This window comes from Canis lupus, chromosome X (genome assembly GCF_003254725.2).
Source record: "Canis lupus dingo isolate Sandy chromosome X, ASM325472v2, whole genome shotgun sequence".
In the NCBI taxonomy this organism is placed as follows: Eukaryota; Metazoa; Chordata; class Mammalia; order Carnivora; family Canidae; genus Canis; species Canis lupus.
The window spans coordinates 111,655,761-111,727,849 of NC_064281.1; the positions used below are offsets into that span (position 1 = coordinate 111,655,761).

The window sequence follows — 72,089 nt, forward strand, 5'->3', positions numbered from 1 at the left end:
AATATGTTGGAGCATTACAAAACCCTCTATTAACATCTCATTTCTTAGCTTTTTGTTTAGCCTCTTGCTTGCCCCAACTATTATATACCACTTTAGGCAGCTGTAATGTGTAGTACTTGCTCAAAGTATTTTTTAAATACACCCTTGGGGGAAAGGCTGTTATTTGTGGGTGATTTTTTTTGTCAGGTCAAAGAAAGACATCCTTGGAATTTAGCCTTCCATTACAGGTCAAATAAGGACATTCTTTGAGAATCTTTGGAGGATCTTGTGTTAGTCTACTTGGGATACCATAACAAAATACTGTAGACTAGGTGCCTTATACAATAGAAATTTATTTTCTCATGGTTCTGGAGGCTAGAAGTCTATGATAAAGGTGTTGGCAAATTTGGTTTCTGGCAAGAACTCTCTAGTTTGTAGGTGGCTGCTTTCTTGCTGGGCTTTTACATGATCTTTGCTCTGTGCACATGTAGTATGAAAGTGAACTCTCTGCTGTCTCTTAAAATGACACTGATCCTGTTGGATCAGGGCCTCATCCTTATAATCTTATTTAACCTTAATTACCTCCTTAAAGCCTTTGTCTCTAAGTATAGCCAAACTAGGAATTTGGGCTTAAACATATGAATTTAAAAAACCTTCAGTTGTTAACAGATCTCTAACTCTGCTCTATCCTCTCCAGTGCTTGTGAGGATGCTGGTTTTCACTGTGATTGTGGACTGTTGTTTTTTATGAATATTATGGAGTTGAAACAGAGTTGGTAGGAGCAGAGAAAGTTATAATGCAAAAAAGCTAACTATTAGTTCCACGATTTAGGTGTTTTTTCCTCAATAAATAAATAAATCTTCAATTTCTACAAAGCATCAGTTAATTTCTATAGTTCTAAAAACATTGATTTTGATAATTTTTCAGCATTGTTGTTGCTTTTAATGAAAAGACCACTTTCAGAGATCACAATTCCACTGTTTTCACTGATAACCCCTTATTTTAAGTTTTTGAAACAGCACCAATATGTCAGTCTGGTACCATTTTCTGTATCAATTTTCTATTGACACAATTATGCTGCATAATGAGGCACCCAGAACACAGTGATCTATAAACTAACCATTTATTGTTGTACATATCACTTGTAGAGTTTGGATTATCTTGGATGAACTTATATGCTCAATTTTTCTCTTTTCCACTTGGGTTCATTTATGTCTTGTCTGTCTGTCTTGCCAGACCAGGCATCTTGCTATGGAAATTATGATGGGGTGCGAAATTATGATGGGGGGGGAAGAGAAGAAATATGTAAATTCTTTATTAATTTTCTTCTTGTATAAAGTTTGCTACTACTTCTTTGCCAAAACCAATCATATGTACAACATCAGTATAGGAGGTACCACAAAGGAAGTTGATATAGGGAGGTACAAAAGATTGTGACCATTATTTGAGTCCGTCTATTATTTATTATTTTACTCTCCACTTTGAAGAATTTCCCCAGTTTTCTAGAATCTGATGTTGTTGCTATAAAGTCAACTGACATACTAAGTTTTGTTCTTTTGTGTATTATGATCTCTTTTTCTGGTTGCTTTTAAGATCTTCTCTTTCACTTGTGTGTTCTCCAGTTTCACTAAATTATGTCTAGATATGAAAAAAAAATTATGTCTAGATATGGATTTATTTTTATGCTATTTGAGATTTGGTATGTTGAATGTGGGGATTCATATTATTCATTCTTTATAGATAACACTGAACCATTACTTTTTCAAAAAGCATTTTGATTATTTCCCCCACTCTTTTCTCCTTTGGGAAAAGACGACTGGAGGAATGTTAGAAGTGTTTATCTTGTTCTCCATATCTCTTAACCACTCTTTTCTATTTTCCATCTCTCTATCATCATGAAGCATTCTGAATAATTTCTTCAAGTATCCCAAACTGATCTCATAAGCTACATCCAAAATAAAGGTGGATATTTGCTTTGACGTGGATGGAACTGGAAGGTATTATGCTGAGTTAAATAAATCAGTCGGAGAAGGACAAACATTATATGGTCTCATTCATTTGGGGAATATAAAAAATAGTGAAAGGGAATAAAGGGGAAAGGAGAAAAAATGAGTGGGAAATATCAGAGAGGGAGACAGAACATGAGAGACTCCTAACTCTGGGAAACGAACTAGGGGGGGTAGAAGGGGAGTTGGGCAGGGGTGGGGGTGACTGGGTGATGGGCACTGAGGGGGGCACTTGATGGGATGAGCACTGGGTGTTATTCTATATGTTGGCAAATTGAACACCAATAAAAAATAAATTTATAAAAAAAATAAGTTTAAGGTTAGGCTTTAGGGTTTAGGATTGGGGGTTAGGGGCTAAGGTTAGGAGTTCGGGTAGAGTTACGGTTTAGGGCTAGGGGGTAGGGTTAGGGGTATTGGTCACAGGGGTTAGGGTTGGAGTTTGAGTTAGAGGTTAGGGGTAGAGTCCAGTTAGGTTTAGAGCTCAGAGGTTAGGTTAAGGATTAGGGTTAGGGTTTAGGTTTAGGTTTAGGTTTAGTTTTAAGTGTTTTCTTTAGGGTTAAGGTTAGGGTTAGGGTTAGAGGTTAGAGTTAATGTTTAGGGTTAGGGGTTAAGGGTAGTGTTTAAGGTTAGTGTTAGGATTAGAGTTGGGGTTGGGTTAAGAGTTAGGTGTTAGGGTTTAGGGTTAATGTTACATTTGAGTTAGGGGTTAGGGTTAGAGGTTTGGGTTAGGGGGAGGGTTTGGGTTTAGGGATGGGAGTTGAGGGTTAATGGTTAGGGTTAGGGTTAGGGGTTTTTGGTTAGGGTTATGCTTAGGGGTTAGAGTTAGGGGCTACGGCTAGGGTTTGGGTTAGGTTTCAGATTTGAGGTAGGGTTACAATAGAGGTAGGGTTAGGGTTAAAGGGTTAGGGTTATGTCAGTGTGTAGGATTAGGGGTTAGGGGTTAGGATTAGTGTTGGGGTTAGGGTTATGGTTGGAGTCATGGTTAGGTTTGTGGATTAGGGGCTAGTGATTCGTGTTTGGTTTTCAGTTAGTGATAGGACCAGTGTTAGGCTAGGTGAAAGTTAGGATTAAGATTAGGGTTATGGTTAGTGTCTGTACACAGGTAGAGATTGGATCCAGGCATGTGCCTGGCACTAGGACACTGAGTATTTTCAATGGGTTAGTTTTAAGTGTTTTGTTTAGGTTTGGCGTTAGGGTTTGTGCTTGGCATCCATCCATTCAGAGGCCTCCCCCGAGAATCAAACTCCAGGCTTCTGCTGGAGTGAGAATAGTCATGGCAGGGATCTCCTGAGTTGAGATAAGGAGGGAATATGTGGCTCTAAATACTCTTTATTTGGATTTTCAATTTCCTTACTCATTTTATCTCTTGTGTGCACTGGTGTCATCAATACTAACAATTGTTATTTAAAAAAAACAAAATAAAAAAATAAAGGTGGAAGTTCTTGTATGTTTATTTATTTATTTATTTATTTAGTTTGGTACCATATAGATCCGAGTATTTTCAATTCTATTGTTTACAGCTGCCAAACCTCTATAAAATCCCATCAATTAGATACTGCCAAATATGTGGTCATTTTAGACAAAACTTTTGAGTAAATAATACTGCACATGGGTGATTTATTCTGTTTATATGTACTTCTGGTGTGTGAACATAACCACAAACATATTTTCTTTTAATTATTTTCAGTGTAAATTTTAACCTGGATCTTTTTACACAGCATTTACTATATGGATTATTCTTCCCATTATGGGACAGCTTTTAAATGTTTTCTTTGGCTTTATTTGCATTTACTCCATGTATATGAATCAGCCACTATATAAACACATTGCTCCTGGAATAGTAAAAATTAAGCATTAAATTTTTAATATTTAAGTCATTGTGCATTAATCTGTAGCCTCTTTTTTTTTTTAATAACTGAGAGCCTTTCACCACAAGTTGCAGTCCTGAGAATACAGGGCTGATTTTACTGGGCAAGAGTTATGTTAACAAGGTAAATCGCTATCCCTTTAAGTTTTGCTTTCCTACGATTTGATATGCTACACTGTTCCAGGAGCAACAGGAGAATTATCTTCTGTGCATATCTTTATTAAGCCAAGTTGGCAGCTTGAATTTAATTAATTAAACTAGTAACTTTTTTCTTTACCTGAGAGGAAGAGATTTCAGATTTTAGTACGGTGATTCAGCATGATAGATAAGCTGTGAGAACAGCATGACCAAATTGAGTCAGAAAAAAAAAATAAGTAGGAGGGAAATTAGTCTGATTAAAATAAATAAATAAATAAATAAATAAATAAATAAATAAATAAATACCATAATAGTGGGTTAATCTGTGATATATTCATCTAATATGTTATCAAAGTGAAGGAATGTGTGCAAATGGTCTAATTTAGGAACAATTCATTAAATGTGCTTAGGACTTTGCTTCAAGTGAACTTGATTGAAATTTATAGAAAACTTGATAGATCACATATAATTTTTATAATAATCAGCTATATAAGGTCCTATGTATGCTAATCTAAGATCTAGCTCTTCTCTTAATGAGCTTAAATTGTAAGCATGTGGGGAAACACCGAACCAGCAGAGGGATTCAAACTGTTCATATTCATAGATTGATCCTTAGGATCATTGTTGTTATTTTGCACTGGACGTGGCCAATTTTCAGTCTCATACTATTAGATCTCTCTGTATCCGTTGGATTTCTTGCTCACTTTCTTTTGAAGCTCTCTTTTCCCTATGTTTCTATTACACTATCTCCTAATTCTTGCCCACCTTCTTTCATTTCTTCAGCTTCTTTGAACTCCTTCACACACACACCCTTAAATACTATGTTCTTCAATGTTCCATCATTGTCTCTCTTCTCACTTGATCTTCTCTGTAACTGTGATATCATGATTTCTGATTTCTCATATCATTCATACAATAGCAACACCCAATTTGTATCTCCAGCAATTTCTCTTTTCTGTGATCTTGATTCAGGTACCAGTTACCCTTTAGACAAGTAGTCCTGTATGCTATATAAATATTTGTCAACATATTCTAAACCAAACTCATTATATCTTCTCTTTTCTACTCTTCTGTCTTCATTCCCTTTATGCCAAACCTTATTATCTTCCTGTATTTTCTATCTTGATTAATGGCAGCGTCTTATCACCTAGGTCAGAAACACAGAAGTGATCTTCAATCCTGTTATTTTCTTCCATTCAGAATTAGTTGGTCACTCTATTAGGCTCCCATCCATTGCTCCTGTAATAAATTAGCAAACTTAGTGGTTTAAAAAACACAAATTTATTTTTTTAAGATTTTATTTGAGAGAGAGAGGGAACATGAGAACATGGGGGAGAGGGGCAGAGGGAGAGGGAGAAACAGACTCCCCTTTGAGAGAGACCTGGAACCATGACCTGAGCCAAAAGTAGATGCTTAACTGATTGAGCCACCCAGGTGCTCCAACAACACAAATTTATTATTATTATTTGTTATCTTACTGTTCTGGAGGTTAGAAGTCTCTTACTAGGTCAAAATCAAGATTTGGGCAGTACTGTATTTCTTTCTTGAAGATTTAAGGAAGAATCAACTTTCTTGCCTTTTTCAGCTTCGATATGCTACTCCTGTTCCTTGGCTTGTGGTCTCCTTTGGTCTTCAAATCAAGCGATGGCTGGCATAGTCTTTCTCATACTGCATAACTCTGACACTCTTCCACAGTCACGTATCCCTCTAACTCTGACTCTGACTTTCTTTTCTACTTTTTAGGGTCCCTGTTATTATATTGGACCCACCAAGATTATCCAAGATAATCTCCATATTTTAAGTTCAGCTGATTTGAAGCCTTCATTCCATTAGCAACCTTAATTCCCTTGTGCTATTTAAGATAACACAGTCACAGGTTCTGGGACTTAGGACATATACACATCTTTTGGTACCATTGTTCTGTTCTACCACAGTCACCAAGAGGATTTGGTCCCACTATCTCCTGAATCTGTTTTGTATTCTGCTTTTCCTGTTACTACATTAGTTCAGATTTTTTTAATTATCACCTCTATTAATGTAATGTATTCCAAACTAACTTGATTCTATACCTCCAGTAGCTCTCTCCTCTACTTCATCCTCTACATAGTTGTAAATTAATATGCAAGAACACAAATCTGATCATGCTGTCCCTATTTTAAGACCTTTAGCCTAGCATGCAAGACCATTTATTCAACATTTACTATTCCCCTTCCCCATCCTCACCATGTACTACACTAAAATATATCATTTACCTTTCCTTAAATGTGCCACGCTCTGGAATACCTCTTTGTTTCTGGATATACTTCTTGAAATGCTTATCCCCTAATTTCCCTCCAATTCTTTTATTTATCTGCTAATATCTTCTCCTCCTTTATCATCTATCTCAAATATCTCTTCTTTCACGTGTTCTTGCCGGTAAATCAATATGTCGTTTGTGACCTATCATTTTGTATAATCATTTACTCTTATTCTATTGAGTTGTAAGGATTTATTTAAACTGACCTATAAGCTTATCAAAGAAAGGGACCAAGTCTTGCTCATGTTTTCTCTCTCTGAACAATTACTGTGGGAACTTTTATTGAGCATGTATTATATACTGGATTATGCACTAGGTCCTTTTGGGTTTTTTAAAAAGATTTTATTTATTCATGAGACAGAGAGAGAGAGAGAGGGATGCAGAGACACAGGCAGAGGGAGAAGCAGGCTCCAACTCGATGCCTGACATGGGACTCTATCCCAGGTCTCCAGGATCATGCCCTGGGCCGAAGGCAGGCGCCAAACCACTGAGCCATCCAGGGATCCCCTGCACTAGGTCCTTTTGAATACACTTTCTCTTTTGATCCCTCATATCCATTGGAGGTAGATATTAAAGCACAAGTAAATCTGGGATTTGAGAAATTAAGTGGCTTGTTGAATCTCACACGACTAGGAAATGTTGGAGCTGAAATTTAAACCATGTCTGTGACTCCTAGGCCTATGTTATTTCAACCTGAGTTAGGAAAAATTTTTATGATCTTAGTGGGGGTTGAAATGACTTCATGGAAAGCCTGAGGAGTAATTATGCCCTCAATATAATTCTCAGTTTTAGCAATGTAAATGACTGTGCCTCAGTTGGTGCTGTGGGCTTTTGCGTATAATTTTGGAATACTGCAGAATGATCAAAGCCACTCCATAAAAAGTATTTAATAGCCACTTTTTATCTCTCAGGCCATACTCTAATAACCGATACCCCATCTATTTCAGGTTTGGGGGATTTATTCATTTTCAAATATGTATTGAGAATATTTTTATCAGAGAATATGCAAAGTATCAGGAATACCACAATGAGTAGGATAAAGTTGGTGTGTGTTGTCTTAGTGCTTATGGGAGATATGGATAAGTATATGCTATGATGAGGGAAATGTAGAATACTGTGCTAGTGCAGTAAGAGGATCACCTAACAGATGTTGGTAGTGATGAGTAGCATTGTTGGGGAAGACTTTGTTGAGAATTGGATGTTTTAGCAGGGATGTGTAGTATTTGAATAATAATCAAAAATAAAGATAGGTTGCAAACAATGAGGCTGGGGACAAAATAATAGTCAAGGTAGGGGCAGTAGTATGTGCAAAGGCCCTAGGACCAATAGAGTACTTGACACATTTAAGGGACTCAGATATAAGGATGATCCTGAGAGGAAGACTTACTTAGAAAGATAATTGATGATATACCCAATTTCAGAATTACTCCTGAGATCTGTTTATTTAGACCAATTGATATGATGCACACAAAGTGAAAAATTAAATAAATCTTGTGGTTATATAGTCTACTCAGTAGCATTTCTATTTGGTAAGGCCCAGAGTACTGTGTTTGGTTAACAATCCTTAATAATTATTCCAAAATTAATCTCATATATTGGGTATTCTTATTCTATTACATTCTACATAGAGTATGAGGAAGCAAGACCTCAGAGAGAGTGATTTTAATGATAGAATTGAAAGATTGTATTATAATTAATTTTATTTGTCAATATACTTATTGCCTCCATCCTTCCTCTTTTATGTGCTATGTTCAGATTCCCTTTCAGCTTACTTTTGCTTTTTTTATTTCTCTTCACCTCTTTTTCTTCTGTTTCCCCCAATCCTGATAATTTCCCATTGAGTACTTAGCAGGCAGTCAACTGGGCATGAGAGTGAAGAAGAGAGAAAGAAATTTTCCCTTTTTTCTCTCAATCTAGTTATTGGTAACAGTGCTCTTTGGTTTCTCTGTTTTCCCAAATAATGAAGCATAAAAATTCACAGGCCTAGCTAGAACAAGTTATATCTTCATTTGAGTCATAAATATGAAGAATCAAAGCCCCTTTAGTTAACTGGAGTTTTCTTAAGGTTTTCTTGTTTTATGGAGAAGATATCTCAGACTTAAGACTCTGAGTATTTATTGCCAAAGTATGTTGTGAATGAAAAGGGCAGAAAATTCACTAGTGTCATCTGAGTTTCAGACTGTCATGAGGCATGACAAGTTCATGTTACTTTCTGACCTTCAACAATAAAAATACAGACCCTTGATTTTGAGTAAAGATATCCTCCATTGTGTGTTGTCTTCATATGTCTTAAACATCTATTAACACAATGACTAACAATTTTAGAATTTTGCTGATTCCTTATTCTCACATGTAAGTTTATGGAGCAAATTAAATATGATTCTCTTGACCATTTTCAGAATTAAAATCTTTCTAAAATTGAGATTATTGTGTTTTGTACTTGTTAAGTTTTTTATTCTAATTCCAATATACTTAACATACAGTACTATATTAGTTTCAGATGTACAATATAGTGATTCAACTATTCTATATATTGCTCAGTGCTCATCATTGTAAATGTACTCTTCATCCCCATCATCTATTTCACCCATTCCCCTACCCTCCTCCCCTCTGGTAACCATCAGTTTGTTCTCTGTAGTTAAGAGTCTAGTTTTTTGACTTGTCTTCTTTCTTCTTTTGTTCATTTGTTTTGTTTCTTAAATTCCACATATGAGTGAAATCATATGATATTTGTCTTTCTGTAACTTAATTCGCTTAGCATTACACTCTCTAGTTCCATCCATGTTGTTGCAAATGACAAGATTTTATTCTTTTTAATGGCTGAATAATATTCCATTCCATATATATACCATATCATCTTTATCCATTCATCTATAGGTAGACACTTGGGCTCCTTCCACAATTTGGCTATTGTAAATAATGCAGCAATTAACATAAGAGTGCATATTCTTTTTGCATTGGTGTTTTCATATTCTTTGGGTAAATACCCAGTAATACAATTACTGGATGATAGAGTAGTTCTATTTTTAAAGTTTTGAGGAACTTTCATACTGTTTTCTACAGTGGCTGTACCGGTTTACATTACCACATGAAACTTCCTTTTTCTCTACATCCTCACCAACACTTGTTTTTTTGAGTTTTTGTGTTAGCCATTCTGATATGTATGGGGTGATATCTCATTGCAGTTTTGATTTGCATTTCTCTGATGATGAATGATGTTGAGTGAGCATCTTTTCAGGTGTCTATTAGCCATCAGGAGGTCTTCTTTGGAGAAATGTCTATTCATGTCTTCTGCTCATTCTTTAGTTGGATTATTTGCTTTTTGGCTGTTGAGTTGTAAAAGTTCTTTATATTTTTTGGACTAACCCTTTATCAGATGTGTCATTTTCAAATACATCCTCTCATTCAGTAGGTTGTCTTTTAGTTTTGTTAATTGTTTCCTTTCATAAGCTTTTTATTTTGATGTAGTTTCAATAGTTTATTTTTGCTTTGGTTTCTCTTGCTCAGGAGACATATGTATAAAGATGTTGCTATGGCCAATGCCAGAGAAATTACCACCTGTGCTCCCTTCTATGATTTTTTATGGTTTCAGGTCTCACATTTAGATCTTTAATCCATTTTGAATTTATCTTTGTAAAAAAAATGAATTTATCTTTTTGTATGGTGTAAGAAAGTGGTCCAGCTTCTTTTTCATGTAGCTATTTTTACCAGCACCATTTGTTGAAGAGACTGTCTTTTTCCTATTGGATAGTCTTTCCTGATTTGTTAAAGATTAATTGACTGTGTAATTGCGAGTTGTTTCTGGGCTTTCTGTCCTTTTTCATTGATCTATGTGTCTATTTTTGTGCCCATACCATATTGTTTTGATTACTACAGCTTTGTAATATAACTTAAAATCTGGAATTTTGATACCTCCAGCCTTTTCTTTTTCAAGATTGTTTAGGGTATTCAGAGTCTTTTGTGTTTCCATACAAATTTTAGGATTATTTGCTCTAGTTCTGTGAAGAATTCTGTTGTTGTTTTGATAGGGATTACATCAAATCTGTAGATTGCTTTGGGTAGTACAGACATTTTAACAATATTTGTTCTTTCAATCCATGAGCATAGAATATCTTTCAATTTGTTCCATGTGTTATCTTCGATTTCTTTCATTAGTGTTTTGTAGTTTTCAGAGTATAGGTCTTTCACCTACTTGCTTAAGTTCATTCCTAGATATTTGGTTATTTCTGGTACAATTGTAAATGGGGTTGCTTTCTTAATTTATCTTTCTGTTGCTTCATTATGAGTGTATAGAAATGCAGCAGATTTCTGTACACTGATTTAATATCCTGAAACCTTACTAAATTCATTTATCAGTTCTAGTAGTTTTTTGATGGAATCTTGAGGGTTTTCTGCATATAGTATCATGACATCTGCAAATAGTGGTGTCTTTACCTGATTTTGGCAACAGGGTAATGCTGGCCTTGTAGAATGAATTTGGAAGTTTTCCATTTTCTAGAATAGCTTGAGAATAGGTATTAACTCTTCTTTAAATGTTTGGTAGAATTCATTTGTGAGGCTACCTGGTCGTGGACTTTTGTTTGTTGAGAGTTTTTGTTTGTTTATCACTGATTCAATTTCATTGCTGGTAATCAGTCTATTCAGATTTTTTATTTCTTCCTGATTCAATTTTGTGAAGTTATATGTTTCTAGGAATTTATCCATATCTCCTAGGGTGTCCAATTTGTTGGTATATGAGATTATGATATATTTTTAAAAACAAGTGTGCATTCCCAACCTAGAGACACTGAATGCCCAGGTCAGGAGAGATGGTAAGGGTAATGTCATCACAAGAAGCACCTGGTCCTGGAAGTGCTCTCCTTCACCACCAGGTGTTAGGCCCTTTTCCCACAGCCAGAGATGCCATGCAACTGAGGGCCACCAGCCAAGATGATCATGCTATGACAGGACCCAGGTAACCTCTCTACCCACCACATGCAGAAGAAAAGCTTTCACAAGTGTCCAACCAAGGAATCACTCTTCACCTTGTGGTATAGAGACTCTCTTTCCCCCACCTAGAGGCACTAGGCAACCTGTCCTGGGGAACTTTTTTCTTCCCCCTGAAGCAGCATCAGCAGAGACCATTGAATTTAGCAGCCAACAACATGAAATACACCAAATAAACCAAAATGGTACTACTTGACCTATGAAAATTAGACTGTTCTTGGAACCACAGTTAACAAAAGTAGCCTGGGACCTTTGTTACAAATCAAAGCAAGATTTCCTACTAAAATAAAAACAGTAAGACCCAGCATCCTCTAACATATTAGTAAAAATGTCCAGGATACAATAAAAAGACACCCATCATATCAACTGTCATGAAGATCACAACATGAATGGGAAAAAGCAATTGTCTGATGCCAACACCACATGAATCAAATGTTGAAACTATCTGTCTGTTAAGGATATTAAAGAAACCATCATGAAAATGATTAACAACCAACTAGAAAATCATTTGAAATGAATAATCATTTTCAGAAAAGAGATATATTATTAAAAATTAGTGAGAGGTGCCTGGGTGGCTTCGTCGGTTAAGCATCCGACTCTTGGTTTCAGCTCATGATCTCGTGGGTCATGAGATTGAGCCCCACATCGGGTTCTGTGCTCAGTGAGCAATCTGCTTAAAAATTCTCTCCCTCTGCCCTTCTCCCCTACTTACACTCACTTTATCTCTCAAATAAATAAATATTTTTTAGAAATCAGTAAAATTATGGAACTGAAAATATAACGATAGAAACAAAAAACTTGTCTAGAACGTCTCAGTAGTAAAACGGGAAACACAGAGGATAAAATCAGTGAACTTGACAACTCAATAGACTTTATACAATCCAAGTAACAAGAAAATAGGCTACAAATGAACAGGATCTTTGGGACTAAAATTTAAAAATCCAACATTCAGATAACCTTTGTTCCTGAAAGATAAATTGGGAGAGATAAATTGGGACTGAAAAAGTACTCAATGTAATAATGGCTGAGAAGTTACCAAAACGGTCAGACATAAACTCATGAATTCAAGAAGATGAGCAAACAGGAGGGCATGTGATGCAATGAGCATTGGGTGTCATATGCAACTGATGAATCACCGAACCCTACCTCTGAAACTAGTAATACACTGTATGTTAATTAATTGAATTTAAATAAAATTACAATTTAAAAAAGTTGAGAAAACTACAAACAGGATAAACCAAAAGAAATCTATGCCAAGGCACATCATAATTAAATTTCAGAAAACTAAAGACAGAAAAATATATTGAAAGAAGCTAGAGAGAATTAACACACTGCCTATAGAGAAACAACAATGTATTTCTCATTTGAAATTATGGAAGCCAAAAGAAGTACAGCATTTTCCAAGTACTGTGTAAAAAGAACTTTCAACCACAAATTGTACTGGAGAAACTATTCTTTAGAAACAAAAAGGAAAAGTGGACATTATCAGATAAAAGAAAACTAGAATAACTTGTTGCTAAGAGAACTAACCTTAAAGAATGGCTAAGGAAAGTTATTTTAACAGAAAAATGATACAGTAAAGAATCACAGCAACAGGGAGGAAGAACAACAGAAAAAGCAGACATATGGGTAAATAAAATACACTATCCTTCTCCTCATGAGTTTTATAAATCATATGTGATGATTGAAACAGAAATTATAACACCATTTGGTACTCATGATGATGATAATTAAAAGTATGAAGGGTAAAGGGATCTAAATGGAAGCACGGTTTCCATATCTCTCTTCAAGTAGTAAAACATTGACACCAAGTACTCTGTGATAAGTCACAAACTAATATTGTACTACCCAGAGCAACCACTAAGTAAACTATACAAAGTCATAAATCCCCAGGTATTATGAATAATTCACATTGGACTCCTAGAAAATGTTAAAGTAGCCCAAAAGTGAAGATAAAACAAATAGAAAACAAGACAAAGGGAATAAGTGGAAATCAAATAATAAAATGACAGATTTAGGCCCAGTGATATTCATAATTATCTTAAAGGTAAATGTTTTTTTTTAAGGTAAATGTTTTAAATACACTATTTAAAAGATAGAGATTGGCAGAGTAGATTTAAAAAATACAACCCAGCTGTATGCTGTTCACAAGGAACTCAACTCACGTTTAACCACATGCATAGGTTAAAAATAAAAGAATGGAAAAGATACAGCATATAATCAGGAATTAAATAAAGCAGGAATGGCTGTATCAACACATAGAGTAGATTTCAGAGCAAATAAAATTGCTAGAATCCTAATGAGCCAGGTGCGAGGTGAGTTCTCATCCTGACAGGTGTGAGGTGGTTTTGATTTGCATTTCTATGATGTTGAGCACCTTCTCATGTACCCATGACCCATTTGTATGTCTTCCTTGTAAAAATATCTATTCCGATCCTTTGGCATTTTTAAAAAATGGATGATGATTATTACTTTGCTATTGGGTTGTATGAGTTTCTGATTTTTTTTTTGGTTATCAACCCCTATCAGATACATAATTTTTAAATATTTTTTCCCATCCTATAGTTTGCCCTTTCATTTTACCAGTTGTATCTTTTGTTGTATAGAGACCTTTTAGTTTGGTGTAGTCATATGTGTTTATTTTTCTTTTTGATAGTTGTGTTTTCGATGTCATATCTAGAAAATTATTTGCCAAAAAAATGTAAAAATAAAAAAAATATTTGCCAAGGCCAATGTCACAGAGTTTATTCCTGTGTGTTCTTTTTTTTAGGAGTTTTATTGTTTCAGGTCTCAGATTTAAGTCTTTATTTTAAGCTGATTTTTGTAAATTGAATGAGTCCAATTTATTCTTATGCATATGGATATCCAGTTTTCCCAGAATCATTTATTGAGAGACTACTGTTTTCCTATTGTATATTCTCGGTGCTCTTATCAAAGGCAATTGGTTGACTATACATACATGGGTTTATTTATGGGTTTTCTATTCTGGGTCATTGGTCTATGTGCCTGTTTTTATGCCAGTACCATATCGTTTTGATTTCTATAGTTTTGTAATAGAGTTTGAAATCATTTTGATGCTTCCTGCAGGCACAGGGCTGCTTCATAATTCAAAATGGAGACCAAGCTCTGTAGGCTTACCTCTATGGGCTTGGACTAGTTTGTATCCTGCCAAATTTCTGGGTAGACAAGACTTCTGCTGGACTGCAGCTAAGCTGAGCTGGAGCCAAATCACAAGGCTGCTTCAGGATTTATAGTCACACTGAGGGCACAGAGGAACATCTATCCTGCCAGGACCCTGGGTTGACAGAAGTATTTCAAGACCATGGCTGAGAGAGGCTAGAGCTGAGTAATAGGGCCATATCTGGATCTACTTTTGGGCTGAGATCAGCAAGCCTGTAACTCAAGGCATGGGCAGGCATGACTCCTTTGGCGTCCCCTGGCAGATGATACTGGGGCAGGATCAAGGCCAAATGAGGTTCTAGCCAAGTCCACAAGAGGATAAGTCTGTTTTCATGAGCATAGTGAGTGAGCCTACCACCTGGTAATGGGCCAACTTCTCAAAATGGCCCTCCTTTGTCTTGAGCTCCACTGGGTGTCACAATCTATCGGAATCCCAGAACTCCCAAAAATACTTTTGTCCATTGATAGCTGCCAATTATCATTGCTGAGGGAGGCTATGAGTAGGGGATCTTCTATTCTGCTGTCTTGCTGATGTCACCTCTCTCAATGTTTTATAGTTTTCAGTGTAGAGGTTTTATACATTTTTATTACATTTATTCCTTATTATTTTCTGCTTTTGAATGCTACTGGAAATGGTATTTTATTTATTTATTTATTTATTTATTTATTCATTCATTCATTCATTCATTCATTCATTTTTGGAAATGGCATTTTAAAAGTTTCTTTTCAAATTTTGGTTGCTAGTAGATTAACAACTACAGTTCTTATACTGACTCTGTGTTCTGTAAATTTGCTAATTCACTTGTTAATTTTACCAGTTGCTTTGTAGATAACTTAGAATCTTTTTTTATGTAAACTACCATATTGTCTGCTAACAGAGTTTTACTTCTATTCCCAAATGTAAACCTTCATTTAATTTTCTTGCTTTATTTCACTAGCTTGTCCAGGCCCTAAAATAAAACTATTTCCTTTCTGGAAGCTTTATGGAAAAATGTTCAATATTTCACAAGTATGACATTAGTTATAGGTTTGTATAGATGCCTTTTATTGGGATGAGGAAATTCCCACCCATGTCCAGTTTATTAATAGTTTTTAAAATCAAGAATGAGTGTTGAATTTCATCAAATACTTTTTACTGAATCTATCCAAAGGATCATATGGGGTTTTTTGTTTGTTTATTTATTTTGTTACATGGTGAATTACGTTGGTTGATTTTTTAATTGTGAAACCAACATTTTATTCCTTGGTTAAATCTCACTTGGTCATTGATCAGAAAAGACTTAGTATTGTAGTCTGGAGATTATTATCATTAAGGCACTGAGGAGGGCACTGGATGGGATGAGCACTGGGTGTTATATGTTGGCAAATTGAACTCCAATAAAAAAAAATATACAAAAAAAAAAAAAAAGGAACCATTCTTGCATGGGCAGCCACTGGCTGGTGTTCAGGAACTTGGATTTCGGGAAGGCTCTCTCTAACTGATAAAAATGGCTCACTGTGCTTAAACTGCTTATATAAACAATGTGGTTATGCTGAATGCCTGCTTTCCCCTTTGGAGTTTGGAATTTTGATATGTGCTAGGCAGAAAGTGCCTACATGATCAGCCCCCCAAATAAAAAATCATGTCATTAAGTCTCTAATGAGATTTTCTGATAGCATTTCATATACTTTGTTAAAACTCTACAGGAGTTACACATATCTTATGTTTAATTCCCAGAGAATTCTTGGAAGCTTGTGCCTGGTTTTCTCTGAACTTTGCTCCATGTGACTTTTCCTTTTGCTGATTGTTTCATATACTATGCCTATGTTTGTGCGTGTGTTCATGAGGGATATTGATCCAGAGTTTTCTATATTCTTCCATTTTCTTGACAGATTTTGGTATTAGGAATATGCTGGTCTTCTAAAATAAATTGATAAATATTCCTTCCTCTTCTATTTTTGAAACAGTTTGTGTAAATTTGGCATAATTTCTTATTTTTTAAGATTTTATTTTTAAGTAATATCTACACCCAACATGGGGCTCAAATCCACAGCCCTGAAATCAAGAGTTGCAGGCTCTACTGCCTGAACCAGCCATGTGCCCTAACATTATTTCTTCCTTAAATATTTGATTACAGGGCAGCCCAGGTGTGACAGCGGTTTGGCGCCACCTGCAGCCCAGGGTGTGATCCTGGAAACTCAGGATCGAGTCCCGCATCGGGCTCCTTGCATGGAGCCTGCTTCTCCCACTGCCTGTGTCTCTGCCTCTCTCTCTCTCTCTCTCTCTCTCTGTGTGTGTCTCTCATGAATAAATAAAATAAATAAATAAATAAATAAATAAATAAATAAATATTTGACTACATTCACCAGTGAAGACATCAAAGCCTGTCGGGGTGTGGGGGGGTTATTTTTAAAAATTACACATACATCGTTTATTTGCGAATTCAATTTTTAAAAGAGATTTGAGATTATATCTCTCAATTACTTCATATGTAAAATTGCGCAAGTTGCATATTTCAAGTAATTTGTCTATTTCATCTGTCTTCAAATTTATTGGCATAAATTGGTTTTATATTCTTTTATTATCATTTTACTGCCAGTAGGACTTATAGTGCTCTCCCCTCTTTCTTCTTTGACATTGGAAATTTGTGTGATCTCTTTGTTTTAATTTTGTTAAAGATGCATCAGGTTTATCAATCTTTTCAAAACATCTTTGAATCCTTCCCTATCATAACAAAGCAGAAATCCACATGTTTTTTATGAGTAGCTTTTTGTTATTCAATTCTAAGTGGTTTGTAAATTCTAATATATTTTTTCCTAATACATGAGTGATGTGAGAGCAGGTTTCCTAGCTCCCTAACTTTTAAAATACTCTTTTAATCTTTGATTTCTACTTTAGTTACTTTTTTCTTTTTTGTGGCAGTGAGATCTTTAAGACATCAATTTTTAAAATTTTTTTTGAAATTTTCTTCATGACCTAAAACAAGGGTTAAGTTGACAAATTAAGGCCTGTACAATAAATTCATCTGGCTGCTTGTTTTTGTAAGTAAAGATCTTTTGGCACACAACCATACTCATTCATTTAGGTATTGTGTATTAGTAATTTTGTACTATGATGGCAGATTTGAGTACTTGTGAAGGACACCTAATAACCCACAAAGCCTAAAATGTTTACTAGATAGCTGGCTTTTTGAAAAAAAAAAAAAAAAAAAAAAAAAAAAGTTTGCTAACCCCTGACCTAGCACACAGTAAAATGTTCATTGTGTGCATATAAAAAAAACTCTCTCTCCCTTACCATATCGCTCTTTCTTGCTTCTCCCCCTCTATTTCTTTCTACGTACATACACACATGCACATATGCATGATCAAGCATATTAACAGAATTGTTCAAATGAGTTTTGCCGTTTCATTTTTGTATTTTTCAGCTTTGGAGAAAATTTGTGTTAAAAAACTACCCTATTGATTTCTCTTTGTGCTTCCATCAAATTTTCCTTCCTGTATTTTCAGACTATGCAGTCAAGTTCCTATAAGTTCAATCTAGGTAGATAATGATTTTTACCATGTTGAAGTGTACGTCTTTGTATCTATCAATCTTTTATATATCAATAAAATGCTTTTATATATTATATCAATATAATGCTTTAAATTCATTATATTATGATGTTAATATTGGTATATCAGTTTGATTTGATTAGTATTTGCCTAGCATATCTTTTTATATCACTAATTATTTCAACTTTTTTGTTGTTTTCTGTTTTAAGTACATTTCTTTTAAGCACTAAATAGCTGAACTTTTAGGTTCTAATATAATTATCTTTCTTGCCAGACAGGTGAGTTTAATCAACATTCATTGTCATTATTTTTGTATATTTGAATTTATTTATATGATATTATGTTTTCTATTTACTATACTTTTTATTTGATTTTTTTGACTTTTCTTATTTAGGTTGGAGGATAAAGCTTTTCTCTTCACTTTGATTTTATTCTGTTTTAGAAACTATAGCTTATATGTCTATATTTTTATGTTATTTTTTAATTTTTAGCAACCACAGTAACTTATATAGTTTTCCACTAAATTATAAAGTCGTTCAACCTCCTCCAGCCTCCTACACTGCAAGAAAAAAGATTTAGAATGTTCAACAAACCATTGAATCTCCACCTCCTATTATCCTTGCTATTGCTTGAAACTTAATTGTTCTTAATATAAAAAGAATCTTTGTTCTTTGATGGGTACCAGGTATAGTTTTTTTACATCCTAGCTCCAGCTTCAATCAATGATCTAGTTTTGATCATCCCTCTATTTAGGATGTTTTGGTTTCTTTCAACTCAGAGGAGCCAAATGAGTTTCTTTTTTTCTGTCCTGTAACTTCAGCCTCACTTACTCATTGTTATGGGATTTGACTGTGTTTCACCTCACCTCCTACTACCAAACTTATACGGTGAAGTCCTAGCCCCTGATATCTCAGAATATGAATATATGTGAAGATAGTGCCTTTAAAAGAGATGATCAAAGTAAAATGAGGTAGTATAGGTGGGGCTTAATCCAATATGCCTGGCATCTTCGTAAGGAGAGGAGATTAGGACACAGACAGGCACCTAGGGAAGACCATGTGAAAATTAGGAGATGATAGCCATTTATCAGCCAAGAAGAAACACTGTCAGAAGAAACTAGCCCTGTCAATCCCTTGATCTTAGGTCTTTAGCCTCCAGAACTGTGAGAAAATAAATTTCTGTTGTTTAAGCCACCCAATCTGTCATAATTTGTTATGGCAGCCCTAGCAAATGAATATACTCCCTCCATTTTTCTGTTTCAGTTTTGTTTTTTAAATCCAGTTATACCTTTTTATTTAAAATAAAAACCTGATTGTTTCTGTGTGTTTAGGGAGGGGGGGATGGATAGCTTTGAACTTGAACTCCTCGAAGCATTCTGATATTATCTCAGCTTTTCTTCTTTGTATACCTTTCAACCTGTATATTTAATGAGTAAGGTGGTATGATTAGGACATATTTTGTTTTAGGAAAAATCTAGAAGGCAGGAAACAGCTTGGTCATTTTTGTATCCCCAATATGCCTCTTACACATTGCCTAATATTATTGGTGTTCAAGACATCTTTGGTAAATTGGCTGATGGAAAGAAGACTAGACTGGGAATCTGGAGGTCCAGGTTCTATCACAGCTGTGTATCTCACTAACTGGGTAAGCCAGTTAACTTCTCTGGGCCTCATTTTTGTTCTTCTGTACCGTGTGGGTTTGGGTTCGATCCTCTTGGGTTAGAATAATACAAATCTATATATGCTTGAAAAATATATACAATTTACCCAAGGTCATGCAGATGGAGATAAAAGTTCCTAGAGTGCAATTATCCCCTTGGTTCTCCCCACTTACTTTGAAATCAATAACTGTCAAAGTACTCCTTAGAAGCAACTCTGCAGCCTACCATTAGTCCCCAATTGATGAAACAAATATAGACTTAATAAAACTTACTTTTGCTAATGGCAGGTGATGGAAGAATCAAAATCTCCCAGAGACCACAGGCTTCATTTTCCTTCATACTTTACTAACTGGATCAGCAGTTACTGTGTACCTGAGCCATCTAAGGCTAATAACTTTTATAGCAGTCACTGTGTGATAATCACAAAGTGGTTTCTGGGCCATTATGCATCCTCAAGGTAAGACCAAAATGCCAGGCTCAGAAAAACAGGGCAATGGAGTGCCTTAATAAAGACATTTCTATAAAATGCTCGGCAGCACTGGTCTTAAAATTGCATCAGATTTTGTTAAATGCCAGGTCCTACCTAAACTAGGTGCTCTTTGACATATATTTATTTTAAAAGTGTAACTAAATTCTACTGATACTGGTGGTAAATGTAATATTTGAATGCTCCCATTAAGGTAATATTGTTAAGCAAATGACTTATGAAGCATATGTACATTTGAGGAAGTTCAATTAAAATTTCTATATACATGCAGCTCCAGTACCAGAAGGGAGTTCAGCTGGAAATCTCTTCTTAGAAGTGAGGGATCAAAAGATTGGATATTTTTTAGTTCCTTTTTTAAGTTAGTACTCAATAATAAATTTAATAATTAAGGTTTAATGAGGATTTTTTTCCTCCAGTTAATTTCTTTACAATTCACAGATTTAGAAACTTTGAAAGAAAGGAGCTTCTGCCTTAGAGTGCATTGTCTCCTAGTCAACTGTGAGTTTAAGAAGATGACAGCAGAGTACAAGTATTTGAGGCTTCTGATATTCCAATGTAGGAGCTATAGGAATATTGGCTGGGAAAGTCTTTGTAAACAAATTTTGCAAAGTTTTTGAGTATCAGTTTGAAATTCCACTTATCTCTATGATAGTCAAATCTACCCTGTAGGAGACATCAATCTGCTTCACGAATTTAGTCCCAGGTTAGTAAGTGTCCATAGAAGTGCAACTTAACAAATCTGAAATGAGAGAATCTTTCTCTAAGAGAAAGAGATCTCAGGTACCACTTACTCCTTAATCAAGGGAAACCTCACCTTACCTATTTTTATGACAGAAATTCTCACAGTTAAATATTAGTTATTTGGCTTCATTCATTCATTTTTCTAACAAACATTTATTGAATGACAACTATATGCTAAGCACTATTCCAGGCACTAAGGTTATAGCAGCAAAAAAAAAAAACAAACAAACAAACAAATTTCTGGTAGGAAGATATAGACAATAAACAAGTAAATAAGTAAAATCTAAAAAAAAAAAAACACATAGGAGGGATTGTACATTGGTTGGGTAAGGTTTAAGTTACATAGGGCAACAAAGGAAACCTCACTAAGAAAGTGATATTTGAGTAAAGTTCCGAAGAAAGTGAAGAGGTAAACCATGAAGACATCTGAAGAAGAGCATCTTAAGCAGTGGAACTATTGTAAAGGCTCTGAAGCAGGAGCAAGCCTGACATTTTCTAAGAATAGCTGGGAGGCCAGTATAGCTGGACCAGAATGAGTGAAATACAGAGTAGTACCAGATGAGTTCAAAAGATATAAGGAAGCTCATGAACAACCTTTTGGACCATTGTAAGGACTCTAGTTCTTACTATGAGTGAGATGGGAATTCACTGCAGAGTTTGAATCAAGGGGTGAGGGGCAAATATGGAAGGAAGGTGCCAAGTGATGACATGTTGCGATGTTCCAAGTGAAAGATAATGGTGTTTTACACCAGAATAGTAGCAATGGGGATTGTGGAGAAGTTGTCAGATTCTGGATGTATTTTGACATTAGAGCCAACAGGATTTGTTGATGAACCCGATGTGGATTGTGTGAGGTGTTTGGGAGTTAAGGATGCCTCCAGTATTTTTGACCTAAGCAACTGGATTTACTATTTCCTGACATGTGAAGAGCTCTGGAAGACCAAGTTTGGTGGTGGTGGTGATGGTGAATGAGAGTTCAGCTTGGGACGTAGTAAGTTTGACATACCATTAATTGCTATTGATGGCATGCAGTTCAGAGCACAAATTCTGGAGCCAAACTACCAGAGTTCGGATTCCCATTTCACCACTCAACAACTGTGTTACCCTGAGCAGATTACTTAATCTGTCTGTGTGTCCCTGTTTCTTCCTCTTAGAATGGGAATGATGATAGTACATACTTCATAGGGTTGTTGTAAGGGTTAAGTGAGTTAATATATGAAAAAGTGCTTAGAATAAGGTCTGGAAAATAATAAGCACTATATAGGCATTAGTTTTTACTATTATCATTATCACCATCATTACTAGTACTTATTGTTACTATGAGACATTTCAGTTAAGCTGTCAGGGGAGGGATCTATGCTGGAGACATAAATTTTGGACTCATCACCACATAGATGGCATTTAAGCCAGGAGACAAAGAGAATACTAAAGATATGAGTGTACCTAGACCCTTCAAAGGCAATGGGACACATTTTATCATTCAGAAGCCTGGGAGATAATGAAGAATATGAGAAGGGGACTGAGGAGTGACCAGAGAGGTGGGAATAAATCTAAATTTGTGATATTACATGAAGAAAGTGTGTCAAGGTGGAAGATATGATCAACATAGTCAAATGTTGCTAAGTCAATAAGACGAGGCCTCAGAAATAGTGGGTTCTAATTTATTTCAATTCAGTGCATTCAATTCATTCATTTGTGACACTCCTTATTGTAGTTGTAGGAGTATAATATTTATTTGGGTTAAAGAGGACATAGAAACAGAGTAGAGGCAAATCTTTCTAGAAGTTTTGCTGTACAGAGAAGAAATGGGCATGCAGCTGAACAAGGATGTGTGGCCAAGAGAAATTTTTACTGAAGGTGGTAGAAATAATAGTGTATTTATATCTGATGATATTGATCCAAGAGAGTGGGAGGCATGATGCTATCAGAGACAGAAGGGAGGATTGTTGGAATGTTATGATGAAAGTATGTTTCTCAACATTATTGGGTGGAAGAAGACATTAGTTTTCATTATCCTTTTACTTATCTAACAAATACAATGAGTTGCTGATATTGATATCATATAAAGGAGGAGATAAGTCACTGGTAAAGTTTTTGAACAAATCGAGGAAGGGGTGTGCTTTGGAGCTGGCCTCCTCCCCACATTTATAAGCCTTGTAAACTACTAACAATGGTTGCAGTCTTAAAAGGGCATATGTTGATGTAGGTACATATCAGCAATTCCTGAAACCTAAACATCAGAATTATATTTAGGAATCCCTATAGTTTTTTTTTTTTTCATCTGCACTGACCCTCTCTTAATCCAAGTCCCTATCACCTCTCATCAGAACTACTGTGACAGGCTCCTAAATGGTCATCCAATCTTGTTTTTGTTTCTTTTTCTTTTTCTTCTTATTATATTTTTATTGGAGTTCAATTTGCCAACATATAACATATAACATATCACCCAGTACTCATCCCGTCAAATGCCCCCCTCAGTGCCCATCACCCAGTCACCCCCACCCCCTGCCCACCTCCCTTTCTACCACCCCTTGTTCATTTCCCAGAGTTAGGAGTCTCTCATGTTCTGTCTCCCTTTCTGATATTTCCCACTCATTTTTTCTCCCTTCTCCTTTATTCCCTTTCACTATTTTTTATATTCCCCAAATGAATGAGACCATATAATGTTTGTCCTTCTCCGACTGACTTACTTCACTCAGCATAATACCCTCCAGTTCCATCCACATTGAAGCAAATGGTGGATATTTGTCATTTCTAATGGCTGAGGAATATTCCATTGTATACATAGACCACAGCTTCTTGATCCATTCATCTTTCCATGGACACCGAGGCTCCTTCCACAGTTTGGCTATTGTGGACATTGCTGCTAGAAACATCGGGGTGCAGGTGTCCCGGCGTTTCATTGCATCTGCATCTTTGGGGTAAATCCCCAGCAGTGCAATTGCTGGGTCATAGGGCAGATCTATTTTTACCTCTTTGAGGAACCTCCACACAGTTTTCCAGAGTGGCTGCACCAGTTCACATTCCCACCAACGGTGCAGGAGGGTTCCCCTTTCTCCACATCCTCTCCAACATTTGTTGTTTCCTGCCTTGTTAATGTTCCCCATTCTCACTGGTGTGAGGTGGTATCTCCTTGTGGTTTTGATTTGTATTTCCCTGATGGCAAGTTGGTCATCCTATTTTGATTGTTGCATCCTGCGGTCTCTTCTCCACACAACAAAAGAGAAGTCTTTTTAAAACAGAAGTCATAATGTCTAAGAAGCCTGCTTGATTCTCATCTGACGCACATTTTTGTCTGAGGGTAGCCTTACTGTCACAGTTTGTTGGACTAATAACCATCTGCAACTGTTAGTAACAGTTCTGGCAGGTTCCAGGTTAACCTGTAACCACAGTTACAGTGGTGGACTGAGAATTTGAACTCAGGTAGTTTGGCCCCAGAATCTGTGCTCTGAACTACATGCCACCACTGCCAGTAATTAACAGATATGTCAAACTTGTGTATGTCCCAAGCTGAGCTCCTGTTCTCCATCACCACCATCACCAGCATCAAACTTATTCTTCCAGAGTTCTTCCCATGTCAGGAAATAGTAAATAGAAATAACAAATCGATAAATTGTTAGGATTGTGTAGCCTGGTGAGAATGTTAACCCCAAAATTGTTGTGATTTTGCTTTCTTATAGAATGATCGGGAAACCGTATATATAATTTTGTAGTCTTATTTAGGCATTTCTTTTCTGCCTGACTAAATGAAGCCTTATTTGTCAGGTAATCTTTGAAGTGGCTCTTCTTTCTTGCCTGTTGGTTCCTTTCTTCATGAAGTTAATAAATGTTCATACAAGCTCACTATCTTTTTATATGAAAACATGGTAATGCTCCCTCAGATATTTAAAATAAAATAAGAAATCCTTGTCATGGCCACAAGGACATGTGATCAGATTGCTCCCTATCACTCCGATGTCATCCGCTACCACACTTCTAAGCCATGCTGGCTTTCTTGCTGCTCCTAAGACACACCAAGTCATCGCTGGTCTTAAAGCCCTTGCAATGTGCTGTTCCATTTTCCTGAAAAGATTTTCTCTCTGATTTCCATTTGCATCAATCCCTCACACGAGTCAGGTCAAACATTTCTCAAATGTTAGCTCCTCATAAATGCTTCACTGATCCAGCCTATCCAAGGTATCACAAACACCACTTGATAAATCCCTTAACCTGCTTTACTTTTTCCAGACTTTCACTATGATCATTTTCAAAAATATAGTGTAATTGAAAGGAATTCGGAGCAAATAGCCATCTATCCGCTGCTGAGATTCTATTGTTAACATTTTTAGCATTGTAGAACTTTATAAATTCTCTTTGATTGTGCTCATTGTTTTTATGTCCCCTCACAATGACAATTTAAAATCCAGAAGTGTGATAGGTTTGTCTGTTTTGAACTCTGCTGTATCCCTGGTGCTTGTAACAACACTTGATATGTAGCAGATGTGGTGGTAGATTAAATTAGTGGCCCTAATTACTCAGCCACTTGTAGTAGTATTATATTTCCGTGTCCTCACCATGACTTTGTGATAGATAGGTGGATTATATTTATCCACCCCATTTCTTTGGTCTTGGCCATTTGCTCTCTTGGTTCAGTGAGATGTTTGCAGATGTAATGTGAAGACAGGTCTGAAATGTTAGTTTCAAAAAATTTTTTTAGAGATCTTATTTATTTATTCATGAGAGACACAGAGAAAGAGAGAGAGGCAGAGACACAGGCAGAGGGAGAAGCAGGCTCCATGCAGGGAGCCCGACGTGGGACTCGATCCGGGGTCTCCAGGATCACTGAGACCACTCCCCTGGGCCGAAGGTGGTGCTAAACCGCTGAGCCACCGGGGCTGCTCTGAGCTTCAAAGTTGGGCTTATCTTCTTGTCTACTGCCATTGCCATAAGAAGAACATGCCCCAGGTACCTGCTTTCCCTTCAGCATGCATATTAGTGTGAGATACATTGTGGGGCTGACTTCAACTCAGTCTGCAACCTGAATCAATTCTGCCCCAACTTGACGGGATGAGCCCTGGGTGTTATTCTGTATGTTGGTAAATTGAACACCAATAAAAAATAAATTTATTATTTAAAAAAAAAATCCTGCCCCAGCAGACGCACAGACCTGTGAGTGAACAAATGAATATTTTTGTCTGCCTCTGAGATATTATATTTGCTTGTTATGCAGCATTATTGTAGCAATAGCTGATTTAGACACTAGGTGTTCAATAAGTATCATTAAGTCAGTGAATTAGTAGTAAGTTGTTGACACATACTGTGTAATTACACAGCATTTTATTAAACTACCCTATGCTTTGCTTTGGGACTCAAACTATGTTCGTGCTTAGAATATATTGTTAGAGGAAATTTTAGGATATTAGAGTGTTTTAACTGTTCCCGCTGCCTTCACAAATGTCCTGTAACAGTTAAGCTGAATGTGGCCACTTAAAGCTCTAGCAAGGGAAAAAAATATTCTCAGACTCAAAGACTATGGCTTGACAAGATCTCTGGCTGGGGTTCCTAGCTGGTAGAACTGATTAAAAGTAAATAGGCTGAGAGTTTATTGAATCTATAAGTGTGTTATGCTGCCAAAGAAACAGAAACTGTAGCCAAGAGCTCCAATCTCTAAGTTTCTATGCTTGCAGCGATCCAAGTAGACTACTAAGGCAGTGCAATCCCCTGTGAGGAAAAATATCTGGTAAATGCTCATCACAGATTTGACTTTGGAGGAAAACTGATGAGGGAGATTTTCTCAGAGAACAGATCCAGGGGCAGCCACCTTGGCTGATTAGGGAATTTGATTATCTTTCTTCTAGTACGAGGTATCCTCTCTATTCCTGACTAGCAAGACATATTGTGTAGAAAAGTTACTGCTTTATTTTCCCTCATTCTTGTCTTCCAAAAATAATTTGTTTTAATGCTTTTGTCCTATTCTTCCCCCATCTTGATATGCCGGTGTGTTTCAGAGAGGTATATGATATCACTTCACTCTGAGTCACTGATGCATCACCGAGAGATCATGGGCTTAGTTCTTTTTTTTTTTTGGGCTTTGATATCTCACTTTTATTTTTTTTTAATTTTTTTATTGGAGTTCAATTTGCCAACATATAGCATAACACCCAGTGCTCATCCCATCAAGTGCCCCCCTCAGTGCCCGTCACCCAGTCACCCCCACCCCCTGCCCACCTCCCCTTCCACCACCCCTTGTTCGTTTCCCAGAGTTAGGAGTCCCTCATGTGCTGTCTCCCTCTCTGATATTTCCCACTCATTTTTTCTCCTTTCCCCTTTACTCCCTTTCACTATTTTTTATATTCCCCAAATGAATGATTAGTTCTGAGTGCAGTAACCAGATTAGACTTTAGGTAGCCACTCTCTGGGGATGGTGAAAATCATTTTATGTTGGTGTGAGCACTTAGAAAAATGTATATATAAGAAGTGCATAGAACATGGATATTGGTTGCCTACAGAGCACCTATTTTCCCCTTCTCTCTTCATAACAGAACCCCAATTTTCTTCAGGCATTTTCCTTCCTACATGAAGCTTATATGATAAAAAATAGTGTCCTCATCTCCAGCTGCAGAGTGTGGTCAATAAGCCAATCAATCATGGTAATGCTGTCCTTTTGCCAGCAATTATTTCAGGAAGCTAGGCTTAAGCTAATCAACAACACATGGCAATCTCCTCATGGTGGTTACTGGTCCAAGAATAAATATACAATCTAAGTTAGCACAGTTAGAAACAAGGGATGAAGGAATAAGAGAGTTTCTTCCCTAGAGAATGAACCAGAAAACACTTAGATCTGATTGCTCCTGAAGCTGTCTTATAAGGATTACTTGTATTGATATGAAACTGATATTGTGAAATTACAAGAACTAATGACATCAGAAAGGAATTGATCCAGCCAATCCAGAAGCCTTACCCTCATTTGGAATATCTCTTATGTAAGATAATAAATGCCTTATTGGTGATTTTGGTTATTTGCAGGTGAAAACATTCTAACTGATGTAAGTCCTTATTGGTGTGTGAACGTGGACTGGTCACTTACATTCTCCAAACATCAGTATTCTTAAGTGCGTTCTGGAAATAATATTACATCTGTCACTTTTGTCTTCCTAGTACCTAAATACCCTTTTGGGGGGTGATACAAAGAGAAATATGAGGCAAGGCCCCACTTCCCACTAGGAAACTGAAAATGAAGGATAAATAATCTTATTGGCCAACTTGTTGGCATAGGCCCGGGACATAAGCTTAGCCATCTGGACTGTTTTGCTCAGGAGTTTTGACTCTTCAGGGTGTAATGCTAAAATGTAGAGAAATTCAAAGCTTATTTTCAGTGTTTGTGGCGGAGGCTAGAGTCCAGGAATTGTGGCAGAAATTGTTTAGTAGTGGTAATAACTGCATTCGGGTCTCAAGAAGACTGGTTCTCTTGTGTGACTCCCCCTTCCCTTTGGGTGTTCCCAACCATTCTTTGCACCTGTTTCTTTGCTCTTCTCATGGATTCTAAGACCTATCTGACATATCTTTAATAAAGTGTTTTTTTCTCTGCTTACATTAGCAGACTTGGTTTCTATTATTTGCAAACTAAGTCAGAACCTGGAATAATAATCTGCCTAACATGGTTGACTTCAAGGTCATATGAGATAATATCTACAGTAGATGCTGAACAAAATTAAATTTATTTTTTTTGGACTGACAAAGTTATGCTTTAGTAACAAATGGCTCCAAAATCTCAGTGCACACAATTATAAAAGTTCATTTTTCACTCAAGCTACATGTCTAATTTGGATTGGCTACTTCTTTTGCTGATGTCTTCTTTGCTGTAGGAAATAGGCTGGTGGAACATCCTTTGCCTATAATACTGCCAATCATCATTGCAGAGAGAAAGGAGGCAAGGTGAGCCATTCTCTTAAACCTCTTGTCCGGAAAAGACACCTACCATTTCCATATTTTACTAGCCAAAGTAGTTCATGTGGCCTCTCTGAATTCAATAGGATATGCATTAATCCTTTCAAGGGAGAAAGACTAAAGGAGAGACACCAAGAACATTTGGCAAACAGTTATACAAACTATCACACTGTCTTTCCCTATTTTCTAATATCTTCACATAGAGACTTAACTAGTTCCATACTTCTTTGCTGAATCAGACCTTCTTTACTAGGTCCTTCAGGAGTTCGTATGGACTACCTATCTATAGGAAGATCTGGACTTTCTTTTTATTGTTGGCCTCTGAGGATTTTCCTGATTGGTGATACATTAGAAAGCTTTAAAAAGTAGGTCTTACACTATTTTTAATTGTTTCACAATGCAGGAGAGTTAAGTCTCCCTTAATTCTAGAAGCAGAATTTGGGATTTACAGTATATGCATGTGTGTGTATACATAAATACATATATGTGTGTATACACATACATGTACACGTGCGCACACGCACACAAGCACACACATGATACATAGCTGCGGTTTGAGATCTCCAAAAACATACCCTGAGATTGAGGGTTTGGAGTACAAGATATTTATTGAGGATCAGTGGCTATAAGAGGGAAGGAGAAAAAGCAGGATTGGGCAAAGGAGGAAATTGAACTTCAATGGAGTCTCAACAAAATCTCATCTGTGGGTGACCACGAACTAGCTGGAGTAACTGAACCAAACCAGGCCCGGACTTGCGTCCCTCATTCACTCAAAAGGCTCGAGAGCCTAAAGGGTGAATAGTTGGTAGACGCTTGAGAAAGGGCTTGAGCAATGGTTCTCAGGGCTCTCTTGTACGTGATCGCCCACATAACACAATAGATAAAACTTATTCTGACCTGGTCATACATGTAAATAAGGGTCTGTCTGTCCTTGCTGGTCTGTTTACCATACCTAATATTCCTTTGAAGTATGCACATCTGGAGCAACAAGCTTATCTATTTACCAAGGTCTTCTGGCAGCTGTGAGTCTGTCTTGCATGCTGAGAAAGGGGAACTTTGGAGGGTTTCACAAACCTGCTAAAAATAAACACCTTCTCGGCTTTGTTTTGCTCATGCTATAAAATGTTGTAAAACCTTGAATAAAGCTGGCACTGCTTGGACATCATCCACTGTGTCCCTCCTGTCCCCATCTCTTTACTTTTCTTTTATTTTCCTCATCCCCTTATCCTCGGGACCCTGATCGTGTTGCCGCAGCTCACGCAACACTCATCCAATCTTACTGGGAGCTCTAAAGAGAGTTTTGCCTTTGTATCTGCTCAGGCACCAGAGGTAGACTGTAGACTGCCGTGGGCATTACTTCCAGTGAGGCAGCTCTCTGCAGCTGAGGTAGACCTTGAAGGGACTGACAGCTAGAGGTTGTGTGCTGACCATACTCCTTGCAGGTGGGCATCATGTCTTTCCTTGAAGAGGGGTCTGGGCAGTATATCTTTTGTCTACTGCATATCTGGCATTTGATAAACGTTAGAACTGCATTTACCCAGATCTTTTGAAAAAAGTAGGCCTTAGAAAGAGATTTGAATTTTGGCTTAAAGAGACTTTCACTGCAGTGGTGGCTATAGCAATGGCATCTGACTTGCTTACGGTTGAATCTGAACTATCTGGCCAATGGTGATGACTGAGGTAACACTGTTTCATTGTCACTGGCCAGATCCTAAGGAATTAAACACAAAGAGCAAGACAAGATGGTCACCAAACAGTAAAATTAAGTAGCAAAGCAAGACATCTAACCTTAGTCTGACATCATTTTCATAAAGTCTGTAAAGCAGTATCAAGGACTTGACTTCTTTTTTTTTTTTTTTTTTTTTTTAAGGACTTGACTTCTGAGCCCTATTTTGCTATTTTGCAGTATGCACTGTCTGGCACCTGCTTTACTGATAGCTAGAGACCAAGCCACTACTGACTCCAACATTCGCCAGAGACACCATTAAACTTGCATCGACCCTTTGTTTAATCTGGACTTATCTAGTCAGTCCTTCTGGATGTTATGGCTTCTCCATGGAGTCTGTTTAGGCTCCACAGTACAATGGTTTCTGGGGGAAATTGAGGAAGAGTCTGAAAAGCCCTGGCAAATTAGACCTGGTGCCCCTAGCTGCAAAGTTATTGTCACCATTATGATCCTCAGATTTAGGCTGGTAGGGGCCCTTCATTATAGAAACATTGAAATTATTAGAATAAAAGAATTTATATGCCTACTAAAATTAATGTTTAGCAATCAAGAAACGTTTTACGTAACCATTAGAAAAACATTCAATAGTGCAATAACTACCATTATAATAACACTTAATTCTTTTAATAAATTGATTACATTTGATGATATAATTTAAGAAATAATGAGGTAGGTAGTAAGAGTTATGTGGTAAAGAAAAAGAGAAATATATTACCCAAATTAGATTACCTGTCAAACAATGGTAGATTAAAGACTTCATTTATTGGAATGAGCTAAGGAGAAAAATCACATGCAAAAGGGATAAAACTGTACGTTTTAGCTTTCATTGCTAAAATGCTAAAGAAGTAGTCATTTATTAGTTCCCTTGATAGTCATAGTAGTGATATTAATCATAATGAATTCACTAAATGATAATGTGACTATGAGATGCAGTGTTAGAAATTCTAATTTAATTTTTAAAATAATTAATAAAATATACTCCAAAGAATTGGCCTCTTGTTCTGGGGAACATTTTAAATGGAAAGATGTTAATTTTATTGGTGTCACAATTATATTATAGGATTAATGATGATAATGTTCACTTAGATGTAACAAGGAATTTTAATGCAATTTAAATTACTTATACTGTATTTTTGAGGATTTCAGTTTTACTTTTGCTTTGCAGAAATCAAACCAAACATAGTATATTTTGATAACATTATGGAAAGTGGTAAATGGTGCAGTTTAAATACTTCTGAAAAACAGAATGTCATCCTTTACTTGCAAATAAGGCCTCTGTATCAGGCCTCCTGCCTCCTGCTCTGTGGAGCAGGAGGTATTTCTGTGGGTGAGGCTGGTATGCTTTAAAATTGCAGGGACATTTCAAAGTGGTCAGATTGGTAAATTGGGTCAGATTGGTAAAGGGTATTCCTTCATGGGAACAAATGTGTTCTTAAGTTAGTATTTTGAAACTCTGTATAAGACTGGGGTGCTTTTGGGACGCCTGGGTGGCTCAGTGGTTGAGCGTCTGCCTTTGGCTCAGGGGGTGGTCCCAGAATCCTGGGATCGAGTCCCACATCGGGCACCCTGCATGGAGCCTGCTCCTCCCTCTGCCTGTGTCTCTGCCTCCCTCTCTCTCTCTCTCTCTCTCTCTCTGTCTCTCTCCTGAATAAATAAATAAAATCTTAAAAAAAAAATACAGGTTCCTTCATGGAGCTGGTGTGTCTGTAGGGTGACAATTGACCTGTTTAAGGGTCATTGTAGATCAATTTATTCCAACTCCCTCATTTTATACCTGAGGAAAATATTGCTTGCTCAGAAAATAAACTTTGAAGTCGTGATGTGTTCTAGAGAGCTGCTCTGTAGAAATACATGTATTATCTATATCATTTCTGATCATTTCCAGAAGAGGATATAGAGATAAATCTGACTTATCTAATTCACAGTAAGATATTTAGCAGATCCAGATAACCAGTCTATTATGTTTCTCATTGTAGGAACTATGTTGCATTTTCCAAGAAGATGATATTTTAATGGAAATAATATATTTTCTTTATTTAAATTAAGAGATTTAATCTTAAGGATTTAAATGAAGTGTCCTGAATTATTTTGTTCTGTATTATTTGTGTGTTCAAAATGAGACTTTTAGTTTTATATATTTAAACTCATCTTTATGAATTATATTCCTGGATAAATCCAATGTGTGTTAGTTTTATAATCAGAAACTAGAACTGAGGTGGGCACTTGACGGGATGAGCACTGGGTGTTATTCTGTATGTTGGCAAATTGAACACCAATAAAAAATAAATTTATTATTAAAAAAAAAGAAACTAGAAACGATCCATGAGACCATTATTAAAAATAGAAAATGGGGCAGCCCGGGTGGCTCAGCGGTTTAGCGTAGCCTTCAGCCCAGGGCCTGATCCTGGAGACCCGGGATCGAGTCCCGCATCGGGTTCTCTGCATGGAGCCTGCTTCTCCCTCTGCCTGTGTCTCTGCCTCTCTCTCTGTGTCTCTCATGAATAAATAAATAAAATCTTAAAAAAAAAAGAAAATGAATCAATTCTTCCCCTCCCCCACAGGACTTTATCATTCTTATTAGACCCAGTGGGGATTTTCGAGCATACTGTAGAAAAAACTGGGCTAATTAAGAACTACCCCAAGCAATTAATTTTATGGCATTCAATGTTTCTTATTTAATTATATTTGTAGAATAACGTAATTTTTTTCTGATTACCAAAATAATACATATTAATTACTCTAAATGTAGCCAATGCATAAGACTACAAAAAAGGAAAATAAACCAAATTCCACCTCTGGAGAAAAGAACTGTGAGCAAGCTGGTATACCTTTTTCTTGTATTGTTTCTATATATGTGTCTAAATATATAGCTATAATTTAATTAGCTATCCTGCTATGATGCTGTTTAGTGATTGCTTTTTGGATATAATATGTCACAAAATTTCACTAGAGGAATGTTAGATTCCTTTAACATGGTTCTTAACAGCTACATCATTTACATGTAATAATGCCGTAGACTCTGGTCGAAGAATAATGTTCGATCCACAGAACCCTGAGCAAAAGAGCTCCCAGGCTTTTATTTTGCTGATTGTGAGAAGGGTCACGTCAGTGTCCCAAACCTTAAAGGACAATATTTTTATTGCTCAAGGAGGACCATTACCAAGACATTAAACTTCCACTTCCTTGAGTGGAAACGGTGGAATAGGAGTTTTCTACTATCTTCCCATTGAAAAAAAAATACCTATTTTGGGAATCACTCACAGACTAGAGTACCTTTGTGGAAGTCCAAGAGTCCAGCAGAGAAGTTCCAGCACGCTGTTGGGACAAAGCTACCTGAGATTGGAAACACAGAAGAGGATAAAAGGACTAGTTTCCTTTTACCAGCATCTCTCCTCCCCCACAGCAGCACAGCTCGGTACCAAGAGAGAGTTCTTAGCCTGCTGTTTCTGCCACATGGGAAAGTGAGTGTGTAGGTGAACATCCAGCTGCCCCAGCCGTGCAGAACTCTGCCAGAGAGGCTCACTTCTTTCTCATCCAGTCCAGAATAAAGATTGCTGCACAACTAGAGCTGAGTGGCTGGAAGAACCGCCAACAGGGTTCTTCAAGAGCATCAAAGGGATGTAGATCCTACTAAGTACTTTGCAGAATTCATCAGGAAGCCTGCCCCAAAACCACTGGGGATGACTAGCCTGTGGATCGTCCAACAGGCCCACAGGTACCCCCACCGTTCACTCCCCCACACACATACACACTGTGGCTGGCTCTCTGTGCATGCCCTTGAGGGGGGTGGGTGTGCAAGCTTTTGCAGATGGTAGGGGAACATGCCAGAAAGCTGGTCTGACTGCAAGATTTGGAGAAAGCACACAAACTGGAGTTGTTAGCACCAGGTTGACAAACTGCCAAACCTGAGAATCTCTGACAGGGCTGATAGAAGATATTTTTCTCCCAAAACCACTTAATAAATTATTGTTTCCTTAATTTCTCTTTTCAGTAGCTCCTTGTTAGTGTGTAGGAATGCAACTGATTGTTGTAAATTGGTTTTGAACCCTGCAATTTCACTGAATTCATTTACTAGTTTGATAATTTTGTGGTGGATTCTTTAGGGTTTTCAGCATATAAGATCATGTCATCTATAAATAGAAGCAATGGAACTTGTTCCTTTCTGATTTGAATGCCTTTTATTTCTTTTTCTTGCCTAATTGCTCTCAGTAGGACTTCCAGTACTATATTGTATTGAAGTGGTGAGTTTGGGCATCTTTTTTTGTTGTTGTTGTTCCTGATCTTAGAGGAAAACTTTCAGCTTTTTACTGTTGAGTATGACGTTAAATGTGGGTTGGTCATGTATAGCCTTTATTATGTTGAGTTATGGTCCTTCTACAATTAATTTGTTGAGACTTTTATCATTAAAAAGTGGTGGATTTTGTCAAATTATTTTTCTGCACCTATCGAGGTGATCATGTAATTTTTATTCTTTATTCTGTTTATGTGATGTATCACATAGACTTATTTGGGCATGTTGAACAATCATTGCACCCTAGGGATAAATCCAACTTGATCATGGTTTATGATCTTTTTAATGTGTTGTTGAATTCTGTTTGGTAGTATCTTGTTGAAAATTTTTGTGTCTATGTTCAGAAAGGATATAGGCCTGTAATTTTCTTCTCTTGTAGTGTCCTTACCCAGCTTCAGTATGATTTTAATCTTTTTAAATTTGCCAAGATTCCTTTTGTGACCTCTCATATGATCTGTAATGGAAAATGTTCAATGTATTGCTGAGAAAAATGTCTATTTTTCTGCTGTTCAGTGGAATGCTGTATATTATTAGTTTCATTTGGCTTAAAGTATGGTCCAAGTCCAATATTTCCCTGTTTCCCTGTTGATTTTCTGTCTTTGTGCTGTATTCTTTGTTGAAAGTCCCCTACTATTACTGTACAGTTGTATATTTCTCCCTTTAGATCTGTTAGTATTTTTGTTAAAGTTGGCATCTTCTCATGGTCTTTTCTCCATTTCCCTCAGCCATTTCTTACATGACATGATTTAATTCTCTTTACATAACATCCTAGTCACATTCTTTAGAATATCCTCCAATTTGCAAATGCCCCCAGATAAATATACTGAGTATTGCAGAATTTACACAGTGGGCAAAAAAAAAAAATGTTGGTAGGTTTCCACCCCCCCAAACAATTCCAAACACTCAGGTTTTAAAAAATGGAGCCATCTCTATTTGAGAGTGAATTTCTATGAAAATTAAATTTCTGGCATTTCCCTTAGACATACAATCTTTTAGTCATTTTAAGCCATATGGCATATAAACTTTCACTGTTTATCCTGTTAGTAATTAGAGTAGCACATTTTGAAATTGAAGACAAACTAGAGATAAAGTAAGATTTTTTTTCCCCAAAGACCTGGAAATGAAATAATGTGTTTTACACTTTTTCAGGAAAAGAAAAGTGATATTTCTTCAAGTGGCAGTGCATGAAGCAAGAGCCATGAAAAAAAATTAAGAAACGCCCAAGGTTTGTACCTAATTTTCCCCATACATCTATGCTATAGAGTGACAGGAAATCTGTACATCTAAGAGGGTGACGTGTAGTGATTTGCAGAAACTACCTTCTAGTCAGCTACTATATAACATTAGGCTACATTTTCTTGGGCTCCAAAATTTGTTTTGGCATTTCATTAATTTATAGTTACTGTGACCATAAATTCTGAATTTTCTAAAAAGTTATCATTTGAAAGATTCTGTAATATTGTTGAGCCATATTTTGCAGCACTGGGCTCAGAAATATGAGTTGATGTTGCATTTGAATTTTGTGTAGAATTTCTCCAAGGTTATAGAGGATGAACATCTATTAGCTAGGTGATGAACAGGTAATGGGTTTGGAACCTCTAGCCTGCTTAGCAATTCCTGCCGTGTAAAATGATCTTCCTTTTATGAAAAACTAGTCTTGACAGTGATATTGGGGGAAAAAACTAATTTGAAATGGATAGTTTAGTCCCTAATGTCTTACCAGAAAGTGTCTCTATTCCTGTTGTTATCTGTTCAGACTTGCTACTGTGAAAATAATGTTTAATCCCAATTATAAAGACTTGGAATAAATGAAGGCCAGAAATCATTAAAAACCTATTGGGTTTAATATAACATTTTATTTAAATGTTCTTTTTGCTTCTTTTCATTTAACCTTTCTGGTGACCTGATGTGCTCAGGCATGGTATAGAATAACCAAGGGAAGTGGGACACTTAATTGAAGTTCATAGGACTTCATCTGAAAAGGCGTTTTTCTGCTTTTTGTAACTTATTGGATTATTAAATGTAATATGTTAAAGTTGCATTTTAATTACTTTTCAGAAATGTGTCAGGGGCTGATTTTTCTAGTACGTAATATGGAGCCGTGCTGTTCCATAACTAGCCACATTTGACATGTAGTCAGTTCAAATGGAGATTTGCTCTAAGTACAAAATACATGCTGGATTTTGGAAACAATACAAATAAGATAAGGTGTGATATATCATTAAAATTTTTTAAGTTATATGTTGAAATGATACTATTTTAGATATATTAGGTAAAATCAAATATATTACTAAAATTAATTTCAGTGGTTTTTAAAATGTATTGTGGCTATTGGAAAATTTTAAGTTACATATCAGCTTACATTGTATTTCTATTAGTCAGCACTTGTATGGAGAAGAGAGATTTTTTAAATGCCTTAAAGGAGACGAAACTTTTGCTTCTTGGGCTACCCAGAAAGCTAGCCAGCTGCTAGTCCTTCATCAGGAAAATGGCAGTGTCAATGTGCTGTAGTCAGCCCCTGATGTCACATTTTGCTGCTTGTGACTTACTGTGTTTGACCCATCTCAGCTGCTCCATAAATATGTGTTGAATTGATATTGACTTACAGTTGCATTTCACTGGCTTATGAATCAGGAATTTTGAGTCTTGCCTTCAGCTCTGCCTCTAACTAGCTCTGCGACCTTGCACAAATCACATCCCCTTTACTTGTCTCAGTTTTTTCCTTTGTAAAATGAGGGAATTTAATATGGTGATTAAATAATCTCCAGTTCAGACATGCTGTGGTTCTATCGTGTGGCTCTACCTGGCAGTTAGAATTTCCATTTCTAAAGTGGCACAGAAGTTTTTACTCTAATCAAGATGACTTTAGTTTGCATGTGACTGTCCCCTGTGACTGATTATTCCTTTTTTCGTGAATATGTTAACACAGTCAGCTTCTGGAACCTGCAAGGAACCACCCTTCTGTGATCCTTACCTGGTATGTGAAATATTCCACCTCTTCTCTCTCTTCTCCCCTTACAATGTTCAACATTTTAATTATTAGTCATGCTGGCATTTTAGCTTTGATTTTGCATTAAAATGTCTAATGTGTCACAGGAAGAGCTGTTCAGCCCAGATGAGCACATTAGGGCTTTGAGGTATATTAATAACTTACCAGATGACCTGTTGCCACTTGGTGCCTTGGTTTATTACTCTGTAGAATCCTATTGATCATACTCTATATATTTGTGTTGACCTATGTCAAGGAAAGTTCTACTCTAGTACCCATACTTTCACATAAAGAACTAAGCTAAGCTGCATACACAAGAAAGAAAAGGGTCTCTTGAGGAGCTTCGTTAACACAACTTATTCCTTTCCATTCATGCTTCAAGCCTTACTATCTGTACTGGTCCATCCATATTCCCCATAGCCCATCTATATCCCCTAACAATGGAGGGGACTAGAAACTTGCTGAGTACTTAGAGCTCTTCAAGGAGTATAAATTGCTTGTTTCTATATACTGAGTAATCCTTTGGCTTTGTCAGACTCAGATCCTTTTAGCAAAGAGTTAACAGTTGAGTAGAGGTCATATATAGATACAAGGAACATTTACGATGAAGTGCCATTTGGATTCAGGGAAGACAGACTAGAGACATTAAGGAAGGCTTTCAGGAATATTCATGCTATCTTTATAGGGATCAGTGGCAATTAAAAAGGGGAGAAGGTGGGAGGGGGCAAAGGATTCAAGGCAGGAGGAATAATGGGAAAAAAAATCAGAAGTGAGAGGAGCCAAGTTTATGGAAGAGCACATACTTTCATTTGGATTGATCACAGATTAGAAGATTGATGAAATGGAGTTTGTCAGATTATTTTAGAATTGCAAGGGACCTCTAGTGGGAAACACTGCAGATTTGAAAGATATCAAATGTCACAGCAAGAGTTATTATGGACATTATCTTCAATTAGTACGACCGTCTAACTCAAAGTTGATTGGTGTAGTGACTGTGGCTCTCCACGCAGATTCCAATCTCAAGGTTATGCCATCTGCAAAAGAGACTTATAAACCATTTAAAAGGCAGCTACTGCTGTGCTCCTGTACTGAGTGGTAGAGTCAAAATATCTAACCAATCTATCTTTGAGTCTATCAAAGCCATTAGATGACACCCGGTATCTTCTGCTCAAAGACTTTTCTCATGCAGCTATCTTCTCTCTTCCTTTCATAATTATTTTTTCTTTTGATTTCACCATTCTAATTACTATACAAATATACTGTCATTCTTTCCATTTTAAGACAGAAAAACATATTTTGACTTTATCATGCCTTTTCTCTGCCTCCTTTGCTTCCGTTTGAAACTAAAGCCTGAAAAAAATCTATGCTTACCATCTCCACTTGCTCTCCTCCCGTCACCTCTTTTTTTTAAATTGGATTTCAATTTGCCAACATATAGCATAACACCCAGTGCTCATCCCATCAAGTGCCCCCCTCAGTGCCCGGCACCCAGTCACCCCCACCCCCTGCCCACCTCCCTTTCCACCACCCCTTGTTCGTTTCCCAGAGTTAGGAGTCTCTCATGTTCTGTCTCCCTCTCTGATATCTCCTGTTACCTCTTGAAACTAAAGTGATTCAGTCAGGATGTTATCTTCACTACTGCACTGAAACCACACTTGTCAAAGCTGCCAGTGACCTCCATCCTGCTTAATTTGATGATCAAGTCTCAGTACTCATCTTATTCCACTTCTGAGCAGCATTTGACATAGCTGGTCACTTTTTGAAGAATTCTTTTTTTCACTTGACTACCAGAATATGACACAATACTTGTTTTCTTCCTACCTTTGTGACTTTCCCTTCCTGTCTCATTTGCTATCTCCACCCCCATTCTTCCAGCCAATAAAAGTGCACCACGACTCAGTTCTTGGCTCTGTATCTTCTCTCACTTAGATAATCTCATCCAGTCTTATGGCTTCAACTGCCATCTGGCTGTTGATCCCCATGTTTATATTTGATTCTCAACTTCTTCCATGGATTCCAGGTTTTTATTTCCAGTTTACTGCCTTATAGCTCCAACTGGGACACCTAATTGGCATCTCCATTTTAATATGTCCAAAACTGATCTCTTGAGCTACCTCCACAATCATCTTTTGTACAAACCCACTAATTCCCCAGTTAGCTCATTTCAATAAAAGAAACACCATTCACCTGGTTGCTCAGGTAAAAACTCCTGAAGTTATGCTTAACTCCTTATTTCCCTCAGATATCCATACAATCCATAAGCAAAACCCGTTTTCTCCACTTTCAGGATATATCCAGAATTTCAGCATTTCTTACTTTCTCTGCTCTATCCAAGTCCAGAACAGTACCACCTTTCAACTCGACTTTTGTAAAGCATCTTAACTCTTCTCCCTGTTTGTATCATTGCTCATTTATAGTCTATCATCAAGAATGAGCTATCTTACTGATATTCTTGGCTAATTTTTCTATTGATCACTTAGAGGGTATATTAAAATCCCTCTCTCTAATCATAAACTTACCTTTTCCTTCTTATAATTGTGTCAAATTTTGCTTTACATATTTGGTAGGTATGTTATTAGATAAATACAAATTTTAAAACTGCCATATCTTCCTGATGAAGTGAATCTTTTCTCATTAGAAAGTTTATCCATTCATTTATTTAACATCTACTTATTATTTATTGAGCATTTACTGTGCACCAGGCACTGTATAGTAGGTGCAGTGACCAAATAGAAAAAAATCCCCGCCCTAATGGCGCTTACATTTAGAGATACTTTATCACTTAAGCAGTGTCTTTTGCCTTATAATCTATTTTGTTTTATAGAAATAGCTCTAATTCTTTTTCTTTTGACTAGAATTTGCTAAAAGTTTTTCATCCTTTGCTTTCAGAATTTATATTTTAGATGTTTCTTGTTAAGAGCATGTACTTGGAATTTTTGTTGTTGTTCTTGGAATTTTTAATCCTGCCAGAAAATACTGGTCTTATAGCTGGATAATTTAGTTCAATTTAAATTAATTGGTATATTGGTATATATTAATTGGTAATTACTGGTATATTTGCATTTATATCTTAACATATAATTTTCTTCTTTTACTTGTCTGAGCTATTTTATTATTCTTTCCTTCCTTCATGATTTCTCTTGAATCAAATATTTTTTATATTTGCATTTTTTTTCATGCTACTAAATTCCGGGTACACAATTCTATTTTTAGTGATTACCCTATAAATTATAACATGCATACTTCACTTTTCAATACACTTCTCTTCCTCTTTTTTGAAATTTAAATTCAATTAACATGTAGTATATTATTAGTTTCAGAACCACAATGAGAATACCACCTTAACACCAGTCAGAATGACTAAAATTAAAAAAAATTAATTAATTAAAAAAAAGAATGACTAAAATTAACAACTCAGGAAACAACAAATGTTGGCAAGGATACAGAGAAAGGGGAGCCCTCTTACATTGTTGGTGGGAATGCAAGCTGGTACAGCCACTCTGGAAAAACAGTATGGAGGTTCCTCAAAAAGTTAAAAATAGAGCTACATTAAGACTTAGCAATTGCACTAGTAGGTATATACTCCAAAGACACATTTCTCTTCCTCTTGACAATATAGGGACCATAGAATACTAGCTACACTTAAATTCTTTCAACTGACATACTCTAGTTATTAAATGATTTTTTTTTTATGGTGAGCCTTTCATTTTCCTCAGAAAATTATTGTTTCGTATTCTTTGAGATTCAAATGCATATGACTTTCTCCAAAGAGAATTTTTCTTTTTTTCTTGTGTCAAGTGTCTGGGGCTACTACCCATTGAGGATTACTTTAAACTAATTTTGTGGCCTAAGTTTTTTTGGAAGATATTCGGGCAATATGAATTTGGGTTCCTAATATTTATTTGGGCCAGATTTTAGTTGAAAAATCTATGTGTCTCCCCCAACAAGCGTCTATTAGCATTTATAAGGCAATTTTCCTTGCTCTTCATTAGAGATTAATGTGAAACAAAGTCAGGTTTACTTGTAGTTCACATTTACACTGAAGTTGTAAGTGTATGGATTCTAAGATCTATGAAAATAGGGGCTCTTATTAGATTGTCCGTTTTTGTGATGATCCTAGGCATTGCTTTCTGTTCCCCACAGCCCCTGAGATCACACAAAGGAAGTTCAGTTCCTACAGGTTTGGCAACAAAAGTAGTTTCATTGCTATTGGAAATCTTGTCTTCATTTATATTTTGACTTGATGACTTCAGTCTTTCAGTGTTTTTAAGAAGATTATTTTTAATTCAGCACTTTTACTTAATTTTAGCAGGATGTTGGTCTTCTCAGCCAGACATACTAATGGAAAGAGAAGTATCTCAAATGGTTTTTTCCCCCTACATAAGCTACAGTGTTATTCTTAAAATGTGAATCTCATTATGTTATTTCCCTGCTAAAATCCCCCAGTGGCCTTCTATCACACATAAAACAAAATCTAATATACTTACCATAAATTATAAAGTCTTACATGATCTGGCCTCCCACTGACTCCTTGTCGTAGTCTCCCAGAATTCTCTGCACTGTTCATCCCTTTTGTAGACACACACTGGCCACCTTGAACATTCTTAGAACATTCTATTACTAGAATATACCTCTTGCCTCAGGGTCTTTGCACTTTCAATTTTCTAGATATTCACATGGCTTTTTCCTTCATTTCATTCTGCTCAAGTACTACTTCCACAAAGAGGTATTTTCTGACTACTCTTTTTAAATTAGAGTATCTTTTGCACGTTTTCATTCTCTGCTTTATTTTTCTTCATACTACTTGTCACAACATGGGATTCTATTGTATATGGTTTTACTAATTTTGTTTATTTTCTCTCTGTATCCAAAAGAGTGTAAGATGATTGATCCCAGAGCCATTGTTTCCCTGCTGCTGTACCCTAAACATTTGAAACAGGGCTTTTTCAATGTCAACAGGTTTGTTAATGAACTATTGACATTTTGAGCCAAATAATTGTTCATTGTGGAGAGCTGTTCTGTGCATTGTAGGATATTTAGAGTATTCCTGGCCTTTACCCACTAGATGCCTATAGCACACCCCCTCTTGAAATAACCCAACATGCCCCAAGACTTTGCCAAACATCTCCTATGGAACAAAGCCAGTCCTGGTTGAGAACTGCCAATCTAGAACAGCTCTTGAAACAATACTTATTCATTAATAAATGAGGATTCATAGGGTTGAATCATGATTTTGCCCTTTAGTAACTGTGTGATTTTGAGTCTGTAAAATAACAGTCATAATAATTGGCTTATAATTTCACTGGAAGAGTTAAAGAAAAAAATGCATAGAAAGCATTTACAAGAGTGTTTGACACAAAATACTCAGCAACTGTTGTTTTCATTATCTTTAAGATCTGGATCAAATATCACCTTTTATCTGAAGCTGTCTCTGATTTTTTTTCCTCACAAAATTCTCTCTTGTGAATTCTAAAACGTTGTCTTTAATAGACCATGGCATATCAATTTTAATTATTTGTTGTGGTGTATGTTTATTCTAGTGGACTGTGAAAAGGAAGAGTGCCATGTTTGTCTTAGTATCTCTTGAGCTTACATAACATTTGAAACGACTTAAAGAAAATATATTAAAACATGTTCCCTTTCCTTTAGAATGGAGGAAATTGAAACCCATTAAGATGATGGGATATTGGAGAAGGTCTCATAATTGATCTTTGTTTAGTAGGAACCTTCTTTCCTGCCCCTGGATAGAGTAAGGTCAAATATCAACCAAGAGCACCAGGGCAATTAGAGGCAGAGCTGACATTAAGGAGAATTTTCAAGCTCCTAAACCATGCCTTGCTTCATCTCACCACATTAACCTCCGAAGAGAACAATATAATTAGGGAAATGGACCTCCAAAGTCATGGTGTCAACCCCTGGCCATATGACCAGGGGATTAGAAGTCATACACATTATGTGAAGATGTTTCTTCTGAGAATATTCTATAGAAGCTAGCCATAGGAAACAATTATTCTCTTTAATGAGACTAAAGACTTTACATAGACCCCATATAGAGGCAATAGAACATGAGAGGAAAGAAGTACAATGAAATATTAACATAGACATGGGTTTGAAAACTAGCTTTACCTTTCATTAGCTGTGTGACTTTACACAAGCTACTTAACTTCTCTAGGCCTCAGTAACCTCATTGTGAAACAGAAAATAGTAAGACTGCCCAATTCATAGAGTTTGTTTGAGGATTAAAAAGCATAGTGCTTATAGCAAAAAAACAACCTAAGTATCTGTCAACAGATAAATTGATAAATGATTGTGTGTATTATGATATATAATATATAATGGAATATTCTTCAGCCACGAGAAAGAAGAAAATCCTGTCATTTGTGACAATATGAATGAACCTTGAAATTAGTCATAAAAAGGACAAATACTATATGATCTCACTTATATGTGGAATCTAAAAAAAAAAGCCAGACTCACAGAAACAGAGAGTAGAGTGAGAGTCACAGAAACAGAAACAGAAACAGAAACAGAAAGTAGAGTGGTGCTTACCAGGAGTTGGGGCAGGGGGACATGGGTAGATGTTGGTCAAAGAGTACAAACTTCCAATTATAAGATGATTAAGTTCTGAGGATCTAATATACAGCATGGTGATTATAATTAATAATACTGTATTATATACTTGAAAGTTGCTGAGAGTTGCTTAAATCTTCTCAACACAAAAAAAGAAACTGTAATCATGTGACACAGTGAACATGTTAGCCAACACTATGTTGATAATTTTTTTTTACATTTTAAAAAATTAAATTCAATTTGCCAACATTTAGTATAACCCCCAGTGCTCATCCCATCAAGTGCCCTCCTCAGTGCCCATCACCCAGTTACCCCATCCCCCCACCCACCTCCCCTCCCACAACCCTTTGTTTGTTTCCCAGAATTAGAAGTCTCTCATGGTTTGTCTCCTTTTCTAATTTTTCCACCCCAGTTCCCCTCCTTTTCCTTATAATCCCTTTCACTATTTCTTATATTTCATGTATAAGTGAAACCATATGATGATTGTCTTTCTCCAATTGACTTATTTCACTATGGTGATAATTGTTTTGGAATATATGTGTATCAAGTCAGAATGTTGCACATCTTAAGCTTACACAGTGTTACATGGGAATTATATCTCAGTAAAGCTGGGTGATGAAGGATATTGCATAAAGCTATGGTCAGCCTGGAATATAGTAAATGCTTTAAAATGACAGTCTTGTTTTGGTGACTTAGTATTTCAAGTTGCCTAAGACAAGGATTTATTTCATGGGATTCTTCTTTACTTGCCGACCCTGTTCAGTTTTCCAAATGTGTCTTCACTTCTATATAGGATTTTGTATACTAGAAAGGAAATTAGGTGGCAAATAATTACCTGAAGAGGACATTAATACAGTTTTATTAAAATATTCTTTTAAGCTATTTTCAAAAAGCCCCTAATTATTCATTATGACGATAAACATAAACTGTTGTGATTAACATTAGAAGTCCTAAAGAATAGCATTTTATATACAATAAACAGTGAATTATGATTGTGGCTTAGGTTTTAAAGCCAGTTTCACATTAAACAACTTTGCCTTTGTTCTTCATTTTCTGGTGAGAAAGAACTATCTGTTTCCTACTAATCAAAGGTGCTAGTTTTCCTTTTTCTAAACCTGCCCTTTCCCTGACTTAGGTAGCACACAGAAGAAATTACCAAGAGGAGAGAAATAGCTGTAATTTCTGGTTCCTTTTATGCTATTCTCATCCCAAAGTGCAAAGCTTTTGACTAGTGTGAAAATCTGTGATTATGTTTCTTCAGTCAAAAGTTTCAGGGTTTTTTGCTTTTGTTTTTCCTCATTTGTTTTTTAAGCACATACTACCTGCTTCTCAAAACTTCCTACATCCCATTGCTCCCATCAATACCCTAAATAGGGTATAAGAAAATGAAATGTAGGAACAACTAGATTTTAATCTCCCAATTACAGACTGTCCCCAAAAGGTCATTTGAAATTAGGCTCATAAAAATCACAACTTATGCATGAACTTACTGTTTCAAAATGCATTTATGAGAGAGATAAAAAGGATATTTTGGAGAAATTTAAAGTGGGTCTACTAGAACACATAAACTACATGTCTGATAGACGTTACAGAAAGTCAGCTCTGAAAAAAGTAAAATGCCATTTATCATATAGACAATGACATTGATATTTTTTTTCCTTTCACTGTTTTGGCAGTAGGAACCATGATTATTGTAATACATATAGCCTGGCACATAGTAGCATCTCAATAAAAGTTTGTTGGGCATATGGATATTAGAATAAAAATAATGCAATTTAATGGGTAGAGGCAAAAAAAGGTATCATATACACAGACATACACACTAGAAACAGATGTTTATTAAAAGTGCATAGAAGGGGCACCTGGGTGGCTCAGTCAGTTAAGTGTCTGCCTTCAGCTCAGGTCATGATCTCAGGGTCTTGGGATTGTGCCCCATATCCAGGCTTCCTGCTCAGTGGGGAACCTGCTTCTCTCTCTCCTTCTCCCTCTGTGTGCCACTCCCTTCTTGTGCGCACGCTTTCTCTCAAAGAAATTTTAAAAATCTAAAAAGCGGATTGAAATATTGTTGACTCTATTCCCCATGCTGTACTTTTAATCTCTATAACTTAGTTATTTTATAATTGGAAGTTTGTACCTTTTGATCCCCTTTATCTATTTCACCCATCTCACTGCACTGAACTGAGTAAAGTATGGAATTGTTGAATCACTATGTCATATACCTGAAACTAATATAATGTTGCATGTTAATTATAGTTCAATTTAAAAAGGAAGAAAATACAAGTGCATTGATTATATGCATAATTCTGACTATATCCTATAAGATATTAACCAAAATTAATTGAAATAGAGTTTTATTTATAATATAACTTAGAGATATTTTCAACGGTTTGATGTAAGGATAGCAAATGGCAGAGAAATATATATGGTATAATTTGATTTTAAAAAGTGATTACAGAACTTCTACTTCTGCCCATGAAGGAATAACCAATCCAGAACTTTCCATATCTATGCAAACAACTAGAAAACTAGAAAACATACATTTGAAACAATCTCGTATCAGAAATCAGGGGGGCAGCCCCGGTGGCCCAGGGGTTTAGTGCTGCCTTCAGCCCAAGGCGTGATCCTGGAGACCCAGGATCGAGTCCTATGTCAGGCTTCCTGCATGGAGCCTGCTTTTCCCTCTGCCTGTGTCTCTGCCTCTCTCTCTCTCTCTCTCTCTCTCTCTCTCTCTCTCTCTCTCTGTGCCTCTCATGAATAAATAAATAAAATATTAAAAAAAAAAAAGAAATCAGAACAATGGGCACTGTAGCATTGTAATCTGATCTCTAAGAGAAGGAAGCAAATGAAGTGAGCTCTCCAATCACTCCAGCTCCCTCCCAGGAGGGATATTTGGAACTGTGGCACAAGAAAGAGAAACTCAAGTAAACCACTGTTATTTTACTAAATTGAAGAGTAGAAACTGGAGTTCAGGCAGGTTGAAATAATTGTAATTTGCATAGTACAATAATAGAGAGGAGGGAACTATGCAGAAAAGGAGCTCCAGAAATCTTCATGAGGGCCTTTGGAATCTTTGGCTGACTACTTAATCAACAGACATGTAAGATGAGTTCCATGAGACCAGAGAAAGAATGACTGCTTGTGAGTTATCAGTTGAAAATTCCCAGGACTCATTGTCACTGCCCTTCAGGAGCATACTTGTAGATGAAGAAGTTGGGTTTATTACTCATTGCTGTGAGGGGGAGTGAGCACCAGGGCACCTCAGGAAGAGGCTGTTAGAAGGAACATATTATAGGATTTGGGCTTTGGCTGGGTTATTTGGAAGAAGGTCTAAGGAAGTAGGGCTTTGCTCTATATTGAATGCTACCAGAAGATAGAGACAATTCTATGATTGGATATCAAAATAAATCTTATGTAGAAGGAATGCAGAGTAGAACAATTATAAAACTGTAATTGGAAAAATAAGTAGCAGTTACTCATATTAGCAGGGAGGGGGAGTATTCGTATTTTGTGGGTTACACAGAGATCTTATTTTTGTGTGTGCTTAGACAATATTATAAAATGGCCTTATTTCTCTCAATCATTATCTGAAATTGGTGTTATATGAAATCATTTATGTCCCATAAGAGAATAATATGGCTTAATTGTGAGTGCCAGGCTAGCTTCTAATACCTCTGAGGCCTAGCTGTGTCAGGCCAATTCCCAGATGTTAAAGATTGGGTTCTTTTCTTTCTTCTTTCTTTCTTTCTTTCTTTCTTTCTTTCTTTCTTTCTTTCTTTCTTTCTTTCTTTCTTTCTTTTTCTTTCTTTCTTTCTTTCTTTCTTTCTTTCTTTCTTTCTTTCTTTCTTTTTCTTCTTTCTTTTTGATTTTTTACACCTAGGATTGAAGAAATCTTCAAAATCCTGTTAGTGAAAGTAGAAAGACCTCACTTAACACTTCAAGAAACAAGTAGACACCAGAAAGCTAAATTTGTCCAAGAGTAAAGTCTAGCAAGCTTAACATCAAACCTTAAAATCAAGATTTAAAAAATCTAATTAAAAGTCATTTTAAATCAAAATCCAAAAATCTTTATTTAACTGCCTAGCGAAACAACCTGAACAGTAAATTGTGAGCTATAACAGGAAGAAAACCAGATATAATGGAATTAGTTGACAAGGGCTTTAAAACAGTTGTTTAAAATAATGTAACTATGTTTTACATTTTAAAGAAAAAACAGAGCATAACGAGAAGATAAATAGAAAACAGAACATAAGAGTTTTGAGCTAAAACATATACTATCTGAAATTAGAAACTGAGTGAATGAAATTTCCAGAACATTGGACACTTGCAAAAGAAAAAAATAAACTATCTAAACCAACATGAAAATAGAAAATTCAGATTGTAACAACAGAATTTCACTGCATTATGAACAAATTAAATAACTTCACTAAGGAAGGTGGTGGGAGGGGATCCCTGGGTGGCTCAGCGGTTTAGTGCCTGCCTTTGGCCCAGGGCACGATCCTGGAGTCCTGGGATCGAGTCCCGTGTCGGGCTCCCAGCATGGAGCCTGCTTCTCCTTCCTCCTGTGTCTCTCTGCCTCTCTCTCTCTTTCTCTCTCTCTCTCTCTCTATCATAAATAAATAAATAAATCTTTAAAAAAAAAAGGAAGGTGGTGGGAGAGGTGGATATGAATGGAGTCTATAAGACTAAAGGCAAAAAGAGTTTTATATAAACAGTGCACTCCGTTGGATAACATTGTTACCCACTGGGGTACAGACTAACAATTCTGAAACCCCTTGACATCTATACTTGAATGGAACAACTAAGCAAATAGATGATGAATTGGGGGAAATCAGTTTCTCACTATTGGAATGGGAGCTTGTACACAAGCAAGGCAAAAGGCTAGAATGATACATATGGTACTGGATTAGAGTGGAAGACAGTATAAATGCAGGGTTAGCTTAAGGTAGATATTGATGGATATATATATATCCATCCATATATATTTTCTTATATGTGAACTTGCTCTACTATATATATATATATATATATATATATATATATATATATATATTTGTAGATATGGATATATACACAATTGAGTATACATGCATATCATATACTTTCTCACTGTATCAGCTGAGAGGGCCTAGACTTGATGACAACCAAGCAGCAACCAACACACCTAGGACTCAGATCTTGGCTTCTAATATCATTCTCCAATCAAAGAAACCAGGGCTCCTTGAAGAAATGACTGATTCAAGGGCTAAGGTAGGAAATAAACAACATGAGCCTAGAGCATCTTGTATTGGCAGAAAAAATAAATCTCAAAAGCAAAAGGATAGGGGCATGTAAAAAGGACACAGAAACCAACAGAAAGAGCCCCTAATGACCAAAGCTGGAACAATATGAAAAATAAAATTAATAAATAGTATTGACTTATAATGCAAACTATAAAATAAATGTCTGGGAGTCCATAGCAATATAAATTATTGGATAAATACATAAGTGGAAGAAAGGAGACAAGTCTCCTATACAGAAGAATTCCAGATAATTCATGTTGATACTCCCTACTCCAAAGGTGAAACTTAATTCCCTTCTCCTTTGAGTATTGGCTGCACTAAATCATTTGCTTTGAAGCCTTACTGTGGAGAAATCAGGCCTACACTACTGTGGCTAGGTGATTAATGCTAATGTCATTAGTGATGTGTCATGTGCTATCATGTAGCCCTGATATGATGTGATGAGAAAAACAGTTCATCTTTGTGATATTCTTCCCTAAAACTTATAGCCTCAGTCTAATAATAAAAAATCATCAGAAAAAAATCCCAAATGAGGGGACATTCTGCTAAATACCTCACCAGTACTTATCACAGCTGTCAAGGGCATCAAAAACAAGGAAAGTCTGAGAAACAGCTAGGAGAAGCCTGAGGAGACACAATGACTAAATGTAATATGGTTTCCTGCATAGGATCATGGAGCAGGAAAAAGGACCTCAAGTAAAACCTAAGGAATACTGAATAAAGTATTGACTTTAGTCAGTAATAATGTATCAGTACTGGCTCATTCGTTGTGATATATACACCATAATAGTGTAAGATATTAACAAGAGAAAAAATTGAGTGTGGGGTTTTCTTATAGGTGAACTTGCTCTACTATTTTCACATCTTTACAGTAAATCTAAAACCATCTTAAAAAATGTTTATTAATAAAAAAAATGTTTATTAAACAATTTACGGACCACTAGGGATGTACTCAGGGGATGTACTAGGGATGTGACAATAATGTTATGTGACCCAATACATGTATATTAGAAATCCAAGAAAGAGAAGGAAGAAAGATGGAAGCAGAAAATTATTTGAGGATAAATGGATACAATTTTATAAATTTGATTTGAAAACAATGAATTTGTGGAACCAGGGAGTTCAATTAAATACAGAAGGATAAACACAAAGAAAATCAAGCCCAAAGCATCATAACCAAATTGTGAAAGTAAGTGCGGGAAATAAAATTAAAAACAGGAAACCAATAAAGACACATTACATGTAGATGAATATAAAAAGAACTATTACAGACTTCTTATCAGAAATTATGAAAGTCAGAAGACCCTTTGACAAAAGTGTTAAATGTGCTAAGACCAGCAAAACTGCCAACCTAGATGTCTACAGCAAGTGAAAAGATATTTTGGAGATGAAGAAATACAGAAATTTTCAGAAACAATAAAATAAAAGCAGAGATAATTTTTTATAAGTCCTGAGGTAAAAGAAATATTAAAGGAAAAAAAGAAATATTAAAGGAATTTTTTTCAGATTAAATGGAAAAAACAGAAATTTGGATCTGTACAAAATAAAGGGCCTAAAATGATGACTATGTGTGTAAGTTTTGAAGATTTTTTCATTAATTAAGAGAAAGAAGGCACAAATTATCAATGTCAGGAATGAAAGGGAGAATGCCACTATATGCCCTATAGTCATTTAAAAAATAATATAGATGTCAAGTGACTTTATAACCATATATTTGCAACTTAGATGAGACGGACCATTATCAAACGACATGATACATAAATATAATAGAGAATTGTAACAGGTCTACATTGCATGCCTACATTGATTGTATATAAATCTGCAATTCATATATATTAAAAAAACACTGAATAATGTATTTTTTAAACATGGTACTGGCATTAGTACACTTATCAAGATGATCACTGAGCAATATATACAATTGCTGAATCACTAAATTGTACAACTGAAACTAATATAGCATTATAAGTTAACTATACTAGAATTAAAATAAAAAACAGTACTGTTATTGTTTTTCCACTTGTATGCTGTAAATGCTATTCTATTTTTCATACATCTCCCATTAAATTTTGTTATTAAAGAAAGAAAAAAGTTACAATATTTTAACCATGATGCAAAATATTTAGCATAAAAGACCTAAGATCATCTAGCAGCTCTTCCTGCTTCACCAAGTTTATGAAAAGAGAATAAATTGTTCTGGTCAGAATCCCTTAAAAACAAATTTTTGTGCTGAAAACTAATTCCTGGAGTGAACTTATGTATGTAAACTTGCCCTTGAGGCACTTGACTTTGGGGCAGTCAGATTTCAGGAGTCTTGCTTAAAGGATAGCATTTTTTTTCTTCCGGTTTTGGTATAAGATGAAAAAACAAGAGCACAGGTTAAAAAAAAATAAATAAAAGCTGGCTAAACTGTGCAGTTCCTAGTATGCAGCCTTGGTTGAGTTGCTTGACTTAGCTGAGTCTCACTTTCTTATTAAATTGGCCCTAATATCTATCTCTCAGAGTTTGAAAATCAAAGGTATCATTTAAAAATCTAAAATTGATAGATGCCCAGTAAATGACAGCAATTATGATTAGTTTGACATGGTTATTTCATTGTTTATGATTGTGCACAGGGCTGGTTTAGGGGCAAACAGTGTTGTTCCCTTAGTGGATTTGTTTCTGCTATAGTTAAGGAGTGCCATTTCTGTAGCTACCAAAATCTTTTCATGGATAGGACTTGTTAGCACTGTTGGCGAGTGCACTTTTAAACTTAACTCACAAAGTTGACAACTTGAACAAAGTAATTGCCTTTGTGTCTGGGGCTAGAGTATAAGAATTGTAAGGGGGGCAACTCTGTCTTGTTAAGTTTTTGATAATTAGTGTATTGACAGGTTGATTGGCAAAGTTAGTTAGTGATGTGGGTTTCCTTCTTTGTATTTGAATTAAAATGCAGTTTAATTTAAATGTCATCCAAAATAAATTCTTAAAAAGAACAACTTGCAATGATCCTATTTTGGCACATTATAATTACATCTTTCATATTACTCCTTCATTTCAATCTTCTTTCAGGTAGAAAAGTATAATTTATAAGTTTTTCTTATTATAAATGAAGATACAGTTATCACACAGAAAGAAAAAGTTGAATTGAGGAATTAAACAACTTACATTCCAAATAAGACTTATTTATTTCTAGTTTGTTATATAACTATCTTACTGCTCCTTTGCTGTAGCCCGGAGAGTAATGGTGTAAATGGAAAATAAACAGTGTGTGATCAAAGGGTGTGGGGTCCTGCATAGAGTCCTTTAACACATAAGATATATCACTATCACATGCCATGATCTTGAAGGAAACATCGATACAATCCACTCCTGAAACATACATCTTTTACAACTCAAATCAAAGAGAGTATATGTGGTAAGTCACCTTATTCTAACGTGGCAAAGTGAAGATTTGGAAACAAGCCTCAGAATAAGATGTCTTCAGTATTGGATAACAGGGTTTTTTAAAAGCCTTTATTCTTAAATATTAACTCATTTAACATTGATTACGTACCATGAATCAGGCAATATGCTAACTATATCTGAGGTGGGGTTGGGTAAAACAGAGTTGGACAGGACATGACCTTGGTTACCAATAAATTTTCAGTCTAGTTAAAGATATGAGCCTTGTGTTTTAATTATTTATTTATCTGCTAGATTCCAAGTTGTGTGTTACATGCTTCTGCATGTATTAGCTAATGGGATCTTTAAGACAATCCCAGTTAGTGGAAGATAAATATATAGAGATATAGGTATCTATCTATCTATCTATCTATCATCTATCTATCTATCTATCTATCTATCTATCTATCTATCTATCTATCATCTATCTAAACTTCGATGCCAAAGATCACAGATCTAGTAAATGACAGCTGGAATGTGAATCCTGGCCTTCATGTTCTAATTCCAAATGCTGTTTCCACTTTATCACAACATCCTCCCTATATTTCATATGTGAAATGTTGCAAGAGAGTCACAATGAAATATAAGAATTCAAAGGAAGTAAGCCAATCTCTAGTCAGAAGTCTTGGCCATACTTCATGGAAGAAGAAACATTTCAAGTAGGTCTTGGGGGATAGTCATAATTTCAATAGATAGGTATACAATGGAACAGAGGGGAGAGAATATGTCTGTAAACAAGGGGATATCAGAGAAGACAGTCAGATTTGGGGCACAGAGTCAGAAGATAATGGCACCATTAAGGATAATGGGAGATTCAACCGGGAAAATGCTTGGTATAATTGGTATTTTCCAGGACTGCTTAATTGCTTATAATCCTGGCATTCATTTAAAGTATGTTGTTATTCAAAAATAATTCCAAAACCTCCATTAATAAATCAGGGCCGAGAGTATAGAGCTGGAAAAGAGATGAGTAAGTAGACTTGAGGGAGAGAAATATTCAGATAACTAAAGGCAGAAAACTTCAGAAAAAGGGAAAAAGAACTTTAAAGACTGAAGTGAGAATGTGCCTAGAATATTCAAAGAAATTCAGGTGGTCAGTGAAGGAGTAAAGTGAATGAGCAGAGTAGTAGGAGATGAGCTCACAGAGGTAACTGGAGGTAACTGGAGGTAAGGAAGGAGGGTTCCTGGTGGGCAGATTATAAAAAGCCTTTGGGCTCTGGCTTTAACTCTGAAGATGAGTGTTTTGAGAAAAAGAATGATGTGATCTGACTTGAGATTTATCAGGATCCTTGTGTTGAGAATATAGACTAAAGGAGGGAAATGGCTGGAACCAGGAGTCCAGATAGGAGGCTCTTGTGATATTCTAGACAAGAAATGATGGTGGCTTGGATATCCAAGGGAATAGTGGTAAGTGGATGAATTGTAGATCTACTTTGAAAGTAGAGCCAAGTGGGAATTTCTGTCTGATTAGATGTGAGGAGTGAGAGGAACTCAAAGATAACTCCAAGGTTTGTAGCCTGAGCAACTTGGAAGGCTGTTGCCATATACTGCTATGGAAAAGACCGAGTGGAGAAGGGGGAATCACAATCTTAGTTGGGCCATTCGTGTAAAATTGTATTAGGCATTTGAGTGTTGACTTCAGGGGAAAAGTCTGTGCTGGAGAAACAAACATGGGAGTTTTTGACATGAAGATGGTACCTAAAGCCATGTGAATGAATGCAATCACCTAAAGAGATGTATTGATAAGAAGATTCAGTTTTGAGCCATCTTTATCATTTACAAGTAAGAGAAAAGATTGGCAAGGACTAATAGAGACCAGGAAATTTAAGAAAAACAAGAAGAGTACAGCATCCTGGAACCCCAGTGAAAAAAGTTTTCTGAGGAAGATAAAATAAGCAATTGTGTCAAATGCTGTACAGAGGTTGAATAATATGAGGATTGAGAGTTGAAATTGGATGTAATAATGTGGATATCATTAGTGATATTGATTTAAAAAAAAAGTTTAGATGGACCAGTAAGGGTGAAATTCTTATTGGAGTGAGTTTATTGGAGAGTGAGTAGAGGGCAAAATGAAGTAGAATCGAGAAAGGTTTGGGTTTTGTTGATTGTCAATATGGGAGGAAAGAGTGTGCTTGTATATGGATGTAAATATGCGATGGAAAAGGAAAACCTGATGATACTGTAAATAAAAGGGATAATTGCTTCAATTGTGTACTTCAATTGGCAAGAGAAGATGGGACCTAATGCCTCTGTGGAGAAATTACTTTTAACTAGGAGTAAGAATGCTTCATCCAGAGTGACCAGGATGAAGGGGGAGTGGTATATGGTACAGATGCAGATGGGTGGATAGATGTGATGGAGGCCTGTGGAAGTTTATGCCCTTGACTGCTTCAGTTACTTCTACAGAAGATCCAAGATGTTCTACTAAATGTTCTGCTTCTGTATGTATTACTGTCTCCTGTAGAAAAAAGGGGTAAGTTCTTCCAATTACTCTTTTAAATCATGACAAAGCCTAATATGAGAAAGTATTAACTGAAAAAAATGTGAAAAGATACCTGGAGAAGTCTCAAGGCAAAATGTGTGCTTAACAATGTAAAACAATCATGTTGATATTAATAATAATAAAAATAGTACTCAATCCTAGGTGAGGATTGTTACTATTCTGCAAATTTGATATAGATATTGTTCGCTTCCCATGATTTTCACCTAGCATTCTTTTGGCAGTATAAAGTGAGACTTAAATGGCTAGTCTTTAATGATTTACACAGAATGGTAACACTAATAAATTTGTGTCATAAAAGTTACCCATCCATCACACAAACATTTTTTGAGGAACTGCGACGTGTCAGACACCGTGCAGGTTCTCTGGATACAAAGATGAGTAAATCTCAGTCCCCTACCGTTGAAGAAATATGGTTTGGTAGATATAGTGGGGGAGGAAGACAAGAAAGCAGGCAATTGCAATATGGGTGGTATATACCACGATGGAGAAATAGAATAGTAAGTGTCATGGAAACATTTTGTAGCTAATAGTGGAGATAGTTTACATTGACTCATATATGGTGATATTTTGGCTGACACTTCATATAAATATGATCATACAGTATGTGACTTTTTGTGTCTAGCTTTGGCTTAGCACAAGCTTTTCAAAGTTTATCCATGTTGTAGCATGTATCAGAACTTCTTTCCTTTTTACAACTGAAAAATATTCCATTGTATGGACACACCACATTTTATTTATCCATTCCACTGTTGATGGAAATTGGGTTGTTTCCACCTTTGGATTATTATGAATAATGCTGCAGTGAACACTTGTGTATAAGTTTTTGTGTGAATGAAATGTTTTCAATCACCGTCTTTCATTCCCAATTTTAGTGGTTTGAATCTTCTCTTTTTTAGGTCAAGTCTAGCTAAAGGTTTGTTGATTTTGTCGATTTTTGGAGAACCAAATTTTGATTTTGTTGATTTTCTCTGTTGTTTTTCTAACCTGTATTTCATTTATTTTTATTCTAATCTTTATCATTTTCTTTATTCTACTTGATTTGACTTTACTTTGCTCTTATAGGTTCTTAATGTGGTAAGCTAGGTTATTGACTTGAGGTTTTGGGTTTTTTCTTATTTATCTTATAACTGGGAGTTTGTACCTATTCACCACCTTCACTCATTTCATTCACCCACCTAACCTTCTTCCTTGGCAACTGCCAGTCTGTTCTCTGTATCAATTAATTATTTTTTCTGCTTGTTTTATTTTGTTTTGTTTTTAGATTCCACATATAAGTGAAATCATATGGTATTTGTCATTCTCTGACTTATTTCACTTAGCATATCCTCAAGGTCCATTCATCTTGTCACAAATGGCAGGATTTCCTTCATTTTATGGCTGAATAATATTCCCATTGTATATATATATACATATTTTCTTTATCCATTCATCCAATTATAGACACTTACATTGTTTCCATGTCTTGGCTAATGCAAATAATGCTGCAATGAACATGGGGGTGCAGATATCTTTTTGAATTAGTATTTGTGTTTCCCTCAAATAGATACCCAGAAGCAAAATTGCTGAATCATACGATAATTCTATTTTTAATTTTTTGAGGAACTTCCATATTGTTTTCCACAGTGGCTGCACCAATTTACATCCCTACCAACAATGCACAATGCTTCCTTTTTCTCGACATTCTTGCCTATTTGAATTTTTAAAAATATAGATATTCGCAACTATAAATTTCTCCTGAAGTACTGCTTTAGCTGCATCCTATCACTTTTAGTTAGTTGTATTTTTATTTTCATTCATCTCAAAGTGTTTCCTAAAATTACCCATGATTTATTATTTGACCCATTGGTTACTTGGGGATTTGTGATTTAATTTACACATATTCCCCAAATTTTGTTCTTTTATTGATTTCTATTACATCCTTTCGTGATCAGAGAACATACTCTGTATGTAAATTTATTATGACTTGCTTTGTACCCTAAAAATATGGTTTGCCCCACAGAATGTTCAATGTACACCTGGGAAAAATATGTATCCTATTATTGTTGGATAGAGTGTGCAATAGACTTCTGTCAGGTTTTGTTGGTTTATAGTGTTATCCAAGTCTTCTGTTTCTTTGTTGGTCTTCTGACTAGTTCTTCATTCCATTACTGAGAGTGGGACATTGAGGTCTCCAGTGATTATGGTTGAGTCTTTTTTCAGTTCTGTCCAGTTTTTCTTCATGTATTTTGGGGCTCTCTTGTTAGGTTCAATAATTTTTATATATCCTTGATGGATATAACAAATTTACTGTCGCAAAAGTGGCCCTATTTGTCTCTAGTAATAATTTTTGTCCGAAGTCTATTTTGTCGAGGGGATCCCCAGGTGGCTCAGTGGTTAAGTGTCTGCCTTCGGCCCAGGGCATAATCCTGGGGTCCCAGAATCGAGTCCCACATAGGGCTCCCTGCTTCTCCCTCTGCCTGTGTCTCTGCCTCTCTCTCTCTCTCTCTCTCTCTCTCTCTCTCTGTCTCTCATGAATAAATAAATGAAATCTTAAAAAAAAAGAAAGCTACTCCATTGTTCTTTGGTTAATGTTTACATTGAATATCTTTTTTCATCCATTTACTTTGAATTTATTTGTGTATTTGCATTTAAAATGTATCTATTAAATAATAGCATAGAGTTGGATTATTTTTAATCTGTTTTGCCAGCATCTTCCTTTTAATGGGAATGTTTAATCTACTTACACTTAATGTAATTATTGATAAATTAGAATTTGTATCTGCCATTTTGCTATTTGTTTTTTTATTTATATTATGTTACTTTTGTTTTTCTATTAATCCACTAATGCCTCATTTTGTGTTAAATACATTTTGTAGTGTACCATTTTGTTTCATTTATTTTATGATACATATATATTTTAAATATTTTATTTATGTATTCATGAGAAATGCACAGAGAGAGAGGCAGAGACAGAGGCAGAGAGAGAAGCAGGCTCCATGTGGGGAGCCCGATGGGGGACTCGATCCTAGGACCCTAGGATCACACCCTGAGCCAAAGATAGATGCTCAATAGCTGAGCCACCCAGGTGCCCCTTCATAATACATATTTTAAATTATTTAATTAGTGGTTCCCTGGGAATTGTGATCATCATCTTAATTAATGACAATCTACTTTGGATTGATATTTATTTATTTATTTATTTATTTATTTATTTATTTATTTACTTATTTATTTATTTTAGAGAGATAGCACCCCAGGGATGGAGTGGGGAGGAACAGAGGGAGAGGGGGAGAGAGAGAATCATAAGCAGGCTCCACACCCAGCACAGAGTCTGAGAGGGGACTCAATCTTGACCATGAGATCATGACCTGAGCCAAATCCAAGAGTCAGACACTTAACCAACTGAGCCACCCAGGTACTCCTGATACCAATTTATTTTTAATAGTATACAGAATCTTTGCTTCTACATAGCTCTGATTTCTCCTTCCTCTTTTGTGCTCTCATGGTCATACAAATTACATCTTTGTGCAAAGCATGCCTCTCAGCATGGATTCATAATTATTGTTTTAAGCAATTATCTTTTAAATCATGAAAAGATAAAAGGAGTTACAAGGAAAATATATGTATGCTGTTTTTTATTTTTATCTTTGTAGTAATCATTACTGATGCTTTTTATTTCTTCAAGTGGTTTTGAGTTACTGTCTAGTCTCCTTTCATTTCAAGCTAAAGAACTTCCTTTAGAATTTATAGTAGGGCATGTCTGCTGCTGATGACTTGTCTCAGTTTTTGTTTATATGAGAGTGTCTTAATTTCTCCCTCACTTTGAAGGATGGCTCTGTTGTATATAAATTTTAGGTTCACTGCTTTTATCTTTTAGCACTTTATATATGCCATCCTACTGCCTTCTGATCTCCATGGTTTCTGATGAGAAAACAGCTGTTAATTTATTGAGGATTGCTTGTGGAAGATGAGTTGCTTCTCTCTTACTGCTTTTATGATTCTTTTTGTTGTTGTTGTTTTGGTCAATTTGATTATGGTGTATCTAGGTGCAGATCTCTAAGTTTATAGTACTTGGAGTTCACTGAGCTCCTTAATGTGTAGATTGATGTTTTTCCTTAAACTTGGGAAGCTTTGGCAGTTATTTCCTCAAAGCTTTTGTAGTCATTATTCATTCTTTCCTCCTGGGACTCTCTTTATGAATATTTTGGTATGACTGATGTTAGTCTCTGTGTATTGTTCATTTTTATTCTTTCTTTCTATTCTTCCAGATTAGATAATCTCACATTGACTGGTTCTTTGTTTTGTCGTCTCAAATCTGCTGGTGAGACTTCTAGTGAATTTTTCATTTTAGTTATTTTACTTGTCAATTATAGAATTACTATTTGGTTCCTTTTTATAGTTTCTATCTTCTTTTTGATATACTCTCTTTTATGAGACATGATTTTCATATTTTCCTTTATGTCTTTATAAATTATTTCCTTTTGTCCTTTGAACATATTTTGAATAGCTTATTAAAATTCTTTTCTAATAAGTCCAATGTCTGCTCCTCAGGGATAGTTTTTCTTGATTGGTTTTTAATTTTTGTATGAGCCATTCTTTCTTGTTTCTTTGCCTGTCTCATAATTGTTTGTCAAAAACTAGATATTTAAAATAATATAATGTAGCAACTTTCGAAATGAAATTCTGTACCTCAAGGTTTGTTGTTGTTGCTGTTTATTGTTGTTCTTGTTCATTTATTTAGTGACTTTTCTCAACTAATCATGTAAAGTCTCTATTCTTAGTCATGTGTGGCCATTAAAGTTTCTACTCAGATTAGTTGTCAACTAATGACAACTATGACTGGACAGAAGTTTTCTAAACTAATGATTGGACAGAAGTTTTCTTAAAAAATTGGAACCAATAAACCTTCCAGTCTTTGCCAAGGGACTCTGTGTGTGTATTGGGGGTGGCAGTTGACCATTCTGGCTTATCCTTCACTTCTTCTTTACAAGCCTTGGGGGCAGGCAAAAGCGAGAGCATAGAGCCTTCTTAGGTCTTTCCAGAACATGCACACAGCCCTGGCCATATGCTTAGCCACTTGTATGTACTTGGCCTTCTGGATTTGAAGTCTTTATAGCCATATCATTCTTTAACTTTTCCTTTTAAGCTTTCTTGGCTAGTCTGTTGTTCACTTTAACAGTTATCCACCTCCTCAGAAGGTCTCGAATTGAAACAATTGCCTTTAATGGTTTTCTTCAAACTCCAGGGAAAGGGCTTCTCTTAGTAGATGATCTCTGAATGAGGTCAAATACAGACATCCTTGCAAGTGGGATCTTCCAAGGAGACATCAGACACATCAAATGATGACATTCATCTGGGAATGTAGCTTTGCAAAAGCTCTCACACTGTTCTGTCCCTCCAGTGGCTGCCAGACTACTGGTTTCACTGTGAATGCAGGCTGTTAGTTTTCAAGGCTCCTGTGGAGCTAGAGAACTGGGTATTAGACTAGGGCAAGTTAAAATGCTATAAAGCTCACTATTCTTACCTGCATTCAACCATTTTTCTTGATTAAATAATTCTCATATTGTTACTAGTCTTTTGTTAATGTCCACAGTTTTGAAAGAGATGATTCTTATAAATTTTGTTAGTTTTCTCTTTGCTTTTATTAAAGAGAAAATTTGTAGAGATACTTATTCCACTATTTTCACTGTCATCACTCCTTATCTGGATCTTGTGGGACTACTAGGAGTTTTCCATTATCATAATGAAAAGGGTGGCCCTCCAGGCAGAGGAAATTTAGAATAAATGCACAGAAAAGGGACATAGAACAGCATCCTTAGGGAACCATTAATCATTCTTTATGATCTGAATGCTGAATGGAATTGGCTGGAAAGCTAAGCTTAGGATGTGATTATGAAGGGCTTTGTAAGCCTTGCTAAGAAGATTTATAGTAGTGTGCTAGAATTCCTGACCTAGTTGATTATTAAAAAGTATTAATTTTAGATAATATAATAACCAAAATTAAATTATGTGAGATATGCAATTAAACAGAATATATTAAAAACCAAGATAGTATCTACTCAAAACTAATCATTTCCTAATTATTTTACCCCATTTAACTATTATCTATGCTATTGAGGATATTTACTTCTATTATATCTGCATGGTGGGCATATTATATATATCATGATGTGGTACTGTGCATTTCTTCCCAACTCTGGGTTTGGTGAAGTCATGTTGGCAGCTTGAAAGCAGTCATGATGGTAATATTTACACATATTTACAAATGCTACAAATCAGCGCTTTTTTTGAGAGCCAGTTGATAAACATTTGTCAGCATATTACTGAGTTTATATCCTATTATTTCAGAACCTCTAAACATTGGAAAAAAATTAGAGAGAATAAGTAAAATAATTTAATTGCACTTTGGAAAGATCATTCTAGCAAAGTGTGGATAATTCATTGGGAAGACTGGATGGGAAAAAAGGGAAATCTGTTAGTTTGTCAGTGAACTAGATCTTAACAGACAGATATTAACTGTGTGATAAGCTGGTATAGAGAGGTTATGTATTCATGCCCAGAATGATCCAGTTTATTTATTTTTTTTTGAATGATCCAGTTTAAATAAAGCATCCAAGTAATATATGCATTAAGTTAAGAAACGAGCAAGACTATAGAAGAGTTTGTAAGGAAACATAATAGTTCTATGTCCACACTATTCGTCTCCCAGTTCTGGGCCCCAGAAGAAACCACATTGTTGACTTTCTAGTTTTAGTTTCTTCTGGTTGTTAATTCCTTCTCTCAAAGTCATGTAGTTGTGCCATTCTTTAGCAACTTATCTGTTGATTCCCTGCAATGAGAGATATGTATTTAGATTCTTTGCAACCTTCCACTTCTATGTCTCCATCTTCCTTTCAGTAGTGTTATGTCATTTGTGCTAGATGTTTCTAGTGCTCACCACTATCTGTGTTTCCTCTCCTTTCAGGCACACAGAACACTCCCTGGAAAATTATGCTTTCAAGCTACCTTGCAGTTTTAGGGCCATGTGACTAGTGCTGGCTAATGGGGTATGAAGAGAACTAATATTTTGCTTCTAGCCCAAAGCACTCAAAAGGCACCCTGGAATTTTCATGTGAACTTCTCTTATACTGTGGCAAACTCTGAAACCTTGTGTTGATATGGAGGCTCGTAAAATGACGGATGCTCAGGCAGCTTAGTTCTGAGTGACTACATGGAGAGCAGGGTTTCTACTGACCTATGCTGGACATGTTGTGAGCAAAAAAAAAAAAAAAAAAAAAAAACTCTTGTTAATGATAGGTCACTTTGTTTCTGAGACTAAATTTTTACTACACCATAATCTAGTGCAAGAGTTATCACAACTTTTTTTACTTAATTAATCAGATAGTAAATATTTTAAGCCAGGACTCTGTTTTAGGACTCTTGCAACTACTCCGTTCTGCTGTTGCAGTGTGAAAGGCACCGCAGACAAGACATAAAAAAATGGGGGTGCCTATGTTCCAATAAAACTTTATTTACAAAAATAAGAAGCATGTCAGATGCTGATTCTGATTTAGCCTATTCTGACCAACAATACGTTACTATTCCAGTTTCTCCACTGGGCACCTCTTTTACTTCAAACCGAGTATTTGAATCTCCATTTCTTGTTTTACCAACCAGAAACAGTTTCTCCTAACTCCCTATTTTGTAGAATGAAATATTGGTAGTTCTCTCTTTCTTCTTTCCTTGTATACCCCCTGCACCCATTCTTACCTCTTTCTAGCACCCAGGCTTTTTAAGCATTACATTTATTTTATATTGCCAAGGCTGATCACTATCATTACAAAACTGATTATCTTAAGTATTATTTGATTTACATCTAGTTAATTATATAGGTAGACAACCATAAATATTGATATTATCTTGATTATATAAATATCACATACTGTGAAACAATAGTATGATTGATTAAATTTCTTTCTCTATGGGCATAATGTCAGAACATCAGTGCCATTCTAAGGAGCATATTTCAAGCAATAGGTTCAAATAGATTCACTTTTTCTTACTTCCCCAATTACTTTTACCATAAATTCAAGTTTTTCCAAGTCTATAATTATTTTACCCAGGTGTTCAGAACATAGAAAGTTTATGATATGTCATTAGTGCTGTTCATCAAATATTTCAGTTCCCCTCCCTTCTAGACTATATAAATTAGTTTAGGAACAGTTACATTGCAGTAACGAACAACCCTAAACTTCCATGGATTACACTAATAAAACTTAATTTCTTGCTCATGCTGCTTGTTGACTGCATGTTAGCTATGGCTCTATTTAATGACATCTTCATTCTAGGATGCAGGCTGAATGAGGAAGCAAGGCATTGCCAGTTTGTAGTGGAAGAAACATAGAACATGAAGAATTATGCTGTGGGTTTTACAACTTCTGCTAGTTTTTTTTCCACTTCCTTTTTATTGGTACGAGCAATTATATGTCCAATCCTGACAGTTAGGGTGGGGAAGGACAATGAGAGGCATGACTTATTCAGATCAATGAACTGTAGCAGAAATGGCAAACATCATTTCTGGGCCAGAATACTTAATTGCTGATATGAAATGCTCCATGACTCTGTTTTCCTTCTGACACACTTGCTGGTATGTAATCCAGATAGTCAGTGTCCTGTGGATAGGACTTTATAGCTCACCCTTGCTATTTAGCATGAGTGTAAATTAAATCTTTGTTATATTAAGCCACTAAGAGTTTGGATTTGTCTGTTTCTCCAGCAAATACTAGTATATCTTAGTGGATAGTCGTAATTTCTTCGACCATGTGAAGATCCATCCTTGAAGTGTGGAATGAAGAGATGTGTAACCATAATCTACAGTTAGTAAATAGATATTGTTGATGCATGAGATGGAGTACTGTACGCTGAACTTTCCCAACCCATGCTCCTACAGCTCCTGAGTGGGTGGAGGATAATTAAATGTAAGAAACCAATAATAGGTTTAGGAACCAGAGATGAGAGCATATACATATTCTTGAGAGGATAAAAGAGACAAAATTGCCTCTAGGCCAGAGTAGTGGGACATTGAAAGAAATGTCCAAGTGCTCTACCCGGAAAGATGGGCCTAAGACTGCCTTCCATGGTTACCATGCACTGTGTTTCTGTGCACAGTGTATCAGAAGTAAAAGTGCTACCTGAGAGTAGCACTCAGGCAATAAATGTCCTCTAAAGGCCCTACCTTGTTTCTTGAAGAATCAGAATAGTGGAAGGAAACAGTTAAATGTTTCCCATGCCCCTAAGTGTGACCAGGAAGTCTCTTAAAGAGAGTTGGAATTAGAAAAGTCTCTGTGGTTGGGATCGAGGGATGACAAAGAAGTGTTTTGTATGAATCAACCACAAAGGTCCAGATGGATGATGCACATCTCAGGAGATGTCAGATGGATACAACCCTAGGGGATATGACAGAGATCCTGAATTAAGTTTGTCACATGCAAATTAAGCCCAATTATAGAAAAACAGCATTGTATTTCTTGCTCAGCTGTTTGGACAGATATATTCATATACCAACTATACCAATAAAAATGTCATTTTCTCACAAACTCACTTGCATTCTAGTATGCTTTTTTGAGTGTAAGAGGAACGGATAGTTATAACTGAGGTTCTGAGAAAGAAGCATACCTTGAATTCTATCTTCTCTATTCTGCAGAAAGGTCCTTGCATTGTATATTGCATATGAAAACATCATTTTTTCTCATGGGCAATAGAAATCGAGAATCACTGATCAAGGCCACTATTCCACTTGAGAGCCAGGGTATACAAATGCCTGGCTATTGACTGAAATATATACCATGCAGGCTGGCCCCTATAACCCATGGTACAATAATGCTGAGTTCAGCTTAAGACAGCTTCTATTTGTAGATTTTGGAGGTGATCATGCTTTTGGACTCTTGTAACAGGGAACAAGTTGTAGCCAGGACAAGTTCTCCAGCCTTTCTTTTCACTTCCCTCAACCAACTACTGATGCCGAACTACAATAGTATAAAAATTCTAGAATAGTAACTATCTCTATCAATATCACTAATGTGCATGGAGCAGAGATTTCAACCTAATTTCATGAGTTAATCATTTATTTTTTTAATAATAAATTTATTTTTTATTGGTGTTCAATTTGCCAACATACAGAATAGCACCCAGTGCTCATCCCGTCAAGTGCCCCCCTCAGTGCCCGTCACCCATTCACCCCCACTCCCCGCCCTCCTCCCCTTCCACCACTCCTAGTTCGTTTCCCAGAGTTAGGAGTCTTTATGTTCTGTCTCCCTTTCTGATATTTCCCACACATTTCTTCTCCCTTCCCTTATATTCCCTTTCACTATTATTTATATTCCCCAAATGAATGAGAACATACACTGTTTGTCCTTCTCCGATGGACTTACTTCACTCAGCATAATACCCTCCAGTTCCATCCACGTTGAAACAAATGGTGGATATTTGTCATTTCTAACGGCTGAGGAATATTCCATTGTATACATAAACCACATCTTCTTTATCCATTCATCTTTCGATGGACACTGAGGCTCCTTCCACAGTTTGGCTATTGTGGACATTGCTGCTATAAACATCGGGGTGCAGGTGTCCCGGTGTCATTGCATCTGCATCTTTGGGGTAAATCCCCAGCAGTGCAATTGCTGGGTCGTAGGGCAGATCTATTTTTAACTCTTTGAGGAACCTCCACACAGTTTTCCAGAGTGGCTGCCCCAGTTCACTTTCCCACCAACAGTGCAAGAGGGAGTTCCCCTTTCTCCACATCCTCTCCAACATTTGTTGTTTCCTGCCTTGTTAATGTTCCCCATTCTCACTGGTGTGAGGTGGTATCTCCTTGTGGTTTTGATTTGTATTTCCCTGATGGCCAGTGATGCAGAGCATTTTCTCATGTGCTTGTTGGCCATGTCTATGTCTTCCTCTGTGAGATTTCTGTTCATGTCTTTTGCCCATTTCATGATTGGATTGTTTGTTTCTTTGGTGTTGAGTTTATTTTTACATTTTGTGGGTCACATGGGATTTGGGAAAAATTGTCTAGAAATGTTAGTGATCCCTTTTCTTGATAGAAAATGGTGTCATAACTGTAGTTTGATTTAGATGTCATTTCTGTCCCCAAGTGATAGTGAGATTGCAGCTGGGGTAAGCATTCCAATTCAGGTACCAGGTATTTGGAGAAAGGAGAGTAGAGTTTGACTATCAGTTAATTCCAAAACATCAGTGTATCAAACAGACATATACGATGATGATTACAGCAGAAACCCTCACCATCATCACTATGTCTATCTGTGATAACTGAGTAACCAGTTCCTGCTGTATTGTGGAGGAAGTTACTGCTCCAATCCCTGCAGAGATGAACTATAAATTACTCAGTGGAGTGGACTTCTAAAACATACCAACCGTGCCAAGGTGGCCATCTTACATTGTGGGAGTCACTTTTCTGTGGTAAAACTTTGCTGGGTAGAGGACACGTATGGCCTTTTCAGCTCCACTATGAAGTCATATTACTTAGTTATATATACAGTTAGAGGGGTTTTCTTATCCTTAGTGGCAATAATTTTTCCTTGTACTTAATGGTATAGAGCTTATTTATTCTCATTCTTGACCTGGGAGCACACGGTTGATACCTCACCCAAAATGAGAATACCAGAGAAGGCTTTTTCAGAGATAGTAAAAGATTATTGCTTAAAATGGTCCTTTTAGGACTAAGAGGAATTAACTTCAGGAGAAAAGATATTCCCAGCATATACACAGAGACAGAGAGAAATAAGAGAAAAAAAGGATGGATTTGGAAACTGAAAAGGGTTCACTTTTTGTATGGATCTGCATGTCAAGGTGGCAAGGGTTGAGCTGGGGCCAGGTCCTTGAATGCTTTGAAAACTATGCTAAAGAAACTTGGATGTCCTCCTAAAAGTTTTTGAATCCATCTGGAAAGTATGGGAAGTCCTTGAAAGGTTTTGAATAGAAAAGGATCATGAATAGTCTTTTTTGAGGGATAGGCCAAGGGACAGATATGGAAAGAGATGAAGGAGGTGGCTGTAAGTAACTTGCACAGTTTTAAAATAAGGTTGTTCAAGATTTAAGCAAAAATCATTTCAAAAATCAAGTGAATGCAAGTTTGAAGTCTTCTGTCCCCAGATAAGAACTGTAAAGATAGTAGAACCTGCGTTCATTAGAAAAACGCTAGAGAAATTCTTATTTCTTATTTTGCTTATTTTTGACACTTTTGTTTTAATTTTAAGAGCCTGAAGTATTCCCATAAATAATTTTACTTTTCCCATAAATAATTTTACTTTTTTCTTGTGAATACTGTGTCCTGAATGAATTTTTGTCCTACATTGTAGTTTCATTTGCTTTGGCTCTTTCTTGGCTAAGCCCCAGGCTATAATCATTCAGTACTAGTAGTGTCCACACCTTTTTGCTAGCATCATGAATGAACCTTCATGTTTCCTATCATTTAAGAATAAGAACGGGGGAAGAAAAAGGGTAAGAACAAGATACAGTATGTGTCATGAGATACAGAAAGCCATTTTCCTTGTTGTTTTAGCCAAGAGGGGCCTGAGAGAGATCACAATTTTTAAATAACAGAACTTAAGGTGCTTTGTTGCTGCTAAGGCTGACCCAATGCTTTTAAGTGTAAAAACAGTCTCTGAGGACATTTTTTATCAAAATGGATCAGTGAATCAATTTCTTGACATAGTCCATAATCTCACCTAACTCTTTGATATCATTTGAATATATACTTGCAGCATTCTCCCATCAGCAGGCATGTGAACACAGAAAAAAAAACCTTGATGGGATGCCTGAGTGGCTCAGCAGTTAAGTGTCTGCCTTCAGCCCAGGGCATGATGCTGGAATCCCGGGATCGAGTCCCACATTGAGCTCCCTGCGTAGAGCCTGCTTCTCTCTCTTCCTATGTCTCTGCCTCTGTGTGTGTGTGTGTCTCTCATGAGTAAATAAATAAAATCTTTAAAAAAAAAAAGAAAAAAAACCTTGGCTTCATGGAGACATTTCATTATTCAAATTAAAGGTGATTTGATGATGAGATCAAGATATATAGAGCATATAAATTTGGTTTATCACAAAGTTATAATACAACTCTAATGTTTTAATATTTTTCATAAAAAAACTGTCACCAAGGACAATAGTGATGTTACTATTTTGTTTATAATCGTAGGAGATGTTAATTAAACATTAAATCTGAGTCTTCATCTTTAGGTTAAAAATAGATTAAGAAAAAAATAGATTAAGAAAATCGCCTTATGTTTATGAGAATATTTTAAAAATCACACCTCCTTGAGTACACTTATTGTTTACCTCTTTCAAAAATATTTATTGATCATCAGTTATGTGCTACTCATTTCTCCAGGAGATGTTGATAAAATGTTGAACAAAAAACGACATGGGTCTCATGGACTTCATCTTCTAATTGGCAAAATATGTATTAATCAAAATAATCACATAAGTAAGTGTATCGTTCCAATCTGAGAACAATGTTATTAATGTCAAGAACATGGCTAATGGAGTATATTACAAAGGAACCTGACCTAGATTAAGGGGGCAAGGCTGACTAGGGAAAGCTTCCCTGAAGAAATCTTACTTTAGCTGAGACTCAAAACATGAATAGGCCTTGATTAGGTAAAGGCCTAGGTATGTGGGAACATTTTAGGTGAAAGAAACAGTAGAATAATAACCTAATGGCAGGGTAGAATGATACGTGAAATGAACTCAAATGAGACCAGAGTGACTAAGTGTAGAGGTGAAGCTGAGAGTGCTGCAACAGGAGGCGGGAATGGGAAGGGAGCAGCACCATGTAAGTCACTAAGAAGTCACTGAGAAGTTTGGTTTTTAAGAGTGGTGAGTCACTAATGACTTTTGAGCATGCAGTTGTGTCCATGTTGGTGTTCTGAAACCATCTAGTTGCAGAAGAGAAGGTGAATTGAAGGATCTGGAGTGGAATCAGGGAGATCAGTTGGGAGGTTATTTCCATTTACCAAAGGAAATATAGTTTAGGATAGACTTGCAACAGTGATGACTGAGACTAAGAGAAAGACAGATTCAAAAAAGTATCAAGGAAGCAACATTGACAAATTGGCAATGAATTGGACATGTATGATAAGGGAGAAAAAAGTGTCAAGAATAACTGAGGTTTTTGAGTAGCACTACTGAGTGCATGTGATACGCATACTTCAAAGACTTCTGGACAGGATACTTGCATTTAAAAAAAGACCAGAATTCATTTGAAAACAGAGGATAAAGTATGAGAAAACCAAAGTGGTTTCAAACGTCTACAAACAAGTTATAGTCCATACATCCACTCTGCACGTTAGAACTGAACGTGACTGTCTAGTAGATGCCATGCATTGCCATGTAAGCTGCTTTTTTAGATTTTAAAATGGTTGATTATTAACAACCTATTCATCCATAAGTCACATTGATTGCACTAAATAACTTTCATATCCACCTCATTTCCTTCATCTTTCTTTCTTGCTTCTTTCTTCCCTTCCTTCTTAGGTTCTTTTCTTCCTTCCCTCTAGTCTTTCGCTTCACACAGAGTTATGGATCATTTATTAAGACTCAAGCATTATGCTAGGCACTAGGCATACAATGGTAAATGAAGCACATTTGCTAACTTTATGGAGTTTAAAATCTATCAGGCTAGATACTTTAAAGCCAACACTAAGAGAGAAAGAAATATTCGATTATATCTGTGAAAAGTAGCATAAGGAAAATGTATAGGATGCTATGAGAATGATGATCAGCACATTTGGTCCCATGGGTACACGGAGGAGATAGTTACCTATGTGGTGAAATAACCCATCGCCTTTTGAGCTATGTTTCCTAAAGACAGAACAAAATGGACCATCATCTGTACAATAGACCTGAAAAAATAGACATGAAAAAATTATTTTTTGACCCTTTATATTTTTATTCTTCATTTATTTATATATTAATTAATAAAATTTATACATAAAGTTTAAAACATAATGATTTGATATACATAGTGAAATGATTACTACAGTCAGATAACGTATCATTTTCTCACATCGTTGCCATTCTTTTCTGTGATGAGAGCATCTGAGATCTACTCTCAGCATATTTTGAGTTCAATACAGTATTGTTAATTATAGTTAGCATGCCTGTACACTAGCTCTCTATATCTATTCATCCTACATAACAGTAACTTTATACCCTTTGACCAACATCTCCTCATTTCCCCCACCTCACCAGCCCCTGGTAACCACTGTTCTACTCTCTGCTTCTGACTTGACTTTGCATTTTTTTATTCCACATGTAAGTGAGATCATGTAGTGTTAATCTTTCTCAATCTGGCTTATTTCATGTAGCTTAATATCCTCCATGTCCATCCATGTTTATTACCAATGGCAAGATTTCCTTCTTTTTGTGACTGAATAATATTTTATCATGTACAAGAGGCAATGTATGTGTACATATGTGATTAATATATTAATATACACATATCTGATTAATACAATATATAATTAATATATATTTTGCCAATCAGAAGATAAGGTCCATAAGAAATGTGTCTGTTTTTGTTCAACGTTGTATCAGCATGTCCTAGCATAACGAGTAGCATATAGCTGATGATCAATAAATGATTTTGAGATAAAGAATAAATGCACTCAAAGAAATATATTTTTTTAAATAGGGGAATTTCCTATAATCTCACACTATAATATACTATTGTTCGTTTGGATGCAGACCTCTGTATTGGATTGGATCTTGATGTTAGCAGCTGGCCTTAATGTAGGTTATATAGTTGATGCCCCAAGGTGAGAGAATCACAGTGACTTAGGGAAAGATATTTTGCACGCTTTATGCTGTATACCTGTCTCATAGTCCAGAACATTTCTCCCCTCCAGTAACATAGTTCTTCTTGTAGGAGTTTGAAGGAAATATAATGGTACCAGGATAATATCTTCCATCAGATGAAGGGTTAGAAAGCAAGTGGCAACGATATAAGCGCTACTCCTCTTTGTTGGTTCTCTGCCATTTTTTATTGCAGCTCTTCATAAGTTGTACATCTAGAACTTAGTGGATTGTAGAGATTTAAAGGAACTTTACCAAACTTTATATTTATGCATAGGAAACCCTTGAAATGACACCTCTGTGTTATTTTTCCATGGATGGAAATAATTTTTTCAAGAAGTTATCCATTTTCTAAAGGATTAAAAATCCTATTAACTTTCCAGAAAATATACTCAGTTATTCAAAATGCACTACAACATTTTTAAAATATTTTATTTGTTTATTCATGAGAGATGAGAGAGAGAGAGAGAGAGAGAGAGAGGCAGAGACACAGGCAGAGGGAGAAGCAGGCTCCATGCAGGGAGCCCAATGTGGTACTCGGGTCCGGGACTCCAGGATCATGCTCTGGGCCGAAGGCAGTGCTAAACCACGGAGCCACCCAGGGATCCCCACTGCACTACAGTATTTGACTGTGCAAGTACAGATGCCAAGGACAAAACGGGTTGAGATGGGAGCAGCAGTGAAAA

The 72,089-nt window shown here is 36.1% G+C and overlaps 1 long non-coding RNA gene across 1 annotated transcript; it reads left to right on the forward strand.

Annotated features, from left to right (window-relative positions):
* Positions 1 to 33,440: 33,440 nt before the first annotated feature.
* On the forward strand, positions 33,441 to 37,792 carry LOC112668581 (uncharacterized). The gene is made up of 3 exons (XR_003141727.3): positions 33,441 to 34,238; positions 35,964 to 36,039; positions 37,744 to 37,792. It is a non-coding gene; the product is annotated as an uncharacterized LOC112668581 (long non-coding RNA).
* The last annotated feature ends 34,297 nt before the right edge of the window (positions 37,793 to 72,089 follow it).